This window comes from Eumetopias jubatus, unplaced genomic scaffold (genome assembly GCF_037043125.1).
Source record: "Eumetopias jubatus isolate StellerSeaLion01/CBP00866 unplaced genomic scaffold, mEumJub1_p1.0 scaffold_12, whole genome shotgun sequence".
NCBI classification, from domain to species: domain Eukaryota; kingdom Metazoa; phylum Chordata; class Mammalia; order Carnivora; family Otariidae; genus Eumetopias; species Eumetopias jubatus.
Window position 1 is genome coordinate 112,684,465 of NW_028274818.1, and position 72,089 is coordinate 112,756,553.

The following is a 72,089-nucleotide window of genomic DNA, read 5'->3' on the forward strand; positions in this document are numbered from 1 at the left end:
GAACTGTGGTTGCAGCTTGCATGAGGGGCAGACCCTGACACTGCACAAAACTGGATCCTCAGATGATACAGAGCCTTCAAAGGGTAACTGGGAATGAAGATCCTGGCCTTGGGACAGAGGGAGGGGGTTGCACATGAGCCCCTATCCCCCGAGGGGTGCAGAGGAGCCTGTACAGAAAGCTGGCATCTTGTTTCAGCCTGGACCGGTTAAGCTAAACGGCTCCTGCCTGGCCTGACTATTGGGGTGGGGGAGGGTGGTAGCCATGCTGACTGGTCAGGAGGCCACAGAGGTTTGTGAGGTCACTGGGCTTCCAGGCCGGGCTGGGGCAGGAGTATGGTAGAGATGCTGCCAACTGCCGTTCTGCTGGCCTTGGCAGTGTCTGTGGTTGCCAAAGATAACGCCACGTATGAGTATGTGTCAGGGACATGTCCGGGGGGTGGAAAGGGTGTTTTCTGAATACCAAACCCCACCCAGACGCCCTCTGTCCAGGGCTAGGAAGGAGGCCAAGCTTGGGCCTTAGTAGTCCCCTGGGTCTCACAGGTGTGACCAACATCCCCAACTCAGAGCATCCTTCCTCCCAGCTTCATCAGCCAAGAGACCCCAGGGCTGACCCCGGGCTCCTATGCCTCCCGTAGCACAGACGCTGGGGTCCTTCCCTCACCTAGAGACTGACCTCACTGCCTCTTGCACATCAAGTCCCAATTTTTAGAAACCCCTTTCTTCCCACGGATAGTGAGGTGCTCCTCCTGTGGCTGACCCCAAAGACCCCAGGGTATTTTCATGGCATTCTTCTAGGGTCGGGCCTCCACCTTAGACTCTGACAGACCCCAAGTTACCCCCAAACTCTTGTGGCCTCTCCCCAGTTCCCAGAACTTCCACCCCGGAACCCGCTGCTCCCCACACCTGGGATCACTGGAACTGCCGTGGCTACTCTCCCTCCTCCTGCCACCATCCAACCCCACATCGCAGCCCCAACAACCCTGTGGCTGTTTCCTAAGTCTCCCGCCCAGAATTGGCTCTAAAGACCTCAAGCCATTACACCTCTCTCTCACCTCCTCTAGCCTCCCCCCTGCCTTGGGATCTCCCATATTTCTAAGGCCCTTATCATCCGTCTTGCTTCCTAGCGCGCCTTCTTTCCTCGACTTGGGGCTTCACCCACAAGACCCCAGAACTCATACTCCTCAAAACCAGTTCTGAAGTCTGCAGCTTCTGGCTTCCCTACCACCCTGACAGCACCTCTCCTCAGCAGCTCCCCCTCGGACCCTCCACACTCCCGGTTGCCCCATTTTGCCCAGCCCCCTAGCCCTGATTCCCCCATCGTGCAGCTGCGAGTACAGGCTGTGCCTCTTCTTGGTTTGAACTGTGCCCCTGGTCTCTCCCCAGTGCCCCCTGTGGGTTATGGTTCAGGCAGAACCCACCGGGAAGTGGAACCCTCGGGCCCTGGCCCTGGATGGTCAGCCTCCAGGTATTCATGTCCCATAATAACCGAAGGTACCATGCGTGCAGAGGCACCTTGCTGAACTCCCATTGGCTGCTTACGGCTGCCCACTGCTTCGTCTCCAAAAAGTACGTGTGGGAGCACGTGGAGGGGGGTCTTCAGAAAGGCTCTTCCCAGAAAGGGACATTCTCCAGGGCTCCATGTGCACAGTCTCCCCGGGGCTCTGGGCTTTGTGGCAACCAGACCATGAGTGGGTGGTCCCAGGCCCTTGCTGAGGAGGGCTCTGAGGATCATGATCACCAGAGGTTTCTGTCAAGTCCGTCCTTTCTGAGGATGACCTGGCTTGCCTCTGTGCCCACAGAAAAGTATATGACTGGAGACTGATTTTTGGAACAAGGGAAATTGTGTATGGGAATGAAAAGCCAGCGAAGCTGCCTCAACAGGAGAGATATGTCGAGAAAATCATCATTCATGAGAAATACATCCCCAGTTTAGAGCACGATGACATCGCTCTCATGAAGATCACCCCTCCCGTTCCCTGTGGGCAATTCATCGGAAGGGGCTGCCTGCCCCAATTTAGCACAGGCCCACCTCGAGTTCCCTAGGCCTGCTGGGTGTCTGGCTGGGGATTCCTGAAAGAGAAAGGTGAGTATGGGAGGGGCTCTCACAGGGGTAGGGACACGGCAGGTCATTTCCTCAGTGGTCTCTGAAGTGCAGGGGACATATGTGGTGCCTAGTGGTAATGTCCACCAGAATGCGGGACACTGTCCCCTTTTAGAGCGAGAGAAACTGGCAGCCGAGTCCCCTGTCCACAACCTCACCACTGATGGCTCGTGTGGTCGCCGGGTGGAAGGGTGCATGCAGCCCCAGGAGAACCTGGGCATTTTTCGAATGGGGTATGGGCTGTGGCTCTATCTGGGGCCTGGAACCCCAGTTGCTACCTTCTGGAAATGGGGGATTGTCCCCTGAAATGGCACTTGGAGAAGAGCTCGAGATGGGGTTTTGTGGTTGCGGGCCAACTCCTCCCCTCTCTGGACATCCATTTCCCCATCTGTGAGTTGAAGGGACATGTCATGTGCTCTCTGAGCTCTGAGACCCCAGAACCCAGCCCTCCAGACCTCAGTGAACCTCTGCTCCCCACCCTCGCTGGTCACAATGCGAGAATCCACCCCCCTCAATCCGAGTGACTTCGTTTTCTCTGGAGAGAGGGGACAGGGTTCTTGGCAGGCCAGCAGTGGGCAGCAAGGGTTTGACGAGTAGGTTAGGCCTTTCAGCTTTCCACAGGTGACCACATGGACTTTTTACCCAGTCACACTGGGGATGAGAAGAGAGACTGAAAGCTATTCTGTCCGTTGATAATGGAAAACTGAGGGCTCCTAATTCCTGAAATACTTTACCTGTTTTAAATATTTTCATTATTTCAAAAATATTGTTGGATATGAATTTGTGCTTAATATAATGCAAAATGTTATGGTTTAGAGAAGAAAGAATCAAAAATGTTTACTAGAAAAAAAAATGTTCACTAGCCCCATCAAGAATACAAGGATGTTCCAGGGTCATGCTTTCTTACATTAGAAGTACACACTGGTACCAGACTCTGGCCCTATCTCACTGTGACAAGGTGGTCTTCATCCCCTTTGTCTTTAAACCTGGGATGACTCATATGTGATATAAGACCAAATAAATCTCAAATACTTAACTCTATATTCTTTTCACATAAATCACTTAAGCAATATGATGATAACATAGCCACCTATGAAATACTCCCACTTGAGTAAATGCATGTCAGATGCATAATGGAATTCACACTACATAATCATCAAACTGAAATGTATCTCTTTAAATATAATTGCATATTTTCCTTTTCAATATATGTTGTAGGAAACTCATCAAAGCACTCTAATTTCTTTTTTTTATTAATTTAATTTTATTATGTTAGTCGCCATACATTATTACATCATTAGTTTTTGATATGGTGATCCATGATTCATTGTTTTTGTATAACACCCAGTGCTCCATGCAGTATGTGCCCTCCTTAATACCCTCCACCGGGCTAACCCATCCCCCCTCCCCGCTCCCCTCTAAAACCCTGTTTGTTTCTCAGAGTCCATAGTCTCTCATGGTTCAACTCTCCCTCCGATTCTACTCCCCTCATCTTTCCCTTCCTTCTACTAATGTCCTCCCTACTATTCCTTTTGTTCCACAAATAAGTGAAACCATATGATAATTGACTTTCTCTGTTTGACTTATTTCACTTAGCAGAGTCTCCTCCAGTCCCATCCATGCTGATATAAAAGTTGGGTATTCATCCTTTCTGATGGCTGAGTAATATTCCATTGTATATATGGACCACACCTTCTTTATCCATTCATCTGTTAAAGGGCATCTCGGCTCTTTCCACAGCTTGGCTATTACGGACATTGCTGCTTTGAACATTGGGGTGCACATGGCCCTTTTTTTCACTACATCTGAGTCTTTGCGGTAAATACCCAGGATGCAATTGCTGGGTCATAGGGTCGCTCTATTTTTAATTTTTTGAGACCCTCCACACTGTTTTCCAAAGTGGCTGTGCCAACTTGCATTTCCACCAACAGTGTAAGAGGGTTCCCCTTTCTCCACAACCTCTCTGACATTTGTTGTTTCTTGCCTTGTCCATTTTTGCCATTCTAACTTGTGTAACGTGGTATCTCAATGTGGTTTTGATTTGAATTTCCCTGATGGCTAATGATGATGAACATTTTTTCATGTGTCTGTTAGCCATTTGTATGTCTTCTTTGGAGAAGTGTCTGTTCATATTTTCTGCCCACTTTTTGACTTGATTATTTTTTATGGGTGTTGTGTTTGAGAAGTTCTTTATATATCTTGGATACCAGCCCTTTATCTATAGTGTCATTTGCAAATTTCTTTTCACTTACCTCAGAGGACTCAGCCGATTAAACACCTATCAGATAGCTGAGTGATTGTTACTGTGAAGATTCTTTTCCCTCCACCAAGACAAGACTCTGAAACTAAAGAAGGTATTTCCTACTATATACAGCAAATTTCTCCAACCACATATCCAGCCCAATGCAATCACATCACTGTTCATGGCTGACTTCCTCCCAGCTGGAGGGTAGACTCCCAACCTTACTTAACAAATGCCTGTTTTTCTACCACACGAGACACAGTTTGCATCCACACATTTGGGTGTCTGAGCCCAAAAACCATACCAAGGGAAAGTCAGGAGATCACTTTAGATACAGATGCCCCTTTAAATTCACACAAATAATGACAATATAGACATGGAACAGTATCTGGTTTCCTTTGATCACGTCCTAGGAAGGGAGTAAGAGCAGATGTGTCATGAGGAGAACAGATTAGATAAATCAGTATATCTGATGACATTCTTTCAGGCACACTAAAACCTTGCCGACACATCTGTCCCTTGAATCTTGGACAAAACATCAAGACGGTGGGCTAGAATGTGCCAGCCCTCATTTCCCACAGACACTCCATAAAGCACAACATATGGACAAACATAGTTTTGTCAGAACTCCAGAAACCAGCTAAAAAGGTGCAAAAGCCACGTGAATCCTTAACCAAGAAAAAGTCCTTACTCAAAATGTTGGGAAAGTTTGTGGAATTGTGCCTCCCCTTGCCATACCCCCAGCTGGAGCAGTGTGGTTTAGTCAGGAGGACACTTCTTAATTCTCAGTTCCATCATTTAGACAAAAGAAGAACATACTTGCTTATAAAGTACTGACTTGTGGAGGGATCTCCATATGATTTCTGTCTGTCCCTGGCTCAGAACAGTGATGGGTAAAGTGGCATAGTTGGAAGGCCTCTGATGGCAGGGACAGTTGCAGTGGATCATTAAAGCAACAGTGAGCTACAATTTGTGGGGGAAGCAAGACATTAACAAAGAGACATTTAATACAAATCCAAGAATTCTAGAAAAAAAAATGCAGGGATGAGAGTCTAAGGAAATTTAAAAGTGACTTGTGTGTGGAGAACTTGACCAAAACACACAGAAGTCCACCTTTACTTCTTTTATAAGATTTGAAAAACCAAACCTGAAAATTATTATAAATACATATTAATGGGACCACACATACAAAAATCTCATCTATGATATCAGTAACGTAATGTATTGTAGAAGTCATTTTTTTGTAATCCACATGTGTTGTGGACTGAATTGGGTCCCCTCTTAATTCATATGTTGAAATCCTAACCTCCATTATTTTATAGTGTCTGTATTTGGAAATAGTACTTCCAATAGGCAATTAAGTCAACATGGATCATATGGGTCACCTTCATCCAATATACGTGATTTCATATAAGTGGAGTTTAAGATACAGACACTTTTAGAGTTACAGCCGTGTAAAGACAGACAGAGAAGATGGATGTCTACAAGCCAAGGAAAGGGTTCCCAACAAAATTCAACTCTGCCAACCCCTTGACGTCCATCTTGTAGCCTCCAGAAAAGTGAGAAAATTAACTATTATTAATTACAACCCAGGTTGCGATACTTTGATATGGCAGCCCCAGCAAACAAATACACTATGGTAATGACAAATAAAGTATCAATAAACTACAGACAAAAGGAAATAGGAGGTAAATAAAAGCATCCCATTATTAAAAAAATCAACAAAATGAAGGCATTAAAAAAGGTAATGAGGGACAGCAATAGCTATAACAAGAAAACACTTAACAAAAAGGCATTGAGTTATTTTCCCACCAGTAATCCTATTAAATGTCCCATTCAAAAGATACAGATTGACAGAATGGAATGGATTTAAAAAGAGAAAATAACTATGCTGCCTACAGGATACTCTCCTTAGTTCTAAGGACAGACGTTGATAGATTGTTAATGAAACAATAAAAAAAAATAGACTGTGCTGAAGTAGAAACCGATTGAGATCAGTGGCATTTACACTAAATTCACACAAACATGAAACTGTAAGAAAGCAAAAGGACACATAACAATAATAATGACATTTCACAATTATAAATATATGTATACCAAACCCAGAGATATTAAATATATATAGAAATTTTGGCATGATTTCTAGGGGAACATGGAACATTTTCCAAGATAGACCTTATATAAGAACAATAAACATTTATTAACAACATTTTAAGAAGGGTAAAGTCATACAAACTAGCTTTCCTTATCATAATGAGATAGAATTAAAAATTGGGGCAAGGGCAGCCATAGCAGGTATGACTGCTATTACTGCCCACTTTGGGAGCCTCAAGGCACACGGCAAGGATATCATCCTTCAAGTAGCCCCTGCACATGAGCTTAAGGCAGGCATTTTCCTGACTGCTGTCACCTTCCAACTTCTAGCACATGTTGGAGCAGGCTGGTCCCTTCACAGCACAGGGTCAAAAACCTTCTTGGTGTAACAAGCACAGTTGTCAATTGCAGCCAAATGGACTGAAGGAAACTCTAGTCAGTCATGATAGTAAAGTGCACACAATCCACATAGAGACCTCCTTAGAGTACCTGGTTCTGGTGAACCGGGGCATTGTGCTGCTGGACAACACAGGACCTCTTCTTCAAAAAGCCATGACTGTTAAGGTCAAGAAATGTAGCTTATTTTCCAAATACATAGGAAACAAGCACAGAGGGTTACACATAATAATGAGATGGAGGAATATATCCCAAAAGAACAAGGGCAAAACTGCATCAAATTGCTAAATGAAGAGAAATAATCGATATGACTGTTATAAATTCAAAGTAATGGCTGTAAGATATTCATGGGATTTGAGAAAAGACTGTAGGCTCTCAGTCATACAAAGACAGAACATATTGAAAAGAGACCCAGACTTAGATAAAGAACTCAGGAACTGAAATAAAATACAGTAGAGGGAAGCAATAGCATATAAGATGAGGCAGAGGAATGGATCAGGGAGCTAAAGGAGGATTAATGGAAAACAACAAAGATGAACAGCAAAAAAGAAAGAAAATAAGAATAATAAAGTATGTGACAAGGTGAAGGGAACTCAGCGTTATCATCAAGATTGATAACATTCACTTTATAAAGAATCCTGAAGGAGAGAGAGAAAGAGGGGCAGAAAATTTATTTGAAAAAATAATAGCTGAGAATTTCATTAATTTGGGGAAGGAAAGAGGTATCCAGATCCAGGAGGCACAAAGAAACCCTCCCCCCAAAAAATCAAAGCAAGGAGGTGCAAACAAAGACACCTCATGGCAAAATAGTATTGATAAAGTGAGAATTATCTTAAAAAGCACTAGAAAAGAAAACTTGCATATAAGGGAAATGACATAAAACTATCAATAAATTTCTTAGAAACTTTGCAGGCCAGAGAGGTGTGGCATGTTACATTAAAAGTGCTGAAAGATACAAGAAGACGTAAAACAATATATTTTTGCACACAATATAGGAGTACTGAAATACACAAAGCAACTCTTAAGAGCCATAAAGGAAGGTAATCACAGTAATACAATAGAGGACTTCAAGACCTCACTCACATCAATGGATAGATTATCTAGCCAGAAAATCAACAAGGAAACAATGACTTTGAATAACACGATGTACCAGATGGACCTACCGGATATATTCAGAACATTTCATTTAAAAAATATTGGAATACACAATCTTTTCCAGTACATGAGGCATTCTCCAAAATGGATCCTATGTTAGGCCACAAAAAAGTCTCAAATGCAAAAAGATTGAAATTGTATCATGCATTTTTCTCACCACAATGGTATGAAACTAGGAAGCAATTGCAAGAAAAAAAGATGGAAAGAGCACAAATACATGGAGGCTAAATAACATTCTACCAAATATTGAATAGATGAAACAAGAAGTAAAAAAGGAAATCAAAAAATATATGGAGAAAAATGAAAATAAACTACAATGATCCAAAATCTTTGGAATGCAGCAAAACTATTCTAAGAGGAGACATTATAACTGTACAGGAATACATCACAGAGCAAGACAAATATCAAATAAAAAACATAATATTACACTTAAAGGAACTAGGAAAACAAAATAAAAACCAAGCCAGTAGAAAGAAAAAAAATAAAGATTAATCAAAAACAAATGAAATTTAAACTATAAACCAACCAAAACCCAAGAAGACCAAATTAATGAATCCAGGAGCTGTTTTTGTTTTGTTTTTTAAAATTTTTTATTGTTATGTTAATCACCATACATTATATCATTAGTTTTTAATGCAGTGTTCCATGATTCACTGTTTGTGCATAACACCCAGTGCTCCACGCAGAACGTGCCCTCTTTAATAGCCATCACCAGGCTACCCATCCCCCCACCCCCCTCCCCTCCAGAACCCTCAGTTTGTTTTTCGGAGTACACCCTCTCTCATGCTTGGTCTCCCCCTCCGATTTCCCCCCTTTCATTCTTCCCCTCCTGCTATCTTCTTCTTTTTATTTTTTCTTAACTTATATTGCATTATTTGTTTTAGAAGTACAGATCTGTGATTCAACAGTCTTGCACAATTCACGGCACTCACCATAGCACATACCCTATGGAATGTCTATCACCCAGCCACCCCATCCCCCCCACCACCCCCACTCCAGCAACCCTCAGTTTGTTTCGTGCGATTAAGAATTCCTCATATCAGTGAGGTCATATGATATATGTCTTTCCCTGATTGACTTATTTCACTCAGCGTAACACCCTCCAGTTCCATCCACGTCGTTGCAAAAGGCAAGATCGCATTCCTTTTGAAGGCTGCAAAATATTCCATTGTGTATATATACCACATCTTCTTTATCCATTCATCTGTCGATGGTCGTCTTGGCTCTTTCCACAGTTTGGCTGTTGTGGACATTGCTGCTATAAACATTGGGGTGCACACCCCTTTGGATCCCTACATTTCTATCTTTGTGGTAAATACCCAGTAGTGCAATTGCTGGATCTCCCTTGGGTGGGCAGAGGGGCGGGCCCTGGTCCTGCTGGGCTTCACGCTGAGGATGCAGAGAGAGGACTGAGGGACCCTGGACCCCCGCCCAGCCTCAGTCTGGAAAGGTCCGGGGTGGCAGAGGGGGGGGGTGTTGGGAACACGTGGTGAGTCCTGACTTCCGCATCCGGGTCTCAAAGACCCTGGATGCCTTGGCAGAAGGAGAAGGGCCTCCCTCGTTGGGCAGAGGGGAGCCTCATGTCCTGCTGGACTTTATGGTGAGGATGCAGAGGGAGGAGTGAAGGACCCTGGACCCCAGCACAGCGTCAGTCAGGGAAGGTCCATTGGGGGGAGGGGGGCTGATTGAAACACGGTGAGTCTGGACTTCTGAGTCCGTGTCTCAGAGAGACTGAGGTGAGGCCCTGATGAAAGGAGCAGATGCTCATGTGGGCAGAGGGGAGGGCCCTGGTCAACCATTGCTGGGGGGGTGGCTTGCGGAGGCCAGGGATAAACCCGGCAGGAGAACAGAGGGGAGCCCCGCAGAAGCCCACCCATGATGTCAGTCTAGGGAGCCCCCCCTGGGCGGGATGGGGACACGTGGCCAGTGCGGCGACTTCTGCATCTGGGTCTCCCGAGAACCTGGGGTCCTTGGTGGATCGAAGGAGCAGGGCCTCGCTCAGGGGGCAGAGGGGCAGGCCCAGGTCCTGTTGGCGTTTACGCTGAAGTTGCAGAGGGAGGACTGAGAGACCCTGGACCCCAGCCCAGAGTCAGTCCCTAGAGGCCTGAGTGGAGGACGGGGACACCCCGATTGTGTTCGTGCGTGCACTTGTGTGTCCCCCACTGGCCCATCCGGGTGTCCCAGACACGGGATGCTCCGGTGCCCAGGAGCCGATCCGCAGGCAGTAGGGACAGGCAGAGGCATAGGCACCCAGGGAGTCCTGGTGGAGATCAGAAGAAGGCCCGAGAGACCTAGACGCCCCAACTCAGCCTTGGGAAGCCCTGGGCTTCGTGGCCACACGTGTTAGCCACAGACTTACCCCGGTGGGCTCAGGGCAGGGAGGGCCTTGGTGATGGCAGACCAGCTTGGGGACAGCAGCCAGAGTGGCCTAGGACCTGCCAGGGCTCGAAGCGAGGACCCCCAGGGGACTCCCCAGGGAGCCCGCGGGACCGCGGCCCTGCTTCAGCCACGGGAGACTCCTGGGATGGAAGAGACCACACAGTGCGTGGCCACTTTGGCCTCAGGGCCTCCGAGAACCCCTGGCCGTTTGGATGGAGCACTGCCTCGAGTATGCGGGTGGGGGGCGGTGGCCCACGTGTTGCTGGGTGGCAAGGCAAGGACCGGAAGGAGGACTGCAGGATTGGGGACAGAGAACAGATTCGGTCCCGGGAGGCCCCGGGGCCAGATGGGCACCTAGGGCGTGCCCTGACTTCCCAGCCATGTCTCCTAGAGCCTGGGGTCTGGGTGGAAGGAGCAGGCTTCAGGGCCGCCCAGGCTGAGCCCGGTCCTGCGAGGATGGAAGGGGAGGACCAGAGGGAGGACTGACTGGGCCGCAGTACGGACAGGCCATGGAGGAGGACCCTTGTGGAGGAGGAGCCCACGCCTCCTGTCCGGGGGTCCACATCTGGCTGTTAGAGCCTGAGGGCCTGTGGTGAGAAGGAGCGGGCCTGGGGTGGGGCGGGCCTGTGTGTGTGTGAGGGTGGAGTGCGGGGTCGGGGGGGTGGGGCACAGGTCCGGTTGGGAGTCAGGGTGAGGACCCTGGGGGAGGACTGGCCATACCCCCTCCACCCCATCTCAGCAAAGAAGCCAGGGCACCGGAGTCTGGCTGTGCCCGAACCAGGGAGGATCGGTCAGCGGGGGCCCAACCTGGCACGCATGCTCACTTGTCTCATGGGCCAGAAGGCGGGAGTCCTCGGGGAGCTGAGGTCTTGGTCTGAGGGGCACATGCCTTCTATCTCACGTTGGGGACCTGGAAGAAGCGCAGGCCCTGGCAGGAAGAAAGAAGATTAGCGTCCTGGGGGCCTGAGGGCATCCCCACCCCAGGACAGAGTGGCCCGTCCCTACGACCAGCCCTTTGGGATCTTGCCGGGGGCTGAGGGGGTGGATGGAGACGTGGCCGTGGACGAGGACGTGCTGGCTCCTCACCCTCTTCTCGGAGCTCTCAGGGAGGTGAGGACCATGCTGGGAGAGGTCGGGGTCAGGTCATCTGGGGAAGCGCACCTGGGAGACACACAGGAGTCCCTGCTTCTGCCAAGAATCAGTGTGGGGACACCCGAGGGAGGAGTGAGTGACTCCCCACCCACCCCTCGGGACCAGGAAGGGATGGCCCAGAAGTCTGTGCAGCCCCTACCTGGAGGTCCTGGGAACCCTGGGTGGGGCCTGTCAGGCTGAGTCCCTCCTCCTCCCCAGATCCTTCCTCTCAGGATGGAGAGGGCCCGGGCCTGAGGGTCTGGACTCCGGTAGCAGAGGAGGCAGGTGCCCTGGCTCTGGGTCTGGCCCTGATGGTGGGGGGCAGATGAGAAATGAGGGGATGCTTCCCACAGCAGGATCCTTAGGGCCCAGGCATACCCTGTGGCTGCTGCCAGCCATGGGGAGACGGGCGATCGGTGGGCCAAGTTATTTCAACTGACTTTTCCTTCTGGCGTCTCCCAGAGATGAGGCCTTGGCACCAGGAGGGTGGCCTCCGGTCAACACAGGGAGTATTCCCAGGCCTTCCGTGGGGTCAAGGTATAGACGGAGAGGTGCGCCCATCCCAGCACAGACGGCACCCGAGCTTGGCCATCCCTGGGATCCCGAGACGAGCCCTTAGACCTCTGGCAGGCGTGGGCAGAGGTGGGCCCCCTGGCTTACCTTCTGTGGGGTCCCAGGGCTGGGCGGCCTTGCTGTGACCCTGTGGCCTCAGGCTGCGGGGGTGCGGCCCAGGCCCTGCCAGGGGAAATAGCAGTCCCCTGAGGGGCCAAGGAGGGGACCAGCCAGCTTGGACGGATGGGGACCTCACAGAGTGCGCCCCAGCCCTCCTGCCCCACTGGGGGCCGTGGGCCGTGCTCTGTGTCTGCACCCCGAAGTGACTCCTCCTTTTCTCCTCCAGGGGCTTCCAGAGCTCAGAGTCGAGGCCTAGGTCTGAGGCAGGAGCCTCTAAGGTCCCAGAGCAGGGGAGGTGCAGGTGAGTGCCAGTGAACAAGGTGAGTTTCCTGCTCTGAGCATGGAGCCAGGGGCTCGCCCATCCCACCCCAGAGGGGACCCCTCAGCACCCAAGTCCGACGCAGCGCACTGTCAGCTCCAGGACTTCAGGCCTCTGCTACCTGGGCTGCACCCTGAGGAGCCATCCCACCTCTTTCTTCAGGTTCAGCTCGACACAAACACCATGCCCCTGGGTCAGAGGAGTGAGCTCTGGAAGCTGGAGGAAGACCCGGGCCCGGCCCAGGGCCTGGTGGAGGCACAGCTCTTGGGGGCTGGGGAGGAGAAGGTCCCCCGCACCCCCCCCTTCTCCACCTTGGCCTCCTCCCAGTCCGCCGCCCCATCTGGCTCCTGCTCTGCCCTCTTTCTGGTCCCCTTGGAGGAGGGGTCTGCTGCTGGGTTCCAGAGTCGTCCCCAGAGCTCTCTGAGTGCCTGCCCCTCCCCCACTGCCCAGGCAGCCACTGCCTGCAGCCAGCCTGACCAGGGATCCAGCAGCTCCTGACCAGGGCTCCAGCAGCTCCGGTGAGGAGGGCGCCAGCCCCCGCGAGGAGCCCGAAGAAGCCCAGCCGGAGCTCCAAAACCTACTCCAGGGGAAGCTGGCCGAGCTGGTGGAGTTCTTGCTCCTCAAGTATCACATCAAGGAGCCGACCAGCCAGGCAGAGATGCTGGAGATCGTCGGCCAGGATGCCCTGGATGCCTTCCTTGTGATCTTGGGCCAGGCCTCTGAGTGCTTGCAGCTGGTCTTTGGTATGGATGTGAAGGAAGTGGACCCCAGCAACCACTCCTACATTCTGGTCCCCATCCTGGGCCTCACCTATGATGGGATGCTGAGCGGTGAGCATGGAGTGCCCAAGACTGGCATCCTGGTGGTGCTCCTGGGGGTGAGTCTCCTGCATGGCGACTGTGCCCCCGAGAAGGAGGTGTGGGAAATGCTAGGGGTCATGGGGGTGTATGCCGGCCAGGAGCATGTCATCTACAGGGAGCCGAGGGAGCTCCTCACCAAGGTCTGGGTGCAAGAAGGGTACGTGGAGTACTGGCAGGTGCCCGGCAGTGACCTTCCTGCTATGAGGTCCCGTGGGGTTCCAGGGCCCACGCCGAAACCAGCAAGTTGCAAATGCTGGAGTATTTGCTACAAGTCAGGTGCGGGCAGCTGGCTTCCTCCCTGGCCCTGTCTGAAGGGACTGTGAGAGATGAGGAAGAGGGGGCCTGAGCCCTGGGGTCCGCCAGGCCCTTTCCAGACTTTGCTGGGTTCGGCAGCCTCTCCTGCAGGGTGCTGGGCATGAAGTGAGGCCACTTGCTGGTTCTTCCCTGTGTGTGTGTGTGTGTGTGCCCGTGAAGACAGAGCCCTGGGCGTTTTAAGGAGTGCAGGGCCACGGAGGGTTGGGAGAAGAAAGCAGGGCAAGGAGCCTCCTGCGGGTGGGGGGGTTGTTTCCTGGGATGACTCCCACATCCAGAGCTTGGTGTCCTTGAGGAAGCTCTCCTGTGGGGTTCCTTGCCATAGAAGGTTTCAGCTGCTTCAGGGGCTGATTGTGTGAGTACCATCCACTCTGCAGCATTTGTTCTTACCCAGTCCAAGAGTTAAGAGTTTTATCATGTTCTTGGGGTGCCTGGGTCCTCTGTTGGTTAAGCGTCTGCCATCGGCTCAGGTCAGGATCTCAGGATCCTGGGATCACACCCCACATGGGGCTCCCCGCTCAGTGGAGACTCTGCTTCTCTCTCTCCCCTGTGTGTGCTTTCTCTTTCTCAAATAAATAAATAGCTTTAAGAAAAAGTTTTTCTTCATGCCCTGGACACCAGCCTGGACACCTTGCCTACTTGCTTGGGCTCTCGACCGAAATCACAGGCCATTGGCCTAGGGATGGGTTGGAAAGGTGCAAGAACGGAAGAAGCAAGGGATGGGGGTCAGAAGCTGAAGAGATAGAAGTTTCCTGGTTCTTGCTTCTGATGCCTTCCCGACCATCGTTGTGCAAATGCCAAAGGCAAGCACGCGCACACAAGCGTGGGGACAGGGGGCAGGAGGGCCCAGGTTCTGTCAGGAGTCAAGGTGACGACCAGAGGGAGGAAGGAAGGACCCTGGACCCAGTAGGGAATGTCCTGGGAGGCCTCTGGGTGAGACAACGGTGACATGAGGTGTCTCCTGAATTCTGCTCTGTGTCCCAGACACACTGAGCGCTTGTTGTGAGGAGTGGCCCTCAGGAGCAGGGTTGAGGGCACCGGCCATCCAGGGAGTCCAGATGGGGAACAGAGGGTAGGGCTAAGGGACCTGAAGGACCCATCTTGGGGAATCCCTGGACTGTGTAGCCTGATGCGACGTCCACAGTCTTTGCCCGTGGCTCTCATGGCAGTGAGGGCTTTGGTCCGAGGGAAGAGGCCTGGAGACAGCAGAGACAGCATCACCAGTGGTGCTGCGGCTCATGCTGAGATCCCTGAGGGAGGGCTCAGGGAGGGACCTGGACTCCAGAACAGGGACAACGCACTGAAGCCTGCCCCTGCTGTCCGCCCTGGGAGGCCTGTTTGTGCCAAGTCCACAGGCGGTGTGTCAGCACGTCCGCATCCTGGTCTGACAGAGGCTGGGGGCCTGCTTTAAAAAACCGGGGGTCAGGACCTAATGGAGGAAGACCCAGGCCTGGCACAGGGCCTGGTGGAAGCACAGCTGTCGGGGGCTGGGGAAGAGGAGGTCCCAGCAGCTTAGATGAGGAGGGTTCGAGCACCTGGGAGGAGCCGAAGTCACGCAACCCTCTCTCCAGGACAAACTCCACGTGAAAGTGGCTGCCCTGGTGGAGTTCCTGCTCCTCAAATACCGCAACAAGCAGCCGACCCGCCAGGCAGAGATGCTCGAGATCGTCAGCAAAGATTACCAGGATGACTTCCCAGTAATCTTGGGCCAAGCCTCCGAGTGCATGCGGCTGGTCTTTCTCATGGCCGTGAAGAAAATGGACCGTAGTGACCACTCCTACAACCTGGTCAATGTCCTGGGTCTCATCTGTGATGGGATGCTGAGCGGTGAGCATGGCATGCCCAAGACCGGCCTCCTGGTTTTGGTCCTGGGGGTGAGCCCCCTGCATGGCGACCGTGCCCCCGAGGAGGAGGTGTGCGAAACGCTGGGGGTCATGGGGGTGTATGCCGGTCAGGAGCACATCGTCTATGGGGAGCCCAGGGAGCTCTCACCAAAGTCTCGGTGCAGCAAGGGTACCTGGAGTACCGGCAGGTGCCTGGCAGCGACCCTGACCGCTACGAGTTCCCGTGGGGTCCCAGGGCCCATGCTGAACCAGCAAGGTTCAAGTGCTGGAGTATGTGCTCCGGGTCAGGCACGGGCAGCTGGCTTCCTCCCTGGCCCTGTCTGAAGGAGCTGTGAGAGATGAGGGAGAGGAGGCCTGAGTCCCAGTGGCGGCCAGGCCCTTTCCAGGCTTTGGTGGGGTCGGCAGCTTCTCCTGCGGGGTGCTGGGCATGAAGTGAGGCCACATTTTGGTTCTTCCCTGTGTGTGTGTGAAAAGAGAGAGCCCCGGGAGTTCTAAGTAACGCAGGGCCAGGGAGGGTTGGGGGAAGAAAGCAGGGTGAAGAGCCAGCCTCTCTGGGGGCCTGTTCTCTGCGATGACTCTGACATCCAGAGCTTGGTTTCTTGAGGAAGCTCTCAGAAGTTGTTCCTTGGAGTACAAGTTTTAACCAGCTTCGGCAGGTAAATGTGTGCGTGACATCCACCCCACAGCATTTGGACTTACCCAGTTCAAGAGTTTTAAGAGTTTTGTCATGTTCTGGAAATAAGGTGGGAGATCTTCCCTCCTTGTTTGGGTTCTGGAATGAAATCACGGGGCACTGGCATAGGAATTTGTTGGAAAGGTGGAAAAATGGAGCAGTCAAGTGACGGGGTCAGGAAATACGGAAATAAAAGATTATTCATTTTTGCTTCTTACTCCTTCTCGTCTGTCATTCTGCAAATTAACATAGATGCATGCGCCTTCACTCACTTAGTTCTTCAAGAAAGGAGGAGAAATGACATCTCAGCACAGAGGGAGCCCTGCTCACTGGCTCCTTGATTCCCAGACATGGGCTGAGCTCTGCTCTCTGGAAGGCCCTGTGTGTGAGCAGTGAGGACATTAGGAAAAGCAGCACACGTTCCACCCTTAGGGGACAGTCTAGCAGCTGCACTCATGGCAGGAAAGTGGGGAGAGGTGTCCTGAGACCTGCAGAAGAAGTGGAAGAAAGGTGAGGGAGTGCGTCTCCCGGGGCAAGCACTGCAGTGGAAGTGCCCCTGGCCTGGGTGGCTCAGGGTGTCGGGTCACCGTGCTCCCTTCTGTGCAGCTGATCACCGTGAACCCGGGGGGTGACAGTGGCCCTACTTGGAGACAGCGTACCTTAGAGGTGGGAGCAAAGTCTGAAATGGATAATTGCTCTGACATGTTCCTTCTGGATCATGGACAAACCAGGGAGAAATCTCCTCCTGGGGCAGGAAAAGAAGATATCCTGCACTCTCATCCCAAGGCCGTTGAACACAGTGCACAGACTAGGTGTTTTATATCTGTCATCTGCAAGTATTTCTGAAGAAATACAGTGATATTCCTTTGAAGTGGAGCCCAGAAGACTCTAGACTGGCACTCTTGTCCTGACCATGCAAAGCCGGAACCCACTGCTTAAAAAGTCATTTTAGTTTGATTATCTGGAGTGTAATTTGGACAGCTATAAGTAAGCAAGGTCTAGGTTTTGGTCAGGGGAGAAATGAGTGAAAGGAGTGGTTTGGTGGAAGAGCAGCTGGGAGGGAGGGAAGGAGCTGGTCTTTGACTCACATTCCAGGAGCTTTGTATTGTGTCCAGCTGGGACAATTCCCTCACACCTGAATGCCACACATATTCCCATATATCTCATATATATCCTCTGATTTAGAAAATGGATTGAGTTTTACTTATGAAGCACCCTCTTTGGCTGATTAGCTATTCCATGTCCTATTGAGCTGCACATTCTCTAACATGACCTCGGTAACAAAAAATAAATAAATAAATAAAATAATACCCCAGAGGAGAGAGTGGAAGGCCCTGGGATCAAAACACACTTGAAATCACTGCCATTCATCAAAGTTCCAATATGTGCCAGGCACTGTGCAAGGTGCTTTCCATATATCACATGCATTCCTGCAGTCCTGCAAGACGGGGCTTATCAAACCCACTCACTTAACTCACTCACTTCAGAAAGAACCTGAGGCTCCTGGGACTTAGTCATTTTCCCAGGATCACATGGCTAGTGAGTGACAGGGCAGCGACTAGAACCCGAGTCTGAATTCATGTAGAGTCCACGCTGTTCCCACCCACTGCAGCCTGTGGCCAACCTTCCGAGTCCTACATCATTCCTGAGGACAGCATGGTGTCTTCCAGGTGACAAAAAGAAGGATGCTGTGGCTAAGGTACTAAAAAACCTGTTGCTAAGGAAGGAAGGTGACAATGAGAATCAAACAGGTTTTGGGTACTGTCTGTGGGCTTTATTAACCTAGAGTTCTTCTGCCTGAACCTCAGAGTTCTTTGAGAACTGACTGCCCAGGCGCTGGCATTTTTAGCAGACCTAGCACTTTCCCGAATTACAGCAGCCTTTCCCTGGTATTCCCCCGTGTGCTCTTCTGTCTCACTCTTGAACCTGGCCTGCTAAGGAGCTCATCACTGGTCCCCAAGGAACAGCTAGGAATCACCTTCTCTCCCCCAACATAGAACCTTACTCTCTGTAGTAATCCTTTGGTCACTAAATGAAGAAGTGAATCCTCCCTGCTGGGATCACAGAATCGTTTGAAAATTAGATGTCATCCTGTACTTGAAAGTATCTGTCACACAGGAGGTGCTTGAAAATTTCAAAGAATTCCAAGGCAAACTGACCTCAAAAACTCCTCCCCTGGGATGCCTGGGTGGCTCAGTCAGTTAAGCATCTGCCTTTGGCTCAGGTCATGATCCCAGGGTCCTGGGCTCGAGTCCCACATCAGGCTCCCTGCTCAATGGGGAGCCTGCTTCCCTCTGCCCGCTGCTCCCCCTGCTTGTGCAATCTCTTTCTCCCTCTCTCTCACTGACAAATAAATAAGATCTAAAAAAAAAAACTCCTCCCAGGAATAAAGTCAGTCATAACAAATTATAAAGTTGCATTTTGTTAAGCCCCTACTGTGTAACAATACATGGGAGAAACTTTAATGTTCATCCATAGTGTGTCTTGCTTTCCTTCCAGAATACAGGGGACACCACCTTGCCAGTCCCCTTGTAGTTAGGGAGGGTTGTGTGATGACCCTTTGCCATGGAGATGTGAGCAGAAGCATTGTTTCTCACGTCCAGGCGTTTGCGAGCCAATATGTCCACTCCATGCTGTCTCCCTTGATTCACCAGCAAACATGGTGACCCCGTGTTGAGATAGGGGAGCCACAAGATGAAAGCAACCTGGACCCAGGGTCTAGGAAAAGCAGAGGGCCCCTGCCAAACTGTATCAGAATTTGTGTGCACAAAGATGCACTTCTGTTGTGTTAGCCCTTCAAATGTCACAGTTTGTTGCATCAGTTAGCAGTTACTTTCATGCAGCCGCTTGTTTTGTTAGGCTTCTCTAGCAATTTTACTTAAGAAGGTACTAGTGCATATCTTCCTATTGCAAAAAAACTTCTAGAAATACAGATGAGTCACAATATCCCCTTTTCAAAGTTCCTCCACAATTCAGCCTCCTCCTCAGAAGTCACCATGACTAACAATCTAGTGTGTATTTTTATTTTTTTAATTTAAAATATTTTCTTTTCTTTGAGAGAGAGAAAGAGTGTGTGATGGAGGGAGGGGCAAATAGAGAGAGAGAGAGAGAGAGACCCTCCAGCCGGCCCCATGCAGAGCCCGATTCGGAGCTCGGTCTCAGGACTGAGATCATGACTTGAACCGAAATCAAGAGTCGGACGCTTAACCAGCTGAGCCACCCAGGCGCCCCTAGTGTGTGTTATTCTAAAGGTGACTATGGCTTTTTCATAGATATGCTCTACAAATATATTGTTTTTATTCAACCTAACCCGTAATACTGTGCATATTGATCTGCCACTACCTTTTGTCACTTAATAAAATGGATGCAGGATCTTCCAATAACAGCACATATACACCTACCTCACTTTTGAAAGTATTCCCTGGAATGTTAAAGTTTGTATATACCATAATTAATCACATACACAATTTTTTCCTGGTGGAAACAAGTTGTTTTCCCTTTATCCTATGACTAATAAAATGAAAACAACATCTTTGACCTGAATCCTTGGGTAGATATGAATGTTTTCTAATAAGATACACATACTAACACAGACATTGGGTTAGAGTGGAGAGGATGTGAATTGTTTAACATTTCATAAATGCGTCTGAAATTTTATTCCACAAGTGCTATACCAGTTTGCATTCCCATAATTAATTTCAATAGCTCCAAAATTGCAATACTTAGGTATAAATCTAATAAGATATGCACAGGATCTGTATGCTGAAAACACAGAATGCTGATAAAAGTAATCAAGACTTAAATAGTAAGTTCAGAGATATACTGTGTTCATGGACTGGTAGACTCACATAGTGAAGATGTCAATTCTCACTAAATTGATCTATACATTCAAAACAATCCAATCAAAATTCTACCAGGATGTTTTTGGATATAAACTAGCTGATTCAACAAGTTTATGGAAAGGCAAAGGAAATAGTATAGCTAAAACAACTATGAAAAAGTAGAATAAAGTCAGAAGAATCACACTACTTGATTTTAAGATAAAGCTATGATAATCCAGGTGGTGTGGTATTGGGGGGCGGAGCAAGATGGCGGAGGAGTAGGAGACCTAGATTTTGTCTGGTCTCAGGAATTCAGCTGAACAACGATCAAACCATTCTGAACACCTACGAACTCAACAGGAGATCGAAGAGGAGAGTAGCAACAACTCTCTGAACAAAGAAGCAACCACATACTGGAAGGTAGGACCTGCGGAGAAGTGAATCCAAGGCGATATTCAGGAGGATAGACGGCGAGGGAGGGGCCTCCACTGGCCGCTTCTGGCAAGTGATAGAGCTGCGGAGCACAAAATCGGAACTTTTAGAAGTTGGCTCGGCGGAGGGACGTCGCTGCAGGGGCTAAGCAGGGGGTGGAACCCTCGCGGGACAGTGTGGTCTCAGGACCCTTGGGGTCAGAGAAAGACCGGGGGTGCCTGAGTGCGCCAGAGCTCCCAGGTATCGGAGCGGAGAAGCTGGCTGCAGAGACGGAGCTGAGGCGCGGGCTCTCAGCTCGGGGTTGCCATAAACTGTGATCCGCGGCCCAGTCAGGCCACTGCTCCTCCAGCAGGGACCCAAGAAGCGGCAGAGCTGGGGAGACTCCCCTTCCTTCCCGGGCAGGAGCGGTGCGGGAGCGCACCGCAGGGATCTGCTGGGTTTGGAAACTCCACACGGGGTCGGGTGCCAGAGATAGCAACGCTCGGTCACAGGCTGGATGAGCACGGAGTGCGGCCGGAGACCAGGGAGTTGGGAGTGACTGCTTTTCTCTGAGGGCACACTGAGGAGCGGGGCCCCGAGTTCTCAGCTCCTCCGGGTGGAGATTGGGAGGCCACCATTTTTGCCCTGGTCCTCCAAGGCTGTACGGAGAGCTTGCAGGGAACAAAAGCTCCTGAGAGCGAACCTGAGCAGCTTCCTTAGCCCGGACCGAAAAGGGTGGGGCAACTTAGCCTCCGGCAAAGACATTTGGAAACCACAGTAACAGGCCCCTCCCCCAGAAGACCAGCACAAACAGCCAGCAAGCCAAGACCAAGTTTACCGATCAAGGAGCACGGGAGAACTCCAGCGCTAGGGGAATACTGCACGTAGAATTCATAGCTATTTTTTACCATGATTCATTATTTCATCAAAGTTAAATTTTGTTAACTGTTTTTTTTTATTTTTCTTTTTCCCTTTTTCAACCAACATCTTATCAATCCCTTTTTTAAAAAAAAACATTTTTTATTTTTCATTTTTAGAGTCATATTTTGTCCTTTCATAGTAGTTACACTTATTTTTGGCATATATATGTAAGTTGTTCTCTCTTTAAAATTTTGAGATATAGTTTCTTCTAACAGATCAAAATATACCCTAAAACACTAGTGTATGGCTTTGTTCTAGTCTCCTGCCTGATCACGTTCTCTCCCTTTTTCTTTTTTTTTTTCTTAAATCTTCTTTCTTTTTTCAAACAACTTCTTATCTATTCAAGTCCTTTTATAAAATCTTTTATAATTTTGATCTTTACAGTCATCTTCCATCCCTTCATTGTGTCAACCATTATTTTGTACATATGTCTTTCTTCCTTTAAAATTTTAGGAGGCACTTTTTTTTAACAGACCAAAATACTCCCAAAATCTAGTGTGTGGCACTGATCTATGCACTAGCCTGATCATATTTGATCATATTCTGCTTTTTTCGTATTGTTCTGTTTTTTGTTTTTATCTTTTTTTTTCTCTTTCTTTTTTCTTTCTTTCCCTTTCTTTTCCCCTGGTTTCAGCTATTTTCTGATTTGTATACAGTATATTTGCTGGGGACGTTGTAAACCTGTTAGCATTTTGTTCTCTCATTCATCTATTCTCCTCTGGACAAAATGACAAGACGAAAAAAATCACCTCAGCAAAATGAACAAGAGGTAGTACCGTCAGCCAGGGACCTACTCAATACGGACATTAGTACGATGTCAGACCTAGAATTCAGAATCATGACTTTAAAGATACTACCTGGGCTTGAAAAAAGCGTGGAAGTTATGAGAGAAACCCTTTCGGGAGAAATAAAAGAACTAAAATCTAACCAAGTCGAAATCAAAAAGGCTATTGATGAGGTGCAATAAAAAATGGGGGCACTAAATGCTATGATAAATGAGGCAGAAGAGAGAATCAGTGATATAGAAGACCAAATGATGGACAATAAAGAGGCTGAGAAAAAGAGAGAGAAACAACTACAGGATCACGAGGGCAGAATTCGAGAGATAAGTGATATGATAAGACGAAACAACATTAGAATAATTGGGATCCCAGAAGAAGAAGAGAGAGAGAGGGGGGCAGAAGGTATATTGGAGCAAATAATAGCAGAGAACTTCCCTAATGTGAGGAAGGAAACAGGCATCAAAATCCAGGAGGCACAGAGAACCCCTCTCAAAATCAGTAATAATAGGTCAACACCCCGACATCTAATAGTAAAACTTATGAGTCTCAGGACAAAGAGAAAATCCTGAAAGCATCTCGGGAGAAGAGATATGTAACCTACAATGGTAGAAACATTACATTGGCAACAGACCTATCCACAGAGACCAGGCAGGCAGGAAAGGACTGGCAAGATATCTTCAGAGCACTAAACGAGAAAAATATGCAGCCAAGAATACTATATCCAGCTAGGCTGTCATCGAAAATAGAAGGAGAGATTAAAAGCTTCCAGAACAAACAAAAACTAAAGGAATTTAGAAACTAAAACAAAGACTGTAATAAGAGATGAGGAAGGACACTATATCCTACTTAAAGAGTCTATCCAACAAAAAGATCTAACAATTGTAAATATCTATGCCTCAAACATGGGAGCAGCCAATTATATAAGGCAATTAATAACAAAAGCAAAGAAACACATTGACAACAATACAATAATAGTGGGGGACTTTAACACCCCCCTGACTGAAATGGACAGCTCATCTAAGCAAAAGATCAACAAGGAAATAAAGACTTTAAATGACACACTGGACCAAATGGACTTCACAGACATATTCAGAACATTCCATCCCAAAGCAACGGAATACACATTCTTCTCTAGTGCCCATGGAATGTTCTCCAGAATTGATCACATCCTAGGTCACAAATCAGGTCTCAACCGGTACCAAAAGACTGGGATCATTCCCTGCATATTTTCAGACCACAATGCTTTGAAACTAGAATTCAATCACAAGAGGAAAGTCGGAAAGAACTCAAATACATGGAGGCTAAAGAGCATCCTACTAAAGAATGAATGGGTCAACCAGGAAATTAAAGAAGAATTAAAAAAATTCATGGAAGCCAATGAAAATGAAAACACAACTGTTCAAAATCTTTGGGATACAGCACAGGCAGTCCTGAGAGGAAAGTATATAGCAATACAAGCCTTTCTCTAAATCCCGGAAACAAAAATATCCCTCAAAAGGGGAGCAGATGAACAAACTGTGGCATTTCCAAACTAGGGAGCCCAAATCAGTGATAAAATGTCATAAAGTTAGGATAACAGAAAACGTGAATGGATTCCAGGCGTATTATCCCAAATGAAACCAAACAACATCACCGGTCACAGCTGTAGGAATTCCCTCATGTAACCAAATGCCAATATATCCAAAATGTAAAACACAGGAGTGAATGCCATGGGCAGGGATGGGTAGCATGAAGGAGATCTTTGGGCTGACAGAGTAGTTCCATATCTGGATTATGCTGTTGAATATATAAATGTCCATGACAAAGTGACAGACCTAGACATGTCCATCATACCACACTGTCAGTTTCCTGGTGCGAATAGTGTGCTGCAGTGATGCAGGATGTTACCTTGGGGCAAAATGTGCCAAGAGTGCCTCTGCGATGGGACATTTCTGTACTATCTGAATCTCTAAATGGACCTAAATCCCTCCCTACCTATAGGATCGCTCTACCTGTCAACACACCTCAGCATAGTTCCCTAAAGCTATCAGTCCCACCCTGGCTCCTGGAAGCTCCAAGCTTCCCCAGGACCCTAATGTGTGGGTGTCAAGCAGCAGTGTAGGAGGCAGGAGGAACCTGGTCTGGTCTGTGACTGGGCAGGTGCTGGGCTGTGATGTGCTGTACCTAAGGGGCAGAGAAGGCCAGGTGTGGGACAGGACAGAGGCAGGACACAGACTGCTCTCCTGAATCTGCTGTTCTGAGTTTGGGAAGGAATCGACGGGGCAAGGACCTGGCTCACAGCCTGCCCTCCCTCCTCTGGACAGCATCCATCCCCTGGCCTTAGAGATCCCCTCCCCAACCCTGCCGTCTCCTGCATCCTGCTCACACAGCCACCCCCCCAACGTTGCCGGCATTTTACAGGTGAAGAAATGGTGGATCAAGGAGTCAATTGCTCTGCTACAAACCCCCAAAGTGGGGTCCTAGCACCTCCAAGATCCTGCTGTGTCCAGAAACATGTGTCTGGTAAGTGGGGTCTGAGCAGGTAGCCACTAGAGGTTAGCAGCTCTGGGATCACACTGTGATCCACTTCCCCATCAAATCCAAGTGACCCGGACTGCAGCAGCCTCCCCACTGGCTCCTGAAAGCAGCAGCCCTCCTATAAGTTCAGACACCATCCATCTTAGAGATACTAACCTCTCTCATCCCAAGTCCCCCTCATTTTGACCTTCCCTAAAAGACAGCTTTTTCATGGCTCTAATCAGCTTACGCCCTGGTGCTATGAGCAGAGTGCCTTGAGCTCCACCTTGATTTCCAGAAACCAGGATGTCTAAAAGTGTTGATGGGGATAGGAAGGATGTGTTCAGGGTCAGCTGTGCATAATTCACTTACACTTTCTCAGAGCTGTGGAGGCCACTGCTCACCAACTGGAGAATGTGATGACTTAAAAGGCACAGTAGTGAGAATAATCCAGGCTATACATCACAGTCACACGGGCTGTTTCCTGTACTTATTCTGAAATAATGTTTTTATTTTTATTATTTTTTAAAGATTTTATTTATTTATTTGAGAGAGACTGAGAGATAGAGAGCACGAGAGGGAAGAGGGTCAGAGGGAGAAGCAGACTCCCTGCTGAGCAGGGAGCCCGATGTGGGACTCGATCCCGGGACTCCAGGATCATGACCTGAGCCGAAGGCAGTCGCTTAACCAACTGAGCCACCCAGGCGCCCTGAAATAATGTTTTTAAGTTATTTAGGCCTCTGAAAAATATTAAAACTCTCACTCCTGGAGATGACCAAACTTTTCCAAGCTCCGCATTTATGGCATCTTGGATGGGAGTGTGCAGGGACATCACCACTTGGATGCCGTTGCCTGGGAGGCAAAAGCTTCCAGCAAGTCCTTGATGTACCCAAACAATGTCTCTACCTCATAGACCTGAGCCTGCTTCTCACCCCACGACTTGATTTGTTTTTCTACGGTCTCCACCACTCCTTCCAGGATGGAGCACCTCTCCTTCATCTGGAGGACCTTTGCCAATGTGTCCTCTGTATTCAGGGCCTGGGGTCTCTTCTAGAATTCCCTCCAGTCCCCATCTCGTCTCCTGATATGAGTTCTGTTTCAACCCCCCACCTCATCTCCTGCTATGAGTTCTATTTCAAACTCTCCAAACTTTTGGTTTGACTCCACTTTTTGGCTTGGTATCCTTTCCTCTTGAGGGATATTCCCAAAAAGATGAGGGCTACCCAGGTGACAAGCCACAATGACCTTAAGCTGAAGTCTATCCCAGGGAACTGGTGACTCACTTGTCCTGGGGTCGCCTTAGTTAAAGGGCTTCCAGTCAGTTTAGTGTTCTAGGGACTTCTTGGCGCAGTGCAGAGCTGAGATGGAGGAGTCATGACCACAGGGCTCCCAGCCAACCTCTGTCCTGGGGACCCAATTGTCCTGTGCTCTATGGGGTGGAGGGTTTTGGGTCAGAGGTCTCCTGCTCAGGCTGATGTCCGAGAGACTCGGCACAGTGTCAAGCTGAATCAGAAGGCTTGGCGACCCAGATCTCCCAGTTGGCCTGGTGTTCTTGCGACTCAGTTGCCAGCTGTCTCCTCAGTTGAAGGGCCCCACTTGGAGGGAATCCAGTCATCCTGTTGTTCAAGTGAGTCCTTTGCCCACTGCCAACCTGAGTTGGAGTGTCTGAAGGTTCCTGTTTGGCCCAGTGTTGTGAGGACTCAATTGCCCTCTGCTTTCTTGGGCTGAAGAGCTGCCAGAGAGAGGACTCCCACTCAGCCCAGTGTCCAGGGCACTCCTTTGCCCAGTGTACAACTAGCTTGGTGGTGTCATAGTCTCAGGGCATCTATTGGGCCTGGTGTTCTGGGGAATTCGTTGCCGTTTTCCCAACAGCAGTAGAAGATTCCTCTTCTTTGTCCTAAGTTCCAGGTAGCTCCTTTCTCTGGTGCTGAGTTGGGTAGGGGGGCTTTTGGACTTAAGGCTCCTGCTGGGTCCACTGTCCAGATAATATATTTGTCCACCTCCAGGTCTGGTTGGAGGGGTTTTGGTCAGAGGGCTCCGCAAAATCCTGTGTTTGAGAACCTGATTGCCTTATGCTTTTCTGGGTTGGAGAGCTTTTCTTCTGAGGGCTCCTTTGCAGTCTAGAGTCCAGGTGATTCATTTGCCCGTGCCAGACTGTGTTGGAGAGCTCCTAGCCTAAGTGCTCCTGGTGTTCTGGGGACCTGAATACCCTGTGCTTGGCAGGGATGGTGTCCTCATGATCTCAGGGTGCTTGTGTTCAGCCTGGTGTCCAAGCGATTCTTGTGGCCAGTGCTTGGATATGTTGGAGGGCTCCTCTTCAGAGGACTCTCCCTCAGCCTGGTGTCACTGGTCCTCATTTGGGCAGTGCAGAGCTCGGTTGGAGGTTTCATATTCTTGAGACTCCCAGGAGGCCTGATTTTCTGAGGATTCAATTGCACTGTTCTTTGTTGCATTGGTGGGCATGCACTTGGCCCAGGGTCTTGATGATTCCTTTGCCTTGTACAAAGCTGAGATGGAGGGCCCATGGTCCTAAGGCTCCTGGTCACCCTTCTGTGCAGATGACTTGATTGCCTTGTGCCAAGCTTGGTCGGAGGGGGTTTGGTCCTGGCAAGTCTGGTTTTCTGGGGACTTGACTGCCCTATGTCTCTCCCACAAGTAGACAACAAAAAGAAATAAAAGGTATCTAGGAGGCCCTCCATGGGAGAGTCTGAGCTAACATCATCTTGTGCCTGATTTTTTGACTGCCTGTCTCCACAGGCAGCGCTGGCTTTGCGTTATTTCCCTGTTTTCCCATGCATCATAATGCAGGGCATAAAGTAGGCGCTCAACAAATATTTGTCACATGGTGGTCACTCTTCCCTCTCATAAAGGACATTTTTATTCCCCTTCCCAGCCCAGCCTTCTGTGGGCCACACAGATGCAGTATCTGCCTTGTGGGATGCCTGTCAATGGCTTCCCACCTGACCCAAGCTAAGAGCACTGCCTGTGACTTTCAAGAATAAAAACAACATCCTCAGAATGCAGCAGCTGGACTACAGCTGAGTCTGGGAAACCTTGTTTGTCTCAGTGTGAAATAGTCCAAGCAGGTCCAAGAGAGCTCTAGAAAAAGACTTGATAAGACCCTGTGTGAAGTAATGGATGTGCTCTGTGTATGTGTTTTGGGGTGGGGACAATGGTGCGCAGAGCAGAAGAGAAGAAATGCCTGAATTCTAAATGAATGGGAAGGTCAGTCAGAAGAAGGGTGACCCGTCCCTGTACTGTCAAGTAGAGGAATCGTGGTTTGGTAGACAGCTTTGACCCAGGCCATGCACGGCTGCAGGCCATAAGGTGCGTTCGCCTGCAGAGTGAAGAGTCTCTTCGGCTCTGTCCCTTACTAGGATGAGACGCAGGGTAGGGAGGCACCGTGTGGTTGGGGATGCATGCTGTGCACCCAGAGTTCTAACCCTGGTTTCCCCACTGAGTGAGTGGGCAGACAAGCCCGTCAAGCTTACCATCTTTAGAATGGGGGTGATCAAAGCATTATAATGTGCTTAAACAGTGTCTGGTAGGGACACATGGGTGGCTCCATTGGTTAAGCGTCTGCCTTTGGCCCAGGTCATAATCCCAGGATTCTGGGATCGAGTCCCACATCGGGCTCCCTGCTCAGCAGGGAGTCTGCTTCTCCCTCTGCCTCTGCCACTCCCCCCACCCGCGCTCATGCATTTTTGCACTCTCTCTCTCAAGTAAATGAAGTCTTTAAAAAAAAAACAGCATCTGGTATATAGTAAGTGCTCAATAAATGTTAGCTATTCTTCTGTGATTCTATGACAGAGAGAGAGGGATTTTCCTACAAGTAAGAGATAGAAAGGATCGAGTTTTAATTTTTTTGCAATCATTTAAGGAAAAATATCCAATGAAGTTATCTTCAGGGTACTTTGGCACTCAAAAGATATCACCAGGAAGAAAAATTACAATTATAATTCTGTACTATTTTAACAGTATAATTGTGTATTTTTTTTGAAAAAATGTTTTGTGGAAGTGCCAAGTCAATAAGCCATGAACTCAACTTGAGTTCAAGGGTACCCTAGCTTTCATTATGGGTTCCTCAGAAAAACTACAGAAAACGTCATTGGGGTTCAGTCCCCTAGGGCAACACGCTGGGTAATAGAGTGAGCATTTAGTTCTCAAACTGGTATTTGTGCGTCCAGAGACTGCGATCTCCTGAGACCCCGGCCCAGAGGGTCTTGGTGGCCAGCGATGTGGGCAGAATACAACCTCTCCCCAAAGCACAATGTTTAAGTAAGCACTGGTGGGGTGGGGCTACGGCAACGAACAAGGGAAACAGATACTAGCAGAGTTTCTCAAAAGCTCTGGAATTTTTTTTAAGAGTTATTCTTTTGAGAGAGAGAGAGAATGTAAGAGCTCAAGCAGAGGGAGAGAATCTCCAGCAGACCCTCCCTGGGGCACGGAGCTCCACACAGGGCTTGGCTCTATCCCACAACCCCAAGAACGTGACCTAAGCCGAAACCAAGAGTTGGACGCTCAGCCAACTGAGGCACCCAGGAGCCCCTGGAACTAATTGTTTTAAAATAATATTTTGAGGTGAAATTCACATACAATAAACCGTTTCAGAGCAAACAATTCAGTGGCATTTAGTATAATTCCCAGTGTTGTGCAACCACCAGCTCTGCGTAGTTCCAGAACCTCTCTGTGCCCCACAGTAAAATCCCACACCCATGTAACAGCTTCTCCCAATTCCACCCTCTCCCAGCCCCTGGAACCACCAGTCTGCTGTCTTTATGGATTTGTGTGCTCTGAATATTCCACGTAAGTGGAACCACACGGTGTGTGACTGTTTTATTGTGCTGAAATACATACAACATACATTGTATTCGTTCAAACCATTCATCCTTACAGCCCCTTCCATCCTGTGACTCTGAAACTCTGTCGCTATTACACAGTGACTCCGACTCTCCCCCTAGCCCCTGACTGCCAACTTTACGTCCTGTCCTCATGGGTGTGACTACACCAAGGGCCTCATATAGTTAGAATCACACAGTATTTGTCTTTTTGGGATTGGTTTATTTAACTTACCGTAAAGTCCTCAAGATTTTATCCATGTTGTAGTATGTGTCAAAAATTTCTTCCTTTTTAAGGCCAAATATTATTCCATTGCATGGATATACCACTATTTGTGTATCCATTTTTCTGTTGATGGACATTTGTACTGTTTCCATCTTTTGGCTTTTGCAAATAGTGCTGCTATGAGCATGTGTTTACACGTTTTTGTGTGTGCAATATTTTCATTTCTTTGAGTATATACCTAAGAGTAGAATTTCAGGTTCATATGGTAATTCTATGTTTAACTGTTTAATCAGCCACCAAACTGTTTTCCACAGTAGCTGAACCATTTTACATTCCCACCGGTAATGTACGAGGGTTCCAATTTTTCCACACCCTTACCAAGAGTTGTTATTTTCTTTTTTTAAATTATTGTAGTCATTCTAATGAGTATGAAGTGATATTTCATTGTAGTTTTGGTGTGCATTTCCCTAATGACTACTGATGCTGGGTATCTTTTTGCATATTTGTTGGAAAAAAAAGTCTATTCAAGTTCTTTGCCCATCTTTAAATTGGGCTGTTTATATTTTTGTTGTTGTGTCCTAAGAGTTCTTTATATATTCTGGATATTAGACTCCTCAGATATATGATTTGCAAATATTTTGTTCCTTTCGCTTTCTTGATAGTGTCCTTTGATGCACAAAATTTTTATTTTTAATGAACTTAAATTTATATATTTTTTGTTGTTCATGCTTTTGGTATCATATCTAAGAAATTGTTCCATCTGCAAGATCGTGAAGGTTTACCTTTATGTTTTCTTCTAAGAGTTTTATTTTAGTACTTATATTCATATCATTGATCCACTGTAGTTAATTTTTGTGTATGATATGAGATAGGGAGCCAACTTTCTTCTTTGTATGGGGATATCCACTTTTACCAGCACCATTTGTTGAAAAAAATCATTTTTTCCTTATTGAATAGTCTTGGAACCCAGGTTGAAAGCCAATTGGCTGTAGTTGTAGAGGTTTATTTCCAGATCTTCAATCCTTTTGTTGGTCTGTATGTCTGTCTTTATGCTAGAATCACACGGTTTTAATTACTGTAGTTTTGTAGTGGGTTTTGAAATCAGGAAGTGTGAGTCCTCCAACTTTGTTCTTCTTCTTTAAATTTTTTTATTCTTATGTTAGTCACCACACATCATTATTTTTAATTTAAATTTTTTGTTATGTTAATCACCATACATCATTAGTTGGATGTAGTGTTCCATGATTCATTGTTTGTGCATAACACCCACTGCTCCACGCAGAACGTGCCCTCTTTAATACCCATCAACAGGATATCCCCTCCCCTCTAGAACCCTCAGTTTGTTTTTGAGAGTCCATCATATCTCATGGTTCATCTCCCCCTCCGATTTACTCCCCTTTATTCTTCCCCTCCTGCTATCTTCTTCTTTTTTTTTTCCTTAACATATATTGCATTATTTGTTTCAGAGGTACAGATCTGTTGACTGCTTTGGGAATTATGGACACTTTCACAGTATTAATTATTCCAGTCCATGAGCATAGTATGTATTTCCATTTGCTTGTGTCATCTTTAGTTTGTTTGTTTGTTTGTTTTAATCAAGGTCTGATAGTTTTCAGAGTACAAGTCTTTCATTTCCTTGGTTAAATTGATCCCTAAAGTATTTTATTATTTTTGGTACATCCGTAAATGGGATTTTTTTTCTAAATTTCTCTTGCTGCCACTTTGTTATGGGTGTTCATATTCTTAAACTACTTCTTGCTTCAGTTTTGGAAGGTTGGGTGTTTTGAGTATTTTGTCTATTTCATATAAGTTGTCCCATTTATTAGTGTAAAGTTGGGTATGATATCCCCTAAAAGGCTTTCCAGGGGATCTATGGTGATGCCTCCCTTTTTATTCCTGATATTGATAATGTGCATTTTCTTTGCTTTATTCTTTTTTTTTTAAGATTTTATTTATTTATTTGACAGAGAGCGAGAGGGCACAAGCAGGGGGAGCAGGAGAGGGAGAGGGAGAAGCAGCCTCCCCACAGAGCAGGGAGCCTGATGCGGGGGATCCGTGGGATCATGACCTGAGCCAAAGGCAGACGCTTAACCGACTGAACCACCCAGGCACCCTTCTTTGTTTTATTCTCGTTCATGTCTTGTAAGGGTTTAATATTTAAAAATGACTTCAAAGAACCAACGTTTGGCTTTGTTAATATTTTCTTTTCTTCTGTTTTCAGTTTCATTGATTTCTGCTTTTCCGTTCTTCTACTCTGGTTTTAATTTATAACTTTTCACAACAGAAGCTTAAATCACTGATTATAAACCTTTCTGAGAAGTTTTCAAATACATGCTTTGAGAAGTATAAATTTTCCTCGTGACTGCTCTATTTGCATCCTGCCATTTCCTGCATATTGTCTTGTTTCATTCACTTCCGATATTGTCCAATTCCCTTTATTTAGAATTGTACTTAATCTCCAAATATTTGAGAACTTTCTATTAGTCTTTTGTCATTAATTTCAGATTTCATTTCTTTGGGGACAGATGGTATACTTGAAATTTATTGAGACGTGTTATACTCTTTTCTTAAAGTCCTGAATATACTTTAAAAGAGTGTGCATTCAGCGGTTGGATGATGTTTCCATAAATATCAGTCAGGTTGAGTGGATTAAATAGTGTTTATATTCTTACTCATCATTTTTGTCTTCTTGCTGTGTTAATTATGGAGAGAAATTTGTTGAAATCTACAACTGTGTCTATTTCTCCTTTTAGTTTTGTTAAATTTTGCTTAATGAATTTTGAAATTGTGTTAGATATACATGTTTAGTATTAAGTCTTTTTGTCAAATTGACTCTCTTATTATTATGTATTGTCTGTCTTTATCCCTGGTAACACTCCCTGTCTTAGAGTTTATTTTCGGCACAATATGTCTTTTTTCCAGTCCCTTTGCTTTTGATGTTTGTGTCCTTATATTTCAGGGTCTCTTATAAACAAGACATAGCTGTGTCTTGGTGGTTTTTTCTTTAATCCAGGCTGACAGTCTGCCTTTAAATTAGAGGATTTAGTCTATTTACATTTAGTATAATTGCTAATATGGTTGAGTCTAACTCCACCATCTTGATATTTTTCTTTTTTTAGAGATTTTATTTATTTATTAGAGAGAGAGAATGAGAGATAGAAAGCACGAGAGGGAAGAGGATCAGAGGGAGAAGCAGACTCCCTGCTGAGCAGGAAGCCTGATATGGCACTCAATCCCGGGACTCCAGGATCATGACCTGAGCCAAAGGCAGTTGCTTAACCAACTGAGCCACACAGGTGCCCTTGATATTTATTTTCTGTTGATAGCATTTGATCTTTGTTCCTTTGCTTTTCTTTTCCTGCTTCTTTTTTTTTTTTTTTTTTTTTTTTTTTTTTTGCTACAAGGTAGATCTCTTTGTATTCATGGGTACGTTACAGTGGTGCCATCCACTGTGGTAGCCACTAGTCACATGTAGTTAAGTTGAAAATTCAGTCCCTCGTTATTTCAGCCACACTCTGGATGCCCAGTAGCCACACATGCTTGTTACCACGTTGGAAAGGAGAGATTACGGCAGAAAGTTCCAGATTGAGGTCAGGATTTATTTTGAGTCAGAATTACCCAGGGTCCAATGTGAAAAGGGCATCGTTCTAGTCAGGAGACATGTGTTCATGTTTTGTGTTTACTACTGATGGGCTTTGTGTCCGTAGGCCTACGAGACCCTGCTCTTAGCCTCAGTTTTCTTTTCTAAAACACACGGATAGTAATTCCTGCTCTTCCACTTCACGGAGTGCTTGTGGAAAAGAACACTACAAAATGGTTAACAGTTTTCAGGAAAACATTAAAACTCAGTTGACTGTGTTTCTGTGTTTTGTTTGGTCTTTTAGGTTACTGACGGAGCTGGAGTCCCCTTCTTGGTGGCCCTTTAGCTCCAAGCTTTGGAAGATGCCAGCAGAAACAACGCCCAAGGGGGGCACCTCAACGGCTAGTCCCAAAGCTCTTGGAAAAGAAGGGGTAGTGGTCCGAATTCCTGCTGTTATCTCCCAGGGAACAGCATCTCATGTTAAAGCAGGAAGTCTTACCATCCTTGTGTCCAGGTTGGAAATCCATGACTCGAGTTCTTTACTCATGCACAGATTTGAAAGAGAAGATATAGACGACATTACGGTTCACACACCTTATGAATTTAGAATCCAGAAACAGCCTCACAGAAGTAGGGCCAACTGATTTTTAACAAAGGTGCAAAAGCAATTCAATGGAGGAATGACAGCCTTTTCAACAAATGGTGCCAATGGAATATCTTTAAGGAAGAAAATAACCCTTTACTCTACACCCTCACAACTTAAACAAAAGTTAGTTCAAAACTAATCACAGACTTAAGTATAAAATGTAAAAATGTAAAACTTTTAGGAGAAAACAGGAAAAAGAAGCTTTGGAGCCAGGGCTTGGCGAAGACCAGAGTCCATGATTTTGTTAACACCAAAAGCATGATCCGTAAAAGAAACAAGTGGCAAACTGGACTTCATGGAAAGTAAAACCTTCTGCTTTATGAGAAACCCTGTTATAACAGTGGGAAGACAACTCTAGATGGGAAGAACATGTCTGCAAATAGCACATCGAACAAAGACCAGTTCCTGGGAAAGTAAACAATTACCAATACTCTACAGTTAAAAAAAAAGCTCATTTAGAAAATGTGCAGACACGAAGAGACATTTAACCAAAGAGGAATGTACACGTGGCAAATAAGCCTAGGAGAAGGTGTTCCACGCCACCAAGCACCAGGGAAATAGAAACTGAGACCACAATGAGCTATGATTACACGCCTGTCACAACGGCTAGGATAAAAAATAGCAACAACACTAAACGTTGGCAGGGGTGTAGGAAAACCATGCCTTTCATACATTGCTGGTGGGAAAACAGACATTCTGGAAAAAAATCTGAGTTTCTTAACAAATGAAACATAAACTCACTGTATGACTAAGCCATGAAATGAAAACTCATGTCCATACAAAAATCTACACACCTGTTCGCAGCAGTTTCTTTGTAATAGCCAAGACCCAGAATCAACCGAACTGTCACTTAACAGGTGACTGGAACAGTCTAGAAAACCATACTGTGGCCGTCTACACCATGGACTACTACTCAGCAACAAAAAGGAACAAAGTATTGATAGCGCAACAACCTGGATGGGTCTTAAGGGTATTACTCTGTGGAGTTTTGTATAATTCCATTTATACAATGTTGCCAAGATGACATGATTATAGAGATGCCGAACAGATTGGTGGTTACAGGGGTCAGTGGTGGTGGGAAGTGAGGTGGGGTGGGTGTGACTAGAAGCAGGTAGCATGACCAAAGTTTTGTATCTTGATTCCAACGATGGTTACAGAAAACTGCACATGTGATAAAATGACAGAATTATACATGCACTAAGCCAATGCCAATGTCCTGATTTTGATGTTCTACAGTTACCTAAGATATTATCACTGGGGCAGCTCGTGAGGGGTGCACAAGCCCTCTGTACTCTATTTGCAACATCCTGTGAATCTCTATTATTTCAAAATGAAAAGTTAAGAAAAAAAAAGCAAACAAAAACCACACAGACAGGGAGAAGATATATGCAATGCGGACAACTGACAAGAATTAATATACAGAAAATATAAATGGCTCTGAGAAGAGAACACACAAACAACCTGTGTACTTAGAATATGAACAGATGAATGGATAACAAATATATAAAAAGATGCTCAATGGGGCGCCTGGGTGGCTCAGATGGTTGAGCCATCTGCCTTTGGCTCAGGTCATGGTCCTGGGGTCCTGGGATCAAGTCCCGCATTGGGTTCCCTGCTCCTTGGGAGCCTACTTCTGCCTCTCTCTCTCTCTCTCTTTCTCTCATGAATAAATAAAAATCTAAAAAAAAAAGATGCTCAATGTTTTAATGTAACAATTTAATCATTTTATTACAAATTAAAACAGAATGAAGTAGCACTCACAGCCCTATATAGACTGGCAAAATTCAGAAAGTCACATGACATCAAACGTTGGGGATTTTATGGAGCAACAGAAACTCTTATACCATCCTGGCAGGAGTGCACACGTAACATAACTATTTTGGTGAGCAATACGGGTATCTTAAAGTTTGAGCTAACCCTAAAACTAGGCAATTTCCCCGCAGGCCTAGGTGTGTACCCAACATGGTAAGCACAAAAATATTCACTGTGGCATTGTTTTTAATATCATAAAAATAACATCATAAATGTTCTTCAGAAGAATAGACAAGTCATTTTAGTATAAACTAGTTAAATTTACTGAGCGCTTACCACGTGCCAGACACTATGCTAGGTGCCATGACATAACACTGAACTAAATAGATGAAGATCCCTATCTTCACGGAGCTTACATTGTAGCAGATGAAGACAGACACTAAATAAGCCCTTAAAATATATGCAGCCAACGTGTGGTCATGGCATTTAGAACAAAGGCATCACTATGATTCAATGGGGTCGAGAACTGTTTCATCAATTAATGGTGTCCAAGAAACTGAATATGCTTGGGAAAAAAATGAACCGTGAGGCCGTTAACCAAATGGTGGAGTAGGAAGTTCTGGAGGTCAACCCCCAACTGATATAGCCAGTAAACCAGAAAAAATTGATCAGAATCAACTGTTTCCACACTCTGGAACCTGACTGGACACACAGCAAGCAGAAGAGCACTAAGTGAAAGCGGAGAGCTGGTCCCAGGTGGAAGAGTGACACAGGCAAGCAGCTGCCACCACCCATCCCTCGGGCCTGCTGTGCTGACCTCGTGACCTGGGCTCCAGAACCAGGCTAGGGCCAGGGGTGGCGGTAGAAAGACTGCCCTCAAAAAGTCTGGGTTGCATATTTTGCACATTTAGGTCTCAGCTCTCTCAGGCTTCAGGGTTGCCTTGCTGGCATCTGTCAGTGATTTCAAGAGCTAGGAACACCTTTGCTTTTCCTTCCATTTTTGGAGCCAGAAACTTAAGGAAATCTCTGTCAGTTCACTGTGGTCTGACCACATATAACAGAACAGAAACATCAGCGACCACACACAACAAGGGTTATACACTTTGCAAAAACAGTTCGGAAAAGTTACAGACAGATGACTGTAGCCCCAAACAAGCACAAACCAGCAATCCCTGAGGAGTGGGAGAACCTGATTTCTAAAGTTACCACATTAAGATACTCAGAATGCCTAATTCTCATTAAAAAAAAAAAAAAGCCAAAGCAAACAAAGAAATGAGAAGATATGGCCCATTCTCATGAAACAAAGAATTGGACAGAAACAATCCCAGAAGAAATACAGACATTGGAATTATCTTAAATGTGTTCAAAGAGCTAAAGGAATTTATGGACAAATAATTAAAGGAAATCAGGAAATGATATATGAACAAAATGAGATTAATAAAAAGACGGAAATTATGAAAAGGAACCCACAAAACTTCTGGAGCTGAAAAGCAAGTTAAAAAAAAAAAAACCTCACTAGAGGTTTCCAACAACATACTTAAGCAGGCGGAAGACAGGATCAACAAACTTGAGATAAGGCAATTGAAATTACCCAGTTGGAGAGGGGAAAAAAAAAGAGAATGAAAATGAACAGGGCCGGGGCACCTGGGTCGTTCAGTCATTAAGCATCTGCCTTCGGCTCAGGTCATGATCCCAGGGTCCTGGGATTGAGCCCCGCATCGGGCTCCCTCCTCCGTGGGAAGCCTGTTTCTCCCTCTCCCAATCCCCCTGCTTGTGTTCCCTCCTTGGCTGTGTCTCTGTCAACCAAATAAATAAAATCTTAAAAAAAAAAGAAAAACTTAAAAAAGAAAAAAAGAAAATGAACAGGGCCTAAGGAACGTGTGGGACAACATAAAGCATACCGATATATGCATCGTAAAGAGAAGAGAGAGATTTGAAAAAATAATGCCTAAAAACTTCCCAAACCTGCGGTATCTGGATGGCTCAGTCGATTGGGAATCCAACTCTTGATTTCAGCTCAGGTCATGATCTCAGTGTTATGAGATCCAGCCCCACATCAGACTCTGTGCTCAGCACGGAGTCTGCTGTGCCTCTCCCGGTGCACACACACACACACGTCTGCATAGGCTCTCTCAAATAAATCTTTAAAAACAAAAAAATAAAAAAAAACCCAAAACACTTCCCAAACTTGATGCAAGGCATGAGTACACACACCTAGCAAGCTTAATAAACTCCAAGCAGGATAAACCCAGAGGTCAACACTGAGACAGATTATAGGCAAACTGGTGAAACTTAAAGATAAAATCTTTGATAAGACAAACAGCCACTTTCTCATCAGACACCCCTAACGTCAGAAGGCAGTGGGATGACATTTAAAAAGCTGTCAACCAGGATTTCTACATCCAGGAAATGATCCTTCAAGAATGAAGTTAAGACTCCTCCTTCTTTATAACTTCAAAACAGATGGGAGGCACGTGGGGAGGGACTCATCTGCCCAACTCCAGCAGATCCTGTCCAGAACTGAGCTGAGGGGTTTAACGGGGGACAATGAGGGGGACTTAGAGCCGTACTGTGGGGAAATGAAATGTGTGTCCTGGATTTGAGTGTAGAGAGGAAAACCTTGGTCCAAATCCAGGACACACCATATCCCTACCATCATGTTTGGGCAAGTGGTGCTCCAGGCTCTTGATTGGAGGCAAGGTGAGTCACAGCGCTTAACACAGGGGGTCACTGTGGGGTGTAAATGAGGTGACACATACTGGCTGTAGCTGTGAATAATCATCTGGCATCAACACACATTCCTGTAGCCACATCTGTTCATCCTCCATGCACTGCCCCTCCTCTTCACCTGCATATGCCTCCAACACCCCACATCCTTCACATGTGTCTGAGGAGAGGCCAGGGGCATTGACTTTCATGGATTTTAGGTTGAAGTAGAGCATTTCAGGATGATGGGGGTTCCGTGGAGGGAGGAGGCAGGGCTTTCCCGAAACGTGTCTTCTGTGATCGATGACCACCGAGCCGCCTGGCTGTAGCCTACAGGATCGCACCTACACTGCAGGAGGCCCGTGTGAACCTCATCGACCTCAAATTATGTAACTCCACCCAGTGGTACAACGGGTGCATTCGTTCAATGTGTGTGTGCAGGGTACCCTGAAGGCAAGATCGACACCTGCCAGGTAACTTCCCTTGGGCGCCCCTTTCCCTGCCAACACCTCTTTTGTGAATCCCTGAACTCCTCTCCCTCCAGGGCCTTGCTTCAGTGACCCTTTCCCTGGTCCCATCTTTTTTTTTTTTCTTAAAGATTTTATTTATTTGAGAGAGAGAATGAGATAGAGAGCATGAGAGGGGAGAGGGTCAGAGTGAGCAGACTCCCCGCTGAGCAGGGAGCCCAATGTGGGACTCGATCCCGGGACTCCAGGATCATGACCTGAGGCGAAGGCAGTCGCTTAACCAACTGAGCCACCCAGGTGCCCACCCTGGTCCCATCTTGTAGCAGTGAGGATGGGAGGTGATACCTGGGGCCCCTACAAAGAACCAGTCACCACACAGAGAGCTTTATCCCACCGTGACACAGAGATCATATCACCCGAACACAACCCTTGAAGAGAATGCTTACCTCTCCTCACCAGAATACAAAACCTTTCAATCCACTTGTGCACACATGCCCATGCATGCATACAGCCTCATACATGGACACATGGGTCACTTATCTTCCCTCCTCACTGCAAGGAGACCCGTGACAATCCATCCCCTTCTCACATCCACCTGAAGCTGTTGATACCAACTCAAAGTTTACCACCACCACTTGTGTTCATGGCAGCAAGAAGACATGTGACTGAACAAACTGTCCTTCCAGAGCCTATGGCCCTCCTGAGCAGGGGAAAAGTGGCCCAGAGAGTGACTTCTGTGTCCTTCTGGGCAGGGGGACAGCGGCGGGCCTCTCATGTGCAGAGACAACGCGGCCAACACCTATGTAGTCGTGGGAGTCACAAGCTGGGGGGTAGGCTGTGCCCGAACTAAGCGCCCCGGAGTCTACATGGCCACCTGGCCCTATCTGAACTGGACTGCTTCCAAGATCGGTTCTAATGCCTTGCACATGGCTCAATCACCCACCCCTCCCCATCCGACTTCTCAAGCAATCCCGGCTAGACAACCCTCTGCCCGCCCTTCTGCTCGCCCTCCTTGGTACTTCCAATGCCCTCCTTGACCTCCTCCCAGCCCCCCTGCATCTCGACCTCGACCCAAACCCCTGGCCCCAACCCCACCCCTCCCGCACCTATCACTAAAGCTCCCCAAGTACTTTCTTTTGCCAAGGGACTACAGCAACTCACAGAGATCTTGAAGGGGAAGACCTTTTCTAATGCAAAGGGGTATTAGGAAATGGAGACCACAGATCTCCCAGAACAGACCGCCGCCTCCTGATCCAACCCCACTCCCAACAGACCCAGTGAGCCCTTTACTCCCAAGAAAACAAAGATGAAATAAATACATATAAATATAGGTATATAATTCTTTCTGGACTTCTTCCTACCTGCCCTCCCCAACTCAATCCAAACCCTCCCCCAGCAAATCTGTCCTCCCTCTGTCACCCTCCAACAAGGTGGAATTGCTCGTATGTCAGTGGCTATTGTGGTTTCCTAAATCTTGATTTTTGAAGTTGGAACAAGGCGATCTGGGGTGACAGGCCAGGTATGGTCTGGATCTCACACTCAGAGTCTCTGCTTATTAAATCAGTGCAGGTGGGCCCTGGAGCACTTCTGTGAGGTGAGCTGACTCAGAAGGAGGGGTATGGGTCTGAGTGCATTGGAAGAATGACCCCAGTCTGAAGTTTTGTAGCGTGGCCATCTGATGCTCAGTCCACATGGCCAACCCCAGGCAGGAGTCTGCCCTCAACCAGAATTGCTTATGTCCATCTGTGAATTCCTGAGAAAGAGATCTCGATGGCCTCAGGTCAACTGCCCACTCTGGTCAGGGCCCAGATCTAGCATAAATGCTGGATTAGCCACTTGAGAATTAAAGATGGCAGGCTCCAGAAAGAAACCCCCGGGCTCCTGGCTGGGCCGTTGCTGCAACAAGCAACAGTCTCATACCTGTTCACCTGTTCACTGTGTGCACGTTTCAAGTGCAAGATGGTCCTATGTTCTGGTTGCAAAGACAGATGGCAGAGGGTACAGGAGCATGAGGGAGGAACTTTGGGTGAGGAAGACCAAGGACGCTGTCTTTTCCTGCTGGGGTTGCAACAGGGGCTGATGAAGCAGGCATGAGTATTTTCAGGATTCGTCAGTCTGTCTGGGTTCAAACACACCCCCTGCTTTACCCTCATCAGCTATGTGGCCACAGGACCCAGAGTTCCCTGACGGTACCGCTGCTCAGGTAGGGCTGAGCCTTGTTGACCCAGGTACCCTCATCTCATGACCCGTGCATGGCAAGCGGTAGGTGGTTGGTGAGCACAGCGAGGGGCTGCCCCTTCCATCTCCCCCTGGAGCAGAGGGACCTGCTCCAAAGCCAAACCCAGACCTAAACTCCAGGCTCGAAGACCGTCAACAGCTGGCGCTCCGCCATCCACCTCGCAAGGCCTCTCTCATTCGACCAACATCTTTTGGGCACCCGACACATCTGGGAACCAACCTTCCCCGTCAGGCTGCACTGCCCTCCCCCCACACCGCGGAATGAACCCACCGATCCGTGCTTCTCCCGCCCGGGGCCCAAGGACGGTGCATCCCAAGGCTGGGCCTGCCACCTGAGGGAAACGAGGTGCGACCCCGGACTCCCCCGGTGGGCCCGCCGGCGGCCAGCCATGTCCCCGTGGGCGCCCGTCCCCCGCCCCGCCCCGGTCCGCCCCGTCCCCGGTCCCGCCCCGCCCCGGTCCGCCCCGTCCCCGGTCCCGCCCCGCCCCGGTCCGCCCCGTCCCCGGTCCCGCCCCGGAGCCCTCCGCCCAGCCGGGTTCTCTGGGCGCCGCACTCCGCTTCCGGCTCCATTCGCGTCCTCGCAGCTGCTAGGCAACCGCACAAGGACCCGCAGGAGGGCTGCCCGGCCCGAGGCCTGAAGGACCCCTCCGCGGTACGGGCTGGCTAGCGCGGTGCCGGGAGGGCGGGCGGGAGGTGCCCGGGATGGCCGGGCCTGGGTAGGGCTGCTTGGCCGCTGGGTCGGCGGGCGGCGGGCGGGCCTCCTGCGGTGCTGAGGGGCGAGGGCACGGGTAAATGCAGCTGGGCCGTGTTTCCCTCTTTGGTGTAGGCATTTGTAGTTTGTGGCCTTTTCGTGTCTTCTTTAGTAAAATACTTAGAAATCCCAGGGCGCCTGGGTGGCTCAGTCTGTTAAGCCTCGGACTTCAGCTCAGGTCAGGATCTCCGGGTCCAGGGCCGGAGCCCCGCCGGGCTCCCAGGTCAGTGGAGAGCCTGCTTCTCCCTCTCCCCCGCCCCTCCCCCTGCTCACTCTCTATTCCAAATACATAAAAATCTTTAAAAAATATTTAGACATCCCGCACTTGAAAGTTTCCTCAGTTATCAGTGGCTGTATGAAGCAAAGACTAAAAGTACACATGAAAATTGTAAAAACAAATTTGCATTTGGTTTGGTTGAATAACTTGCTCCTGATTATGTCCTCATCAAGGACGCGCAAGTCCTGTGCTGCATTATTTGGTTGTCACTTTCGGTTTTGTTAAATAGCCGAGGCCCTTGTAACTCTTACCACGTGCTGTCGGGCTGGGTCACTGTGTCTATGTCTGAAAATCTCTATATGAAGCACTAAAGTAGGATAAGAAATTACAGCAGCACCATTTTGATGAGTCCAAATGTACATATTCCCCCTAAAGGCCCAGCTGGAGGAAGCTGCACATCCTTGCCATTATGGGGCTCCACAGACTCGCTGGGGTACCCTTCAATGAAACAGCTGGGAGCACTGATTGCTGTGCAACTCAGCATCCCCAGTGTGCAATCAGTCCAAACGTGGAAATCTACCACCACACAACGATTTTCAGGGGTGTGCCCCCTCCTTTCAGAAGGTCAATTTGTTGTGGAGGTCGGAACTCCACTGGCTTGTAGGGTCCTGGACACACAAAACTGGTTGATCACTGCATACTGCACACACACGTCCCACACAGGGATGTACCCAGGGATCTGTACAGCGAGAAGTTCAGAAGAAGCCTGGTTTCAGGAGCGGGCTGTTGGGGGTACGTGGAATCTATCCATTTCCAAGCCTGTACTAACTCAAATGTACCTATTTCCTTTGAAGGCTGAGCTGGAGGAGAGTGGGCTTCCTTGGCCGGTGCAGCGGATTAAATGTTAGATAACATGTTATCTCCGTATAGTAGACACCTGTGAGGACTGACGAAGCTGGGGATCGAACAGGCAGACGGTCCTGGGGCTGATAGTCACATTAAAACTGCTGCCAAAGAAATAGTTGTGGGGCTTTGATCCCAACAGCCAGGTGACCAGCAGATGGGTTGGGACCAGGTTGTCCTCCACAGGCCTGAGAGACCCCAGCTGACATTGGCAGGCTGGGGAGGTACCTACTGCTTATGCACAAAATATGGAGGTCCAGATAGGCAGGAACCTGGAACAGGGCAAGAATCTTGAAAGGCTGGGTCTTGGGAGGGGGCTCTTGGGCCCACAAGAACTTACCCTATCCAACAAAAATGTGCTTTGAGACTGAAGGAGAGTGGACTGCCTTTCCAGGACCGAGACGACTTGGGCTGCAGGAGTAATCCTCATGGGTACACCTGGGAGCTTTAATTACAGGTAAGCCCTAGAACCTAAGGCAACCATTCTGAATGGGACTGAGCTGTGCAGATTTAAAACTGAGACTCAGAAATATTTTAGGGGGATGAACTTTCCATGGAACGGAGACTATGCACATGGTTGGGAACAAGGAAACTCCAGGCCAGGGAAAAAGAAGAAAGGGGTTAAAGTTCAGGGTTTTGGTTACAGTTTTGGATAGCATCAGGGATAGGATTTATGGTTTGGGGGTAGGATTTAATGTTAGGGTACGGGTTAGGGTATGGTTTAGGGTACGGGTTAGGGTTAGGCTACAGGCTAGTGTACGGGTTAGGATTAGGGTATGGGTTAGGGTTAAGGTACGGGTTAGGGTACGGGTTGGGGTACGGGTTAGGGGTTAGGGTTTAGGTGACGGGTACGGGTTAGCGTTAGGGTATGGGTTAGCGTTAGGGTACGAGTTAGGGTTAGGGTATGGGTTAGGGTTACAGTATGGGTTAGGGTTAGGGTACGGGTTAGTCTCTGGACCGAGACTTGTGGGAATAAAGCAGTCAGGAGCCCACCTAGGGTTGGGGTTAGGGCCTAGGGGCATGGCAGGTAGAGCTCTCCTGCTCTCAATGCTTTCAGAAGTGTCAAATGGTGCATTTTGCTTTATGGTGTCAGTCTGTGTCCTCCTGTAATGCTCAGGTGGCCCAAATCCCTGGGGCATGGAGCCAGGGACCTAGGGAGAGACCTCTCAGAAGCCACGTGATGGTTAGGGTTAGGGCCCAGGTGCACGGCACCCCTGGTCTGCGGGAACTGTGGCGAGCTTGGGATGGGCAGTGTGTTTTGAGGGCGGGAGTCAGGTTGAGTTTCAGGCTCAGGGTTTGCCTCCAGGCGGTGCAGAAAGTTCAGTTTCGCCGGGATGGGCATTCAGAGTTCTGCTCTGAGCGTTTCCCAGAGTTCCCAGTGGTGTGGTTTCCTTCTGGGTGGCAGCCCGAATCCCTTGATAATGCTCGGCTGTCCCGAATACCTGGTGCTATGGAGCAAGGCTCTGGGGAGAGACGCTCAGAAGCCAACCTAGGGTTAGGCTTAGGGCTTAGGGGCATGACAGGCCTTATGTGCTGGTGCTGTGAATGGCCTCAGTGGTCTGAGTTGAGGCCATGGGTCGGGGGGGACTGTCAGGCTCAAGGACTGCGGCCTGGGCACGCTGAAGTCGGGGTTCATTGGGATGGACCGGCGCAGTTCTCCTGCTTGGAATGCTTACTGGAGTTCCCCATGGCACGTTTTCCTTTTTAGTGGCAGGCTGAGTCCTCTGGCCCTGGTCAGGTGTCTGAAGTCCCTGGGGCTTTGGAGCCAGGCTCTGGAGACAGACCGCTCAGAAGCCAACCTAGGGTGAGCCTTAGGGCTGAGGGGCATGACAGGCCTGATGTGCCGGCGCTGTGATGAGCTTCCCTGGTCTGGCTGAGGCTGTGGGTCGGGGGGAGTGTCAGGCTCAGGGATTGCAGTGTGGGCACGTTGAACTTGGGTTTTGTTGGGATGGACCAGCACAGTTCTCCTGCTCGGAATGCTTACCGGAGTTCCCAATGGCACGTTTTCCTTTGAGGTGGCAGGTTGAGTCCTCTGATACTTGTCAGGTGTCCCAAATCCCTGTGGCTTTGGAGCTAGTTCTAGGGACAGAGCGCTCAGAAGCCAACCTAGGGTGAGGCTTAGGGCTTAGGGGCATGACAGGCCTGATGTGCCAACGCTGTGATGAGCTTCCTGGGGACTGAGTTGAGGCTGTGGGTCAGGGGGGAGTATCAGGCTAAGGGATTGCGGCCTGGGAACATTGAGATCGGGGTTCGTTGGGATGGACCGGCACAGTTCTCCTGCTCGGAATGCTTACCGGAGTTTCCAATGGCACGTTTTCCATTTTAGTGTCAGGTTGTGTCCTCTGGCACTGGTCAGGTGTCCCCAGTCCCTAGGGCTTTGGAGCCAGGCCCCTTGGGGGACAGACCCTTCAGAAACATCCATAGGGTCACCATTAGGGCCTAGGGGCATGGCAGGCCTGACGTGCAAGGTTGTAGCCAGCTCTGGGAGGTTTATTTTGAGGGCGAGGGTCAGGTTGAGCATCAGATTCAGGGTTCGCCGCCAGAGGGCGCCAAATTTGTGCATTCGCTAGGTTGGGCATTCGGATTTCTCCGGTTCTGAATGCTTTCCGAAATTGAAAGTAGTGTGTTTGAATTCTTTTTGACGTTTGAGTCCTCTAGTGTTGCTCAGTTACAGCCACCCCTGGGACTCCGTAGCCAGGGTCCGAGGACAGTCCACTCCGTTGCCAAGCTAGGGTGAGGCTTAGGGCCTAGGGGTGTGACAGGCCTGATGTGCCGGCACTGTGATGAGCTTCCTGGGGTCTGAGTTGAGGCCGTGGGTCAGTGGGGAGTGTCAGGCTCAGGGATTGTGGCCTGGGCACGTTGAACTCGGGGTTCGTTGGGATGGACCGACACAGTTCTCCTGCTCAGAAAGCTTTCCGGAGTTCCCAATGGCACTTTTTCCTGTTTATTGGCAGGCTTAGTCCTCTGGCCCTGGTCAGGTCTCCCCAGTCCCTGGGGCTTTGGAGCCAGGCCCCTGGGGACAGACCCTTCAGAAGCCTCTGTAGGGTCACGGATAGGGCCCAGGGGCATGGCAGGCCTGACGTGCAAGCACCGTAGCCTGCTCTGGGGGGTCTGTCTTGAGGGAGTGGGCCAGGTTTAGTATCAGGCTGAGGGTTGGCCACCTGAGGGCACCAAATTTCTGCGTTGGCTGGGATGTGCATTCTGAATTCTCTTATTCGGAACACTCTCCAGAGTTGCAAGTAGTGCGTTTGAATTCTTTTTGGCATTTGAGTCCTCTGATGTCGCTCACTTACTGCCATCCCTGGGGCTTTGGAGGCAGGCTTCTGGATACAGAAACTTAGAAGCCACACTAGGGATAGACTTAGGGCCTAGGGTCATTGGAGTCCTGATTTGGCCACTCTGGGGCAAGCTTTGGGGTACGGGGGATCCAAGTTGGGGGTGTGGGTCAGGATGAGTTTCAGGCTCAGGGTTTGTGGGCAGGGGGCCTTTGAAAGTGGCATTTCGCTGCGATGGGCACGCAGGATTCTCCTACTCGGAAAGCTTTGCCCTGAGTTCCCAATGGTGCGTTTTCCTTCTGGGAGACAGGCTGCATCCTCTGGTATTCCTCAGGTGCCTCCGATCCCTGTGGCTTTAGAGCCAGGCCTCTGGGGCCATAGCCCTCAGAAGCCAGCGAGGGATAGGGTGCGGGCCTAGGGGCACGGCAGGCCCGACGTGCCAGCACTGTGGCTTGCTTCTCGGGGGTTTGTCTTGAGGGCGTGGGTCAGGTTGAGTGTCAGGCTCAGAGTTGGCTGCCAGAAGGTGCAAAATTTGTGCGTTCCTTGGGCTGGGCATTCAGAGTTCTGTTCCGAATGCTTTCCCGAGTTCCCAATGGCGCGTTTTCCTTCCGGGTGGCAGCCTGAGTCCCTCGATATTGCTCAGGTGTCCCGAATCTTTGGGACTTTGGAGACAGGTTCTGGGGACTGACCCCTGAGCAGCCAACCCAGGGTGAGGGTTAGGACATAGGGGCACGGGACGTCTGATGTGCCAGCGCTGCGTTGAGGTTCCCGGAGGTGAGGGTCGAGGGTGTGGGTCAGCGTGAGTGTCTTTAGTCAGCGTGAGTGTCTTGCTCTTCTTTTCGGCCAGGGGACCGCTGAAAGTGTGGGTTCGCTGGGGTGGGCATGCAGCGCTCTCCTGCTGTGAATCCTTTCCGGGGTTCCAACCAGCGGGGTTTCTTTCTTGGTGGCAAGCTGAGTCCTCTGGTATTGCTCAGGTGTGCCCTGTCCGTGGGGCTCTGGAGCGAGACCTGCGGAAACAAGGCACTCAGGAGCCCACCTAGGGTCGGGGTTAGGGCCCAGGGGTACGGCAGGCATAGCTCTCCTGCTCTCAGCGCTTTCAGAAGTGCCAAATGGTGCATTTTGCTTTGTGGTGTCAGTCTGTGTCCTCCAGTATTGCTTCGGTGGCGCAAATCCCTGGGGCATGGAGCCAGGGACCTAGGGAGAGATCTCTCAGAAGCCACGTGAGGTTTAGGGTTAGGGTTAGGGTTAGGGCCCAGGTGCACGGCACTCCTGGTCTGTGGGAACTGTGGCGAGCTGGGATGGGCAGTGTGTCTTGAGGGTGGGATCAGGTTGGGAGTCAGGCTCAGGGTTTGCCGCCAGGCGGCACAGAAAGTGCAGTTTCGCAGGGATGGGCGTTCGGAGTTCTGCTCTGAGTGCTTTCCAGAGTTCACATTGGTGCGGTTTCCTTCCAGGTGGCAGCCCGAATCCCTTGATACTGCTCGGGTGTCCCGGATACCTGGTGCTTTGGAGCAAGGCTCTGGGAAGAGATGCTCAATAGCCAACCTGGGGTTAGGCTTAGAGCTTAGGGGCATGACAGGCCTGATGTGCTGGTGCTGTGAATGGCCTCAGTGGTCTGAGTTGAGGCCGTGGGTCAGGGGGGAGTGTCAGGTTCAAGGACTGCGGCCTGGGCACGGTGAAGTCTGGGTCCCAGATGTGTACTATTTCATGCAGATGAGTGTGCTCCTGGATGCCTGGGCCTGTTCTGGGTGCTGGAGATGTGGTCATCAAGAGACAAGTTGCGTCCTGTCCAGATGCAGTACTTGTCCCAGTGTGAGAGCACGGCAGCCAATCAGAGGGCAACAGCACCCGAGGGCGAGTGTTGTCTCTTAAATGAGGTGGTCAGAGAAAGCTTCTCTCAAACGTGGCCACTGGCAAACAACAAAGACAAAAATTACCCAAAATACCATCAATTGCTAAGCATGGGCCATGCTCTGGAGTCTTCTTCCTAAAACCATCAACCCAGGACCATGAGACAACATGAGACAAGAGTGCAATCACGACACGGTGTACAAAACCTCAGCACGCCTCCTACGCGCCGTCGAGACCTTCAGAGTAAGGAGAGCCCAGGGAGACACCACCCGTCGTGGGGGACTCCAGACGGTGTCCTGCAACGGCAAGCACGAGGGGATCTAGACAGAGCTCAGACAGGCTCGTCAGCTGTGACAGTGAGGATGGCAGCCACGGGGGACTCTCCTCCCAGCTCTTCCTCAAGTCTGAATCCACGCTAAGATGTAAAGGGTATCCTAAAGATGCTGTGCAAGAAAACAGCCATTTTCCACTGCTCTTCCCCAGGGTGAACGCAGGCCACCTGTGTCATTCCCAGCCCCTGAAGCCCAGGAGACCCCTGGGGCCAGTCGCTGCCCGGGCCACCTACACTGCACAGGACTGCAGAGGTCTCTGGAAAGTTCTTCCCCACACTGACGCAAGGCAAACCCGGTCCTGTGGTGACACTGCCCCCCGCTGGCCACACAGCTACCAACACGGCTTCGGGAGGACGGGGTAAATTTCTGAGATGTCAAGTCATGATTTCCACCCCCACCGCTTCTGCATTTTCCACTGTGGGACAGTGAAAACACAGGTGCTGGAAACAACATCAGAGGTGACAGAGAGGGCCCGCCCAGGCCTCCCGTGAAGTCCCCAGCAAGCCAGACGCAGTCCTGCTATTCTGCTCCCAAGCCCACGTGCTGGCCTCTCCCCTGCCTCCCCTCCTCATCACCTGCGCCCTCATCCACTCCCGGGGCAGGGTGGCCTCACCGAGGGAGCATGGCACCTCTTGCTCCATGCAGATGCAGACATGCTGTGGGAACCCCTCCACCCCAGAGGCTAAAGTGAGCACCAGGATGAAAACCCATCTGTCATCGTGGAGGTGGTCCCACTCCTTCCACACACACACCGTCTGTGACTGACAGGCGAGGCCACACATCCTGAATCTAGGTGCTGCTGAGAACGTGTCTCTGGATGTGGCGAAGGCCCAGCACCAGCTGACTTTATGTGAGGCTTCCCTGAGGAGGAAGACGTGCAGCCTGTGGTCAACAGCCTTGGCCTGTGCCCTTCCTGATGGCGGGCCCTGTGGAATCCACACTCACCTAGGCTCCTGCTGCTGGACCACGGCCACAGAGGCCCTGGCACGCACTTCCTGCTCCTCTCCAGCCCTGTCTGCACCTGGACATTCGGGGTCAGAGCAGGCCCAGCAAGCCTCTTATCCCCTGCATAGAGTGTGCTGGCATCCCGCAACTGGCACGCAACACTCTCTCCAAAACCACCAGGTACACAGAAAACCCACGAATGTCGTGGAGCTCCATGACAAGAGGGACTGTGGGGGCCCGGCACTGTGCCTGGCACGGGGAGTTCTCCATCGAGCAGAATCAATGGCTGAAGGCGTTCTGTGTCAGGCCTAACAGCCCCAGGTCCCCTCACTGACCAGCCCCAGCCCCCCAGGGGCAAACCGCAGGGTGGGGGCACCGACGGCCTGGCCTGACGCCTCCCTCATCAGGGTCTTGGGCTCCCTTCTACTGCCCACCCTTCTCGGCCCCTTTACGGGCTTCCCAGTCCTGCCTTGAGAAGGGCCAAAGAAAAATCTGGAAATGCCAAAAAATTACCTGTTTACATTAACACTTCCAAAATTTTGGTGCTTATGGGACAGATCTATTTTCAGGTAAATTTCTTTTGAAACGTGAAGCCATGTAGAATAACATCAAAATATTCTTGTGTTAGGGAACCAGGTTACATATTAGCACTGAAATCAATCACTTCAGAACAAAAAGAAGCAAACATATCTCTTATTGTAACAGACATCCAGCAATCAAAGTCAATAAGGAAAGCCTACTAGCCTGTTAGAAAAATCACAGTAACACAGACATAAGATCACCTATGGGAAAATAAGGTATTTTATGACTTTGGGATTTCTTAAGATGGGTGCAGAAACAAACTCAAGGGGAATTTACCCAATTAAGGATTTCTGTAACGGACAATGACAGTCTGGCAGAGGTGGTAGCTTCTAAAGCCAACAGGGATGCATACCTACAACATGGACTAAACAAACAGCACAGCAGAATAAAAAAAACAAAAACCACAGAATAGGCAATCCACAGAGAAACATGTGAAGCCCAAAAGCAATAAGGAGCGTCAGATGCTCCACGTCAGACATGAAAATAAAGACACCAGCAAGATGCCACCGGATACCATCAGGACGGCAAATCTGAGAAGTCAGATGACCCCAGGCTGCTGTGGGCGAGGCTGGGGCTGGGCCTGCGACCTGGGACCCTTGCGACCCCTGGCCATGCCCAGCTCCGTGCTCCCCAGAGACACTCGGAGGACAGCACACCTCACCGACGGTGGAGGCCTGCAAACCCACAAAAACTATGCTGCAGTTTTCAGAGATTCTGATTCCTAAACATGTCCCTGGAAGGTGGGCTGGGATGTCCCAGACTGATGCCAAGGTCAGGGGACTTGGAGGGACTGGACACCCACCAGGGTGGGCAGCTAGGTGCCCTGAGTCACACAGGGGAAAGGGGGAATTGCCTACCTTGGAGCCTTCCTCTGTTCTGAAAGTGCCACCGAGCCTTGCTGAGCTCAGGGGAAACCCACACAGCCCTCCCGTGTGTGATACACCCGCGCTCCGGGACTCACACAGTCTGAGGTGGCAGGTACTGAGGAAAACGGTCTGAAGTGTTCTCATTTACAAACAAACGGACAGTCTGCACTGGTGCACAGAACCAGCAGATGCTCTCAGTGACACAGCACGTTAACGGTGTACCACAGGCCGTGCCCCTGAAGACCGACGCGCACTCACCCACCTGCCAGACATAGCAGCCCTTCTCTGCTGGGGAAGATGTGCTGGCACTTCCGGGTGTCAAGCCACCTTCTAACAACTCCATCTTCTTGCTGAACTGCACCTCCAAAATGGGGACAGCCTCGGGCATCTTGGCGGATATCAGGTGATAAGCTATGTCTGGCTTCCCGATGAACCATTGGAGGATGCTAATTTCATAAGGTGTGTGAACCTTAATGTCGTCTATATCTTCTCTTTCAAATCTGTGCAAGAGCAAAGAACTCGAGTCATGGATTTCCAACCCGGACACAAGGATGGTAAGACTTCCTGCTTTAACATGAGATGCTGTTCCCTGGGAGATAACAGCAGGAATTTGGACCACTACCCCTTCTTTTTCAAGAGCTTTGGGACTAGCCGTTGAGGTGCCCCCCTTGGGCGTTGTTTCTGCTGGCATCTTCCAAAGCTTGGAGCTAAAGGGCCACCAAGGGGACTCCAGCTCTGTCAGCAACCTAAAAGACCAAACAAAACACAGAAACACAGTCAACTGAGTTTTAATGTTTTCCTGAAAACTGTTAACCATTTTGTAGTGTTCTTTTCCACAAGCACTGCGTGAAGCGGAAGAGCAGGAATTACTATCCGTGTGTTTTAGAAAAGAAAACTGAGGCTAAGAGCAGGATCTCGTAGGCCTACGGACACAAAGCCCATCAGTAGTAAACACAAAACATGAACACACGTCTTCTGACTAGAACGATGCCCTTTTCACATTGGACCCTGGGTAATTCTGACTCAAAATAAATCCTGACCTCAATCTGGAACTTTCTGCAGTAATCTCTCCTTTCCAATGTGGTAACAAGCATGTGTGGCTACTGGGCATCCAGAGTGTGGCTGATATCACGAGGGACTGAATTTTCAACTTAAGTACATGTGGCTAGTGGCTACCACAGTGGATGGCACCACTGTAAAATACCCACAAATACAAACAGATTGACCTTGTAGCAAAAGTAAAAAAGGAAGCAGGAAAGAAAAGCAAAGGAACAAAGATCAAATGGTATCAACAGAAAATAAATATCAAGATGGTGGAGTTAGACTCAACCATATTAGTAATTATACTAAATGTAAATAGACTAAATCCTCTAATTTAAAGGCAGACTGTCAGCCTGGATTAAAGAAAAAACCACCAAGACACAGCTATGTCTTGTTTATAAGAAACACTGAAATATAAGGACACAGAAACATCAAAAGCAAAGGGACTGGAAAAAAGACATATTGTGCCGAAAATAAACTCTAAGTCAGGGAGTGTTACCAGGGATAAAGACAGAGAATACATAATAATAAGAGAGTCAATTTGACAAAAAGACTTAATACTAAACATGTATATCTAACACAATTTCAAAATTCATTAAGCAAAAATTAACAAAACTAAAAGGAGAAATAGACAACCACAGTTGTAGATTTCAACAAATTTCACTCCATAATTAACACAGCAAGAAGACAAAAATGATGAGTAAGAATATAAACACTATTTAATCCACTCTGGCTGACTGGTATTTATGGAAACATCATCCAACCGCTGAATACACACTCTTTTAAAGTATATTCAGAACTTTAAGAAAAGAGTATAACACGTCTCAATAAATTTCAAGTATACCATCTGTCCCCAAAGAAATGAAATCTGAAATTAATGACAAAAGACTAATAGAAAGTTCTCAAATATTTGGAGATTAAGTACAATTCTAAATAAAGGGAATTGGACAATATCGGAAGTGAATGAAACAAAACAATATGCAGGAAATGGCAGGATGCAAATAGAGCAGTCACGAGGAAAATTTATAGTTCTCAATGTGTGTATTTGAAAACTTCTCAGAAAGGTTTATAATCAGTGATTTAAGCTTCTGTTGTGAAAAGTTATAAATTAAACCCAGAGTAGAAGAACGGAAAAGCAGAAATCAATGAAACTGAAAACAGAAGAAAAGAAAATATTAACAAAGCCAAAAGTTGGTTCTTTGAAGTAATTTTTAAAAATTAAACCCTTACAAGACATGAACAAGAATAAAACAAAGAGGGCTGCCTAGGTGGTTCAGTCGGTTAAGCATCTGCCTTTGGCTCAGGTCATGATCCCACGGTCCTGGGATCCCCCGCATCAGGCTCCCTGCTCTGTGGGGAGGCTGCTTCTCCCTCTCCCTCTGCTGCTCCCCCTGCTTGTGCTCTCTCGCTCTCTGTCAAATAAATAAATAAAATCTTAAAAAAAAGAATAAAGCAAAGAAAATGCACATTACCAAGATCAGGAATAAAAAGGGAGGCATCACCATAGATTCTTTTAGCCCTGGAAAGCCTTCTAGGGGATATCATACCCAACTTTACACCAATAAATGGGACAACTTATATGAAATAGACAAAATACTCAAAACACCCAACATTCCAAAACTGAAGCAAGAAGTAGTTTAAGAATATGAACACCCATAACAAAGTGGCAACAAGAGAAATTTAGAAAAGAAAATCCCATTTACGAATGTACCAAAAATAATAAAATACCTTACGGATAAATTTAACCAAGGAAATGAAAGACTTCTACTCTGAAAACTATCAGACCTTGATTAAAAACAAACAAACAAACAAAGATGACACAAGCAAATTGAAATACATACTATGCTCATGGACCAGAATAATTTATACTGTGAAAATGTCCATAATTCCCAGAGCAATCAACCGATTTAACGCAATCCCTATCAAAATACCAAGAGCATTTTCCACAGAACTAGAATAATACTAAAATTTGTATGGAACCACAAAAGACCTCAACTAGCCAAAGTGATCTTGAGAAAGAAGAACAAAGCTGGAGGTAGAGGTATCAGAATCCCAGATTTCAGGATATACTACCAAGTTGTAGTAATCATAACAGTACGCAGTACTGACACAAAAGCAGACACACCGATCAAAGGAATACAACAGAGAGCCCAGAAATACACCCACACTTACACTGTCAATTAATCTATGACGAAGGAGGCAAGAATATACAACAGGGAAAGGACAGTCTCTTCAACAAATGGTGGTGTGAAAACTAGACAGCCACATGCAAAAGAATGAAATAGGACTCTTTCTTACACCATACACAAAAATTAGCTCAAAATGGATTAAAGGATTAAATGTGCGACTTGAATCCATAAAACTCCTAAAAGAAAACATATACAGTAAAATCGCCTTGACATCCGCCTTGGTAACATATTTATGGATATGTCTCTTTAGGCAATGGAAAGAAAAGTGAAAACAAACTGTTGGGACTACATCAAAATAAAAAGCTTCTGCACGGCAAAGGAAATCATTGACAAAACAAAAAGGCAATCTACTGAATGGGAAACGTTATTGGCAAACGATATATCTGATAAGAGGTTAATATCCAAAATATATAAAGAACTTATACAATTCATCACCAAAACAAATGGACAATCCAATTAAAAAATGGGCAGAGGATCTGAATAGGCCTTTTCCCATAGATCACATCCATGTGGCCAAAAGACACATGAAAAGATCTCAACATCACTCATCATCAGGGAAATACAAATGAAAACCACATTGAGATATCACCTCACACCGGTCTGAATGGCTAAAATTAACAACACAGGAGACAACAGGTGTTGGTGAGGATGCAGAGAAAGGTGAACCCTCTTGCACTGCTGATGGGAATGCAAACTGGTACAGTCACTCTGGAAAACAGTAAGGAGGTTCCTCAAAAATTAAAAACAGAATTACCATATGATCCAGTAATTCCACTCCTGGGTATTTACCCAAAGAAAATAAAAACACTAGTGATAAATATATCTACACCCCTATCTCTACTGCAGCATTATTTACAATATCCAAAATACGGAGGTAACCCAAGGGTCTCCCTAGATGGATAATGAAGATGTGACACACACACACACACACACACACACACACACACACACACACACACACACACACACACAGTGGAATATTACTCAGCCACAAAAAAGAATGAAGTCTTGCCTTTTGCAAGCATGTGGATGGAGCTAGAGGGTATTAATGGTAAGTGAAATAAGACAGAGAAAGACAAACACTACATGACTTCACTTATATGTAGAACCTAAAAAACTAAGCAAACGAACAAACAAAAAGCAGAAACAGACCCATAAATACAGAGAACTGATGGCTGCCAGAGGGGAGAGGGTTGGGGGAGGGGCAAAATGGATGAAGGGGAGTGGGTGATACAGGCTTCCAGTATGGAACAAATAAATCATGGAGAGAAAAGGTACAGCATAGGGAACATGGTCAACGGTATTTTAATACCAACACAGATGGAAGCTACACTTGTGTTGAGTATATCATTAATTTGTCAAATCACTATGTTGTACATCTGAAATTAACAGAGCATTGTGTATCAACTATACTTCGACTAAAAAAAGGGTGGCATGGATGTCCACCCTCAGTCAGCTATACTGTGGTGTGCCTTCCCCAACTGGAGCAGTGTCAGAAAAAGTACCTGAGGAGCCTCGACATCCACCCTTACCTGGCTGCAGGAGCACTCCTTCCCCTAAGTGGGATGGTGGTAGCGAAGGCCACATGAAGAGCCATCAGTAACAAGGGAAACCTTACTGGCTCAGTGGAGGGGGATGGTAACAAGACCCCCCCAATTCTCCCAGCTAGGGCACAGTTATGAGGAAGCTTGAAATCCCACTCCCAGCCAGCAGCAACAGGTGTCTGTTCCTATCCCAAGGCACAAACAAGGGCCACGTGGGGAATTGGGGCTCTCATCCTCACACGGCAGTAAGAGGAATCAGCTTCCCTTCTCCTTCCCTTCTTTCCCTCTTTCCTTTAAGAGAGAGAGAGAGAGAGAGTGGGGGAGGGAGAGAGAGAATCTCAAGCAGTCTCATCGCCCAGCATGGAGCGCAACGTGGGGCTTCATCGCACCACCCTGAGATCATGGCCTGAGCCGAATTAAGAGTCAGATGGTTAACCCACTGAGCCACCCAGGCGCCCCAATAGGAAACAGCTTCTTACTCCTGGGGCACCATGTCGGGGAAAGCTCTGCTGAAACAGAAAAACAAGATTCAGAGTCTTAATACCCAAAATGTCCAGGATACAATGAATCACCATGCCAAGAAGCAGGAAAATCTCTTCTTAAATAAAAAATAGAAGCAAATGCCAAAACCAGGATGAAACTGATGGAATTACTGGACAAGAATTCTAAAGCACCATCATAAAAGTATTTCCACAAGCAATTATGGACATGCTGGAAATAAATTAAAAACCACAAAGTCTTAGCAGAGAAACAGAAGACACAATAAAGTATCCGGAAATTTTTGAACTTAGAAATACAATATACGATAAAAAAAAATGGGTAGATGTAGACTGCAGCCTGAGATGACAGATAAAAGAATCTGTGAAATTAAAGATCAAATAACAGAAATTACCCAATCTGAACAACAGAGAGAAAATACTAAAAACAACAATGACAACAAACCCAAGGGTCCAAAACAAAAGACTGAACACTCATCACCACCACTCCAGCAGGAGAAGAGAAAGAGCGTGGGGCTGGAAAAGGACGCAAACAAATAATGGCCGAACATTTCCCAATTTAGGCAAAAAGACATAAATAAGCCCATAGAGTTAAAAAAAAAAAAAAACAAACAAACTAATCAGACCCGCACAGCATAAAACCAAAGAAATTACCGTGAAGTTATGTTAAACAAAGAAAAGATCTTGACAGTGGCACGAGAGACCTCACCTACAGGAGAAAATCAATTTGAATGGCAGCGCACTTCTCGTCAGAAAGCATGGAGCCAGAAAGAAGTGGCGCAATGGTTTTCAGTGCTCAAAGAAAAGAACTGTCGGTTCAAAATTCCACAATGAGTGAAACTTTTCTTCAGGAATAAAGAAGAAATTGAGTTATTCTCAGAAGAAGTAAACCCACAAAGAAATTGCTGCCCTAAAAGAATGTCTTGAAGAAGTCGATGGATCAGAAAGGAACTGATAAGGGCAGGAATCCTAGAACATGAGGAAGGAGGGTAGAGAAACAGAAAGAGTACAAATATAGGGAAATAAAATGCACTTGCTTTTTTCTTTTGAGCTGGCTAAAATATGTATGGCACTTGAAGTAAAAATTACAAAATTGCTGTGGTTCTCAAATAGGAAAATGAAGTTAAGATAATTAACTTACAGAGGATTTATATGAATCTGGTAGGGTAAACAGACATAAAGACAGTGGTTAGGTTTCTACACACCGGTCAATTGGGTAAAATGTCAACACCAGGGGTGCCTGGGTGGCTCAGTCATTAAGCGGCTGCCTTTGGCTCAGGTCATGATCCCAGGGTCCTGGGATCAAGCCCCGTATCGGGCTCCCTGCTCTGTGAGAAGCCTGCTTTTCCCTCCCCCACTCCCCTGCTTGTGTTCCCTCTCTCGCTGTGTCTCTCTGTCAAATAAACAAATAAAATCTTTTAAAAAAATGTCAACACCAGCACACTGTGACCAATTATGCATATACAACGTAATACCTAGAGTGTCCGGTGAAGAATATATGTAAGGACATACATTCACAACAGTGTAGGTAAGTCACAATGGAATTATGAATTAATATTCAGGTAACCTACAGGAGGCAGGGGGGAAAAAAGAAATGAGCAACAGAGGTAACAAGTAGCACAAAAATAAAACAGCAGATTTAAGTGTTTTTACACCACACTAATAATTACATTGCTAGGATGGCAAAACTGCTCCAGGTTCAGTCCAATTTCTATCAAAATCCCAGCTGGCTCTTGTGCAGAAACCGGCCAGTTAATCCTGAAATTCATATAGAAATGCAAGGGACCCAGGTTAGCCAACAATCTTGAAAAACAAGAATAAATTTGGTTGACTCCCACTACCTGAGTGCAAAGCTTACTACAAAGCTATGGAAATGAGGATGGTGTGGTACTGTCATAGGGTCCACACGTGGATCAATGATAGAACTCAGTCTAGAAACAAGCCTTTACGTGCAGGGTCAGCTGGTCTCCAGCAAGGACAACAAGACAATTCAATGGGAAAACACTGAATTGAAATATTGCTGAGACCACTGGATACCCACATAAAAAGAAAAGAAGTTGGGCCCATTTCTCATACCATGAACTGCAAGTGGATCACAGACCTAAACAGACTAAAAAAGAGTTAACCTCTGTGACTTTGGATTTGACAATGAATCAGATATGACACCAAAGGCAAATGATGAAAGAAAAACAGATACACTTTAAATCTTTTAGGCCTGCATCGAGCCAGGTCTGGGCCACAGGCATGAGAGATGCAGTCAGGCCCTGGGATGCTGGTATCTGGAGGAGGAGTCGAGGGTGTGGCCACGAAGTGGGCCCGGGTGCACGTGTGCCATAGTCGTCTCCCACGGTCAGACTACATGCTCCAGAGAGGGAAGTCTGCTTGGCAGTGTCTGAAGAAGGGAAACTGCAAAGCTCTGGAAAGCTCATTTTTTTGAATATAAAAGATCAATGTTGGATGCTGGATCAAGATCGGGGGGAAGAAAAGGACATTTGGTACTGTTATGTTGAAACCACAAGGAAAACAACAAAGGATTTTCTCTGGTCCCTTAAAACAAAGAAGCCAAAACAGGACACAGATGTTTTGCTACATCTGTTGGGTTGCACTAGTTTTTCCCACCATGAACATGGGAGAAACTGGATAAGTTCTGTTTTTGAATATATATATACATATATATATATATGTATATATATATTAGATAAGTAAATGAATCTCTTGCTCTAAGCTATTTTGAGAAGAAAAAAATAACTGAACAGTTATGAGCTGGGAGCATCATAATGTGTTTTGAGAATTGTTCTAAAGCACAAAAGTGGGGCACCTGGATGGTTCAGTCCATAGAGCATGTGGCTCTTGATCCTGGTGTCATGAGTTCAAACCCTACATTTCGCACAGAGATTAGTGTAAAAAAAATTCTAAAGCACAAAAAGTGGAAAGATTGTTATTTTCAAACTTGAATCTTCAACCAAATGACACAATTTGGACATCCTTTGTGAATATTATGAAGGCCACTGATGGGACTTAAAATTGATAACGTGCAGTCTGAGGAGAAAATGTCTATTGGGAAAGTTGAGGTAAAACTTTCTTTTACTCAATCTTTTTTTAAAAATATTTTATTTATTTATTTGACAGAGAGAGACACAGCGAGAGCAGGAACACAAGCAGGGGGAGTGGGAGAGGGAGAAGCAGGCTTCCCGCCAAGCAGGGAGCCCAATGCAGGCTCGATCCCAGGACCCTGGGACCATGACCTGAACCGAAGGCAAGCGCTTAGCCAACTGAGCCACCCAGGTGCCCCTCAATCTGTCTTATTTAATTCGAAAATAAATTGTGTTTGATTCCTTGGAGAAAAAAAAATTATCTGCTTTAAAAAATATCTTCAAAGAAGTAAAATGGGGGCACCTGGGTGGCACAGTTGGTTAAGCGTCTAATTCTTGATTTTGGCTCTTGTTCATGATCTCAGGATTGTGGGATTGAGCCCCCTGGGCTCATGCCTTTGTGCTCAGTGCGGAGTTTGCTTGAGATTCTCTCTCTCCCTCCCCACTCCATATCTAAAATAAATAAATAAATCTTAAAAAAAAAGAAAAGAAAATGACAATCCACAGAAAAGGAGCAAATATTTTAACATCATGTACCTGATAAAGGGACTTCTATCCAGAACTCTGTAAGAATTCTTGTCAACTTCTATAAAGAACTCTTATAAACTCCATAATAAAAACACAACCACATAAAAAATGCTCAAAGAATCTGAAAACAAAATAGACATATGGAAAAAAAGCATATGAAAAGATGCTCATTATCACTAGGAAAATGAAAGTCAACCACCCAGTGAGACACCACCTCACACCCACTAGGAGAGTTATAATGAAAAAGATAGATAACAAGTGTTGTGAGGTTTTGGAGAAACTGGAGCCCCTCATACATTACTGGTGGGGATGTAAAATGGTGCAGCCACTTTGGAAAACAATTGGTCAGTTTCTCAAAATGTTAAAGAGACCCAGCAACTTCCCTTCCAAGAGAAAGGAAAACAAACGTCCAAAGCAGCACTATTCATAATAGTAACAAAGCAGAAACAAGAAAATGCCCGTCAAAACTGGTCGAGGGATAAACAAAATATGATAGATCATACAACAGAATATTAGCCAGAAATATAAAGCAACAGGGCGCCTGGCTGGCTCAGTCAGTAGAGCATGGGACTCTTGCTCTGAGGGTTGTGAGTTCAAGCCCCATGTTGGGCATGGAGCCTACTTTACAAAAAAAAAAAAAGAACAAATAAGTAGTAAAAAAGTACTGATCTATCCTACAACCAGGATGAACCTCAAAAACATGATGCATATGTGACCTCTCTAGAAGAGACAAATCTACACAGAAAGAGTAGATCAGTGGTGACCTGGGCAGGGCAAGAACACAGTGACTGCCAAAGGGCTTGAGGCAACTTCTGGGAGTGACGGAACTGACCTAAAATTGGACTATAGTGATGTCTGCACAACTCTGTAAATCTACCAAAAATCATTGAATTGTTACATACAATGAGTAAATTTTATGGTATGTAAATGAGAAGACTGTTTTAAAAAAATCTACAAAGACACCTCAGAATAAAACATCAGAATATCTAGGATAGGGGGAAAACAGTAGCCACAATCCTACACAACTTAGCAATAACATACACTAGGAAGACAATGGAAAACATCCTCAAAGTCCTGAGCTACATAGGGCTCAACTGTGAAGAGCCAAACTGTCATTCAAGAGTGCCATTTTCCAACACGTCAACACCAAGGCCACACTATTTACTCACAGATGCCAATGGAAATACAACCAAACTACTTACAACTAGATTCCAGCAAACTCCTGGTATCAAAACCAGGTTGCCAATTTGTCTTCATTTCATTTAAAGAGAGATACGGAATTCCAGGAAGTAGGAAGCGTATAATCCAGATTTTTAGTATACACACACACACACACACACACACACACACACACACATTTGTTTTCTTCGAGTTCTATGGGGCCCTTTTGCTGCTTTTGATCGCAGAGAGGCTAGCATAGGGGTTTCAACCACCATGAACTGAAGCAGCTTTCCAGCTAGAGAATTCAAAGAGACAAGCCCTATTTCCTTTTCCCTTCATGGGAGCCAGATATCTAAGAATGGAGACACAAGGGAAGAGAAATTTCAATGAACACACACAACAAGAAAGACATGGTTCACAAAAATAGTTTGGAAAAGACTCAAAGCTCAACAACTCCCCCAGAAGGATAAACTTATAAAGATCCACACGGAGATACATCATAGTTAAAGTGTTGAAACCCAAAGACAAAAACAGAGTTTTGAAAGCAAGAAGAGACAAGCGACCTGCCACATTCAAGAGATTCACAGTAAGAAGCAGTCCAATGTAATCAATCACCAACCACCAAGTAGCTGGCTGAGGAGCCTAGACAACACAGCCATACTGGAGACTCAGTGTTGGTCTCCAGTTTGGGTGTGCAGCAGCGGCCGTGGCCAGGCTGGCCTTGGTGAGTTGAAGTCCATGTTGCTGAGACCCATCATGACTTCCATCTCTGTCACCGTGGTCACTTTGCTCATGGGCCTACTGGGCAACTGCAGGAGATGCTGGGGAAACAGGCTGGCTGGGATCCAGAGAAAAGGTCATCCTAGCCACTTGATTATCACAATCCTCCTCTGCTGAAGAGGCTCTGGTGAGCGTTCACATGGGACACATCTTTGCCTTTTGTCCCACTCAGAGAAGTCTATCCATATACTTCTACCCCAGACCTCCCTGTCATGAAGTTTCCAATCATGTTTCTTCCATTCCCCAAACATCCAGCCAAACCACCGGCCACAGCCAATCAGTAAGCCGTTGAGCCTCTAGCCGTTCCTCCTTCCAAGGAAACTGTTGAGCAGAGTAGCACACAACGGTCACCAATCTCAGGGGCCTCCAAACACGTCTGCCCACAGCCATCTTGGAGTTACCACAGAACACAACATGGTCAAGCACTGGATGGAGCAATGCCTTACCCAGCTTTACTCACATGGAGAAGAGACGGAACAAAATCAGGTCCAATGTAGGCACTGGTACCTCAGAGACATCAGGTTCCCCTGGCAGCCGATGCAGGACAAACGGCTTATGTATATCCCTCTAACGCTTCAGCTCAAGGACCAACCCCCCACCCCCCAACTATGGAGTCTGAAATACAGAAGACTGGGGGTGTGCCTGAGAGCCACCCGCATGCATGCTTCTGTAGAACAAAAGAGCACTGGTAGAGCTTGTAACAGGGAAAGCCATTTCCCTACTAGGGGATAAGTCTGGCACAGGCTATGTGTTCCAGGCCTAAAACCCATTCTTATGAGGCTGAGAGTGCGTCAAAAGACTTTATGCACAAGACTGCCTTTCCAACACAATGAATTTTCAGGTGCATGGCTTGAAGTTCAGCCCACTCGGGGAATTTCTGAGTCATGCCTGCATATTGCACAAAACCACTGTAAACCAGGCTCCACAATTTTCCTCCTCAGTCAACTGACTGTAGGGTGTTCCCCAGGTAGGGAATGTGCCCTCGGTGCAGGCTGGGAGAGAAAAGGCGGTATGGCAAGAGTCGGGGCCATGTGACATAGCCTATGCTTTCAGGGCCTGCTAGGGCCTGATCTTCTGTAGCAGGGCTCTGTTCTGAAATCGTACACTGTGACTCCCTATAAAGGTCCGCAAAGGCTCCAAAGAACACCTTTGTCTACCGCAGATACTTGGAGCGCCACTGGATCTGCTGGATCATGTGGCCCAGGTGGTACCTGGACCTGCTACAGAGCCTTCTTATTCCGGACCCCACTCAAAACTAGCAACTTTTCAAGTCACTTGGTAACTGGCCAGAGTAGCACACCCAAATGAAGAGTATGTCGCTTCCAAAATGCTAAGGGGCTCACTAGGCGCCATGTCTCCTTTTAGTTTTGTTTTTTCTTTTGTAAATTTTATTTATTTGAGACAGAGAGAGAGAACATGCACAAGCATGTGTGTGAGTGGGGGGGAAGAGGAGAGGGGGGAGGGAGAGGGAAAGAACCTCAAGCAGACTTCCAACTGGGTATAGAGCATGATGTGGGGCTCAATCTCATGACCCTGAGATCATGACCTGAGCTGAAACCAAGAGTTGGACGCTTAACCAACTGAGCCACCCAGACACCCCAAGTGTGTCTTCCTTTTGGTTGTAGGAAGAGCCAGATGCAAAATCTATCCTTCACCATAAAAAGATACCTCAATAAGCCCCACTCCACTGGATCCCTAGAAATTTCAATGAGGATGAAAGTATCTAATTTCTGTCAGATTTCTTTCCCACCTCTGACAAGCAAACATCTTTCCAGTGCATCTAGAGTAGCTGCTACTTCTTCCTTGAGCCAGTCCGCACGGTATCCCCCATGTAATGGGCCAGCATGCTATCCTGTGAAGGGAGAGACAGTCAAGGGCCCTGTGACATAAAGCATGACACAGGGCTGGAGAGCTGGTATACCCCTGAGGTGGGACGATACAATGCACTGCTGGCGGCTGAAAGCAAGCTGATCTGGTGGTCCTCCCTAAGAGCATTTGCCAGACAGACCACTGCAGAGCACGTTCCAGAGGATGTGTTCATTTGCTCAAGCATCGGGAACAGCAACTGCAATGAAGAGTACCACCTGGTAAGTTTAAGACAATCCATCTTTGTTCTGCACCGTCGAGTGAGTGAGCTGAGTGCAGATGATGCAGGCTCACTATCCATGCACCCTTCCAGTCCTTGATGGGGGCACTGATCTCAGAAATCCCTCCAAGAAGAGGTTACTATTCTAGGCAGTCCAGAGGCTGCCACTTGGCTTGGCCACCAGAACAGCCCTCACTACACAGGTCAGGGAACCGGTGTGCGATTCTGCCTGCTGCTGGATGATGTGCTCCAGGACTGGGATGGGTTCGGGGCCTACTGGGCCCACTGTGACACTACGAGGCAGATCTCAGTTAGAGCTCCACTGATCCCTTGACCCCCAGAAGCCCCTACTCTGGCCTGCTGCCATCGGGTCAGTTCCAGCATCCAGGGGTCCCAAAATGTCTGGTGGCTTCTGGCTCCCCAGTGCACGGCCACCCTGGTTAAATGCCACAAGTCCCGTGGGGGAAGGCTGGGAGAAAGAACAAAGGTGTAAACTTTAATTAATTAATTAATTAATAAAGCTTTCATTTATTTATTTGAGAGAGTGAGAAGGACAGACAGTGAGAGAGTACAAGTGGGGAGGAGAGGGAGAAGCGGGCTCCCCACAGAGCAAGGAGCCTGATGTGGGGCTTGATCGCAGGACCCTGGGATCATGACCGAAGCCAAAGGCAGATGCTTAGCCAACTGAGCCACCCAGGGGCTCCCAAAGTGTAAACTTTTAGGAGCAAACTGGGGTCCTTCCAGCTTCCCCATCATTCAAGGGGTTTCGAACCTGCAAACTCAGTCTTCAAGTCTGGGAGCTGATTCAGGGGCCGTGACTCCTTTTTAATTCAAGTTAGAGGCTTGCTCACTTGACCCGGCCAAAGTATGAACGGGGTCAACTGGGGCACCTGGGTGATCCTGGGGTCCTGGGATTGAGCCCCGCATGGGGCTCCATGTCCCTCTCCTTGCTCGTGTTCCCTCTCTTGCTATGTCTTTCTCTGTCAAATAAATAAATAAAATCTTTAAAAAGAAAAAAAGAACTGGGTCAACTGCCCATCTACTTCTCCTCCAGGAGCAGAGGTCTCTCGGAGTCAGACTATTCTGATCACGGCTTTGGCTCTGCTGTCCATTATGGTGACCATCCCCACTTGTCTTCAGTGGCCAAGGGCCACTGCCTGGCCCAGCCACCCCAGAATCTAGTTATCCCTGCCTCAGAACCCTCTGTGTGGAAAAAGACAGAATTCCAGGGACCTCTGAAAACAGGCGTGAAGTTGGGCCTCAAACCCCAACAGACTGGAAGTTCATTTAACGAGAACCCACCTGGTGCTGCTAGGCCCCACCTCCGTCTGGTCACCACTGCAGGGGGCGTGGTGAGCTGCGAGCAGGAAATGGGAGCAGAGGCCTCCCCCAAGCAGGAGGCACACCCCAGGCCCTTCCTGCAAGAGGCTTTCCAGAAAATCCTGAGAGATAAGAGGACAGTAACTCACAAAGTAACAACAGGTGGCTGCTATTCAAAAGAAACATTTGGAGATTAAAAAATAAATCTTAGAAATTAAAAATATCACAAAAATGGAAGGGTAGGGGGGCGGAGCAAGATGGCGGAGGAGTAGGAGACCTAGATTTCGTCTGGTCTCAGGAATTCAGCTGAATAGGGACCAAACTATTCTGAACACCTACGAACTCAACAGGAGATCAAAGAGGAGAGTAGCAACAACTCTCTGAACAGAGAGGCGACCACTTACTGGAAGGTAGGACGTGCGGAGAAGTGAATCCGAGGCGATATTCGGGAGGATAGACGGCGGGGGAGGGGCCTCCGCCAGCCGCTGCTGGCAAGTGCTAGAGCCGCGGAGCACAAAATCAGAACTGTTAGAAGTTGACTCCGCCGAGGGACGTCGCTGCAGTGGCTAAGCGGGGGGTGGAACCCTCGCGGGACAGTGGGGACTCAGGACCCTCGGGGTCACAGAAAGACGGGGGGGGTGCCTGAGTGCGGCAGAGCTCCCAGGTATTGGAGCGGGGAAGCCGGCTGCAGAGACGGAGCTGAGGCACGGGCTCTCAGCTCGGGGTGGCCATAAACTGTGATCCGCAGGCCAGTCGGGCCACTGCTCCTGCAGCAGGGACCCAACAAGCGGCAGAGCTGGGGAGACTCCCCATCCTACCCTGGGAGGAGCGGTGCGGGAACGCACCGCAGGGATCTGCTGGGTTTGGAGACTCCACACGGGGTCGGGTGCCAGAGATAGCAACGCTCGGTCACAGGCCGGGTGAGCACGGAGAGCGGCCAGAGACCGGGGACAAGGGAGTGACTGCTTTTCTCTGGGGGCGCACTGAGGAGCGGGGCCCCGAGTTCTCAGCTCCTCCGGGTGGAGATTGGGAGGCCGCCATTTTTGCCCTGGTCCTCCAAAGCTGTACCGAGAGCTTGCAGGGAACAAAAGCTCCTGAGAGCAAACCCGAGCCGCTTGCTTAGCCCAGACAAACAAGGGCGGGGCAATTCAGCCTCCGGCAAAGACATATGGAAACCACGGCAACAGGCCCCTCCCCCAGAAGATCAGCACGAACAGGCAGCAAGCCAAGACCAAGTTTACCAATCAAGGAGAACGGGAGAACTCTAGCGCTAGGGGAATACGGCACATAGACTTCATGGCTTTTTTTTACCATGATTCATTAGTTCATCAAAGTTAATTTTTGTTAACTGTTTTTTTTTTTTCTTTTTCCGTTTTTCAACCACTATCTTATCAATCTTTTTAAAAAAAAAACATTTTTTATTTTTCATTTTGAGTCATATTTTATCCCTTCATAGCAGTTACCCTTATTTTTGGCATATATATATAAGTTGTTCTCTCTTTAAAATTTTGAGATACAGTTTCTTCTAACAGATCAAAATATATCCTAAATCACTAGTGTATGGCTCTGTTCTAGTCTCCTGCCTGATCACATTCTCACCCTTTTTCTTTTTTTCTTAAATCTTCTTTCTTTTTTGAAACAACTTATCTTATCAAGTCCTTTTATAAAATCTTTTATAATTTTCATCTTTACATTCATCTTCTATCCCTTCATTGTATCAACCCTTACTTTGTACATATATGTCTTTCTTCCTTTAAAATTTTAGGCGGCACTTTTTTCTAACAGACCAAAATACGCCCAAAATCTAGTGTGTGGCACTGATCTATGCACTAGCCTGATCATCATATTTCATCACATTCTGCTTTTTTTGTATTGTTCTGTTTTTGTTTTTATCTTTTTTTTCCTTTTTGTTTCTCTTTCTTTTTTCTTTCTTTCCCTTTCTTTTCCCCTGGTTTCAGGTCTTTTCTGATTTGTATACAGTATATTTGCTGGGGACGTTGTAAACCTGTTAGCATTTTGTTCTCTCATTCATCTATTCTCCTCTGGACAAAATGACAAGACAAAAAAAAATCACCTCAGCAAAAAGAACAAGAGGTAGTACTGTCAGCCAGGGACCTACTCAATACAGACATTAGTACGATGTCAGACCTAGAGTTCAGAATCATGACTTTAAAGATACTAGCTGGGCTCGAAAAAAGCGTGGAAGTTATTAGAGAAACCCTTTCGGGAGAAATAAAAGAACTAAAATCTAACCAAGTCGAAATCAAAAAGGCTATTGATGAGGTGCAATCAAAAATGGGGCACTAACTGCTAGGATAAATGAGGCAGAAGAGCGAATCAGTGATATAAAAGACCAAATGATGGATAATAAAGAGGCTGAGAAAAAGAGGGAGAAACAACTACAGGATCACGAGGACAGAATTCGAGAGATAAGCGATACGATAAGACGAAACAACATTAGAATAATTGGGATCCCAGAAGAAGAAGAAAGAGAGAGAGGGGCAGAAGGTATACTGGAGCAAATACTAGCAGAGAACTTCCCTAATGTGAGGAGAGAAACAGGCATCAAAATCCAGGAGGCACAGAGAACCCCTCTCAAAATCAATAATAATAGGTCAACACCCCGACATCTAATAGTAAAACTTACGAGTCTCAGGGACAAAGAGAAAATCTTGAAAGCAGCTCGGGAGAAGAGATATGTAACCTACAATGGTAAAAATATTAGATTGGCAACAGACCTATCCACAGAGACCTGGCAGGCCAGAAAGGACTGCCAAGATATCTTCAGAGCACTAAACGAGAAAAATATGGAGCCAGGAATACTATATCCAGCTAGGCTGTCATTGAAAATAGAAGGAGAGATAAAAAGCTTCCAGAACAAACAAAAACTAAAGGAATTTGCAAACACGAAGCCAGCCCTCCAAGAAATATTGAAAGGGGTCCTCTAAGCAAAGAGAGAGCCTAAAAGCAGCAAAGATCAGAAAGGAACACAGACAACATTCAGTAACAGTCACCTTACAGGCAATACAATAGCACTAAATTCATACCTTTCAATAGTTACCCTGAATGTAAATGGGTTAAATGCCCCAATCAAATGACACAGGCTATCAGATTGGATTAAAAAACAAGACCCATCAATATGCTGTCTGCAAGAAACTCATTTTAGACCCAAAGACAACCCCAGATTGAAAGTGAGGGGGTGGAAAACCATTTACCATGCTAATGGACAACAAAAAAAAGCTGGGGTGGCAATCCTTATATCAGACAAACTAGATTTTAAAACAAAGACTGTAATAAGAGGAGGAAGGACACTATATCCTACTTAAAGGGTCTATCCAACAAGAAGATCTAACAATTGTAAATATCTATGCCCCGAACATGGGAGCAGCCAATTATATAAGGCAATTAATAACAAAAGCAAAGAAACACATTGACAACAATACAATAATAGTGGGGGACTTTAACACCCCCCTGACTGAAATGGACAGATCATCTAAGCAAAAGATCAACAAGGAAATAAAGACTTTAAATGACACACTGGACCAAATGGACTTCACAGACATATTCAGAACATTCCATCCCAAAGCAACGGAATACACATTCTTCTCTAGTGCCCATGGAACATTCTCCAGAATTGATCACATCCTAGGTCACAAATCAGGTCTCAACCGGTACCAAAAGATTGGGATCATTCCCTGCATAGTTTCAGACCACAATGCTTTGAAACTAGAACTCAATCACAAGAGGAAAGTCGGAAGGAACTCCAATACATGGAGGCTAAAGAGCATCCTACTAAAGAATGAATGGGTCAACCAGGAAATTAAAGAAGAATTAAAAAAATTCATGGAAACCAATGAAAATGAAAACACAACTGTCCAAAATCTTTGGGATACAGCAAAGGCAGTCCTGAGAGGAAAGTATATAGCAATACAAGCCTTTCTCAAGAAACAAGAAAGGTCTCAAATACACAACTTAACCCTACACCTAAAGGAGCTGGAGAAAGAACAGCAAATAAAGCCTAAACGCAGCAGGAGAAGAGAAATCATAAAGATCAGAGCAGAAATCAATGAACTAGAAACCAAAAGAACAGTAGAACAGATCAACGAAACTAGGAGCTGGTTCTTTGAAAGAATTAACAAGATTGATAAACCCCTGGCCAGACTGATCCAAAAGAAAAGAGAAATGACCCAAATCAACAAAATCATGAATGAAAGAGGAGAGATCACAACCAACACCAAAGAAATACAAACAATTATAAGAACATATTATGAGCAACTCTATGCCAGCAAATTAGATAACCTGGAAGAAATGGGTGCATTCCTAGAGATGTATCAACTACCAAAATTGAAACAGGAAGAAATAGAAAACCTGAACAGACCTATAACCACTAAGGAAACTGAAGCAGTCATCCAAAATCTCCCAAGAAACAAAAGCCCAGGGCCAGATGGCTTCCCAGGGGAATTCTATCAGACATTTAAAGAAGATTTAATACCTATTCTCCTGAAACTGTTCCAAAAAATAGAAATGGAAGGAAAACTTCCAAATTCATTTTATGAGGCCACCATTACCTTGATCCCAAAACCAGAAAAAGACCCCATCAAAAAGGAGAATTACAGACCAATATCCTTGATGAACATGGATGCAAAAATTCTCACCAAAATACTAGCCAATAGGATCCAACAGTACATTAAAAGGATTATTCACCACGACCAAGTGGGATTTATCCCTGGGCTGCAAGGCTGGTTCAACATCCGCAAATCAATCAACGTGATACAATACATTAACAAAAGAAAGAACAAGAATCATATGATCCTCTCGATAGATGCAGAAAAAGCATTTGACAAAGTACAGCATCCTTTCTTGATCAAAACTCTTCAGAGTATAGGGATACAGGGTAAATACCTCAATATCATAAAAGCCATCTATGAAAAACTTACAGAGAATATCATTCTCAATGGGGAAAAGCTGAGAGCTTTTCCCCTAAGGTCAGGAACGCGGCAGGGATGTCCACTCTCATCACTGCTATTCAACATAGTATTAGAAGTCCTAGCCACAGCAATTAGACAACAAAAAGAAATCAAAGGCATCCAAATCGGCAAAGAGGAAGTCAAACTCTCACTCTTTGCAGATGATATGATACTTTATGTGGAAAACCCAAAAGACTCCACCCCAAAACTGCTAGAACTCATACAGGAATTCAGTCAAGTAGCAGGCTATAAAATCAATGCACAGAAATCAGTGGCATTCCTATACACCAACAAGACAGAAGAGAGACAAATCAAGGAGTCGATCCCATTCACAATTGCACCCAAAACCATAAGATACCTAGGAATAAATTTAACCAAAGAGGCAAAGGATCTGTACTCAGAAAACTATAAAATACTCAGGAAAGAAATTGAAGAAGACACAAAGAAATGGAAAAACGTTCCATGCTCATGGATTGGGAGAACCAACATTGTGAAGATGTCAATGCTACCTAGAGCAATCTACACATTCAATGCAATCCTCATTAAGATACCATCCACTTTTTTCAAAGAAATGGAACAAATAATCCTAAAATTTCTATGGAACCAGAAGAGACACCGAATAGCCAGAGGAATGTTGAAAAAAAGCAAAGCTGGCGGCATCACAATTCCGGACTTCCAGCTCTATTACAAAGCTGTCATCATCAAGACAGTATGGTACTGGCACAAAAACAAACACATAGATCAATGGAACAGAATCGAGAGCCCAGAAATGGACCCTCAACTCTGTGGTCAACTTATCTTTGACAAAGCAGGAAAGAATGTCCAATGGCAAAAAGACAGTCTCTTCAACAAACGGTGTTGGGAAAATTGGACAGCCACATGCAAAAGAATGAAATAGGACTCTTTCTTTCACCATACACAAAAATTAGCTCAAAATGGATTAATGGATTAAATGTGAGACTTGAATCCATAAAACTCCTAAAAGAAAACATATACAGTAAAATCGCCTTGACATCCGCCTTGGTAACATATTTATGGATATGTCTCTTTAGGCAATGGAAAGAAAAGTGAAAACAAACTGTTGGGACTACATCAAAATTAAAAGCTTCTGCACAGCAAAGGAAATCACTGACAAAACAAAAAGGCAATCTACTGAATGGGAAAATTTACTGGCAAATGATTCATCTGATAAGAGGTTAATATCCAAAATATATAAAGAACTTATACAATTCATCACCAAAACAAATGAACAATCCAATTAAAAAATGGGCAGAGGATCTGAATAGGCCTTTTCCCAAAGAAGACATCCATGTGGCCAAAAGACACATGAAAAGATCTCAACATCACTCATCATCAGGGAAATACAAATGAAAACCTCATTGAGATATCACCTCACACCGGTCTGAATGGCTAAAATTAACAACACAGGAGACAACAGGTGTTGGTGAGGATGCAGAGAAAGGTGAACCCTCTTGCACTGTTGATGGGAATGGAAACTGGTACAGCCACTCCGGAAAACAGTAAGGAGGTTCCTCAAAAATTAAAAACAGAATTACCATATGATCCAATAATTCCACTCCTGGGTATTTACCCAAAGAAAATAAAAACACTAGTGATAAAGATATCTACACCCCTATCTCTACTGCAGCATTATTTACAATATCCAAAATACGGAGGTAACCCAAGGGTCTCCCTAGATGGATAATGAAGATGTGACACACACACACACACACACACACACACACACACACACACACAGTGGAATATTACTCAGCCACAAAAAAGAATGAACTCTTGCCTTTCGCAAGCATGTGGATGGAGCTAGAGGGTATTAATGCTAAGTGAAATAAGACAAAGACAAACACTACATGACTTCACTTATATGCAGAACCTAAAAAACTAAGCAAACGAACAAACAAAAAGCAGAAACAGACCCATAAATACAGAGAACTGCTGGCTGCCAGAGGGGAGAGGGTTGGGGGAGGGGCAAAATGGATGAAGGGGAGTGGGTGATACAGGCTTCCAGTATGGAACAAATAAATCATGGAGAGAAAAGGTACAGCATAGGGAACATGGTCAACGGTATTTTAATACCAACACAGA

General features: G+C 47.0%; 1 pseudogene; it reads left to right on the top strand.

The window, feature by feature from the left end:
• The first annotated feature begins 342 nt into the window (after nucleotides 1-342).
• On the top strand, nucleotides 343-40,076 carry LOC148162919 (acrosin-like; annotated as a pseudogene).
• Nucleotides 40,077-72,089: the final 32,013 nt, after the last annotated feature.